At 43.9% G+C, this 60,948-nt stretch overlaps 1 protein-coding gene across 2 annotated transcripts; it reads left to right on the forward strand.

The window, feature by feature from the left end:
* The first annotated feature begins 11,023 nt into the window (after window positions 1-11,023).
* Window positions 11,024-48,660, forward strand: DAZL (deleted in azoospermia like). Of its 2 annotated transcripts, XM_048837138.2 has the most exons (11): window positions 11,024-11,108; window positions 22,560-22,703; window positions 23,060-23,151; window positions 24,104-24,155; window positions 24,883-24,949; window positions 25,387-25,523; window positions 28,371-28,448; window positions 36,186-36,236; window positions 45,253-45,360; window positions 46,333-46,431; window positions 47,402-48,660. In XM_048837138.2, exons 1-11 carry the CDS (start codon window positions 11,106-11,108, stop codon window positions 47,453-47,455), a joined length of 885 nt encoding a protein of 294 aa, XP_048693095.1. In that variant the 5' UTR covers window positions 11,024-11,105; the 3' UTR covers window positions 47,456-48,660. The 2 variants fall into 2 exon arrangements, with proteins under 2 accessions (XP_048693095.1, XP_048693096.1); XM_048837139.2 differs by lacking the exon at window positions 36,186-36,236.
* Window positions 48,661-60,948: the final 12,288 nt, after the last annotated feature.

Raw genomic sequence — 60,948 nt, forward strand, 5'->3', positions numbered from 1 at the left:
CACTGAGAACACTCAGTGAACTGAACTGAACAGACGAGAGAATAGACAATCCAGGGCAAACTTCAAGTTTTGGACGAGGCCACTTAAATTTTCAGCCTATCTTGCTGTGGCACCATACACACAGACACACAGTTGTAAGCAAGGAATAAAGCTCGGACCTTTTAAGCACAAGCCTTTACTATTTAAGATAAAAGAGGGTTTCTTAAGTTATGAGGAAAATAGGCAGCTATAGTCGGAGGCGTCAGAGATTGACATGATGATACGTACTACTTGAGCACAAAAGATATACATCTGAAAAGTTGAGTAGATGATGGAAAACAAAGTCTAAAGAGAAATTTACCAAATGTTTAAAACATTACCTTTGGGCTGTAAGCTTGAGAAAATTTCAGCCCCGAGAGTAAGTATTTTTGGAATGTGATTAGCATCTGAAATAATGGGAAGGCCTTCTCAACCAGAAGTACAATGTCAGTAGCACAGCACTATACCAGAACTGCGGTTGGGTACTCGCCCCAAAGCAGGCAACCAAATGAACTTGCATACACTGGGCACTAAGGATTGGACAGAAATCACATTTTGAAAACTACAGGATTTATTTCAGTGTTAAGAGTGCAAAAAATCATGCAAAATCAGAAAATAATATAATATAATTTTTACTCCCTTGTAACTTGATGATGATGGTGATGAAGATCCATGTAGGGTTTTTACACTTCAGGGTTTCAATTCAAATGGAAGTCAAGTATCGGAGGGGTAGCCATGTTAGTCTGGATCTGTAAAAGTGGCAAAGAGTCCTGGGGCACCTTATAGACTAGCAGACGTATTGGAGCATAAGCTTTCGTGGGTGAATACCCACTTCGTCAGATGTATGTGGAAATTCAAATGGAAATTTTACAGCTGTGAAACTATTGGTTTATAATGAAGAGGCTGACTCATGACAAAAGCAGTGTAAAAGGGGCAGCTACAGCATAATAGGTGATTATTTATTTATTTAGCAAAACCCTGTCTGTAATTGCCTGATCAGCAGCACTATCATCATAGCACTATATCTGCATTATGAGCAAGATTTTCAGCTCATTTTAAGGCTAGGCCACAAGTGTAGCAGACTATCTAAGGACAGTGATGGATGGAATTACTATGAAAATGCTGGCTCTGTAGGCAAATATCTAGGATACTCTTAGAAATGAAAGCAATAAAGAACAAAAAATTCCCTTTAAATCATGTATCAATTTTTATTTTAAATTTTTTTATACATGGAGTGGTCCATATGCCTTTCCCTTTCCTTCTTCCCCACACTGAGAAGAACTAGATCTTTCCTATCTCTGACTTATATGATTCTTATACAGTGATTCTGGTACTTTGGTAGGGAGTGCACAAGATCAAAGTGAAGTAATGTCAGGATCAAGAATGATTAGTACTAGCAGTCCACTCGCTATAGCTTTGCCCTCTGGACTTGAACACTAAACTCAAGTGTGAGTATTTGCCTATTCTAATAAATTAATTTTAGGCATTTCTAGAACACTCACACTATAGTATCTAAGTCTTCTTGTAGTATCTAAGTCTTAATGTAGTATCTAAGTCTTCTTGATTTCTGCATTTGAAACTCTTTTTACAAGACAGATGTGTGTGAACAACAAGCTTCTCCGCCAAACGTTGCTATCTTAAATTAGCTAGCTGTAGAAAATTGAATGCCACTGAGGTTAAGAGAGATGTGTAGATTTTTAGATTCCCTCTGGGTGTGCCTTCCTGAGAGGTAGATAGGCCAGATACATGGGCAGATACATGATGAAATGGTAGGAGGGGAGGTTAATAAAGGCAGTGATTCCAGTATTGCCAGCTTGCACAATTTTATCATGAGTCTAGTGATCTGGGAGAAGGTTTTTTACCTGTCTTAGGAAAACAGGATGAAAGGCTGCCAACTCATATTTTTCCCTTATTCCACCATCTCCTATTATTGTCAATGGGACTGAAGCCAAATAGCTGCCATTTCCCTACAGTTTATCTGCATATGGAAGTGAGGCTGCCCTTAATAAAGTTGGCTGTCATCACTGATTGTTTTCAATGAGATTGAAGCCACATTCACAGGCAAAATGGGAGCAGTGAGAGGTGCATGCAGAGAGTGAGGGCAGCAGGGCACTGAGGGGAGCAGGCAGCAGATTTAGGGGTACAGGAGAGTGGATGAGGGGAGTGAGAGATGGTGGAGATAGAATGGCAGCTCTTCTGGCCTGGGGGTAGTCAGAAAGGGGGAGTTTCCCCTCCTAACAGTCAGGGGCAGGGAGCAGCGTGGTCAACTCTTGCAAGTTGCAGGATTTTCTTGCCTCCAAGAGGAGCTGTCCCGATGATGTGAGAAGCTCCTCTGATCCTGCAATTTTCAGGGCTTGGCATGTGGGCAGCGTTCTGTGTGAGAGCCTTGTGGTGGGCACATGGACCTGCTCTGACACTGAGCCCTGCCTTCATGTCTGGCCTTAGAGCAGAGAGAGGAGCCCAGGGCAGCGAAAGGCAGGCAAGGGGGAATCGTGGCAGCCAGAGAGGGCATCTGGGGAAGTGGTGCTGGTGGGACCTGGGCAGAGGAGAGGCGCCAGAAGAGCAGGAGGCAGGGGAACTGGGAAGTGGTATCATTGGGATTCCCCCAGGAAAGCGGGAGATGAGGGGGGGAATTGTGGAAATGGTGCCACTGGGCTCAAAGAGAGAAGCCCTGGGCAGAGGGAGGCAGAGAAGTGTTGCTGTTGGATCAAGACTGTAATAGGAAATTGATGGCAATTTCCGTATATCGGGGTGAGGAGACAGTAAGTGAAGTCTACATCTGAGCAGCCAGGAAAAGGTGTGCTTTTGTGTGCGCGTTAAAGGTTGACTTTTCAACCTGAACTTATTGGCAGAGGAATAGAAGGCTGTTAAAAAGTCCAGTAAGAAACACGATTTAATTTAAAACAACAAAAACCCCTCATGAATTTTTCAGGCAGTCTCAAGATTTTTGATCTCTGAGCACGTCTGACTCATGATTTTTGATCTCTTCAGATTGGCAATACTGTATTTCCAACTTCCATGATTTTATCATGAGTCTTATAATTGTTTTTCTTGAAGCCTTAGCTTCTGGAATCATATGAATACATGAGAATGTCAGCTTTTATTTTAAAAATAGTAAATTTCCAGCCTATATGGTTGTGGAGAAAAGACTGAAAATGTGAACCAAGTGTACACTAAAGGCTCAAAAACCAGAAGGCAAATAAAAAAACTCCTAAACTGTATTACTTTAAAAAAAACTCAATAGTGTTAAAGCCAATTTTCAGAATGGAGGGAGGTAAATAGAAGTGTCCCCCAGGGGTCTGTACTGTAACCAGTACTATTCAACATATTCATAAATGATTTGGAAAAAGGGGTAAATAGTGAGGTGGCAAAATTTGCAGATGATCAAACCTACTCAAGATAGTTAAATCTAAAGCAGACTGCAAAGAGTTACAAAGGGAGCTTGCAAAACTGGGTAACTGGGCAACAAAATGGCAGATGAAATTCAAAGCTGATAAATGAAAGTAATGTACATTGGAAAACATAATCCCAATTATACATATAAAATGATGGCGTCTAAATTAGCTGTTACTACTCACAAAAGAGATCTTAGAGTCATTGTGGATCAGTGGTGGGTGCAGCCTGTCAGGGTAATCCGCTGGAGGGCCGTGAGACAGTTTGTTTACATTGACCATCCGCAAGCACGGCTTCCCGCAGCTCCCAGTGGCTGCAGTTCACCGTTCCCTGCAGGAAGTGGCGCGGACTGCAGGCACATGCTGGCTGCTGCTTCCCACAGCTTTCATCGGCTGCGAATGGCAAACCGCGGCCACTGGGAGCTGCAGGCGGCCATGCCAGTGGACAGTCAATGTAAACAAACTGTCTCGTGGCCCGCCAGCAGATTACCCTGATGGGCTGCGTGTGGCCCATGGGCCGCAGGTTGCCCACCACTGTTGTGGATAGTTCTCTGAAATATCCACTCAATGTGCAGCAGTAGGCAAAAAAGCTAACAGAGTGTTGGGAATCATTATGAAAGGTATATATAATACAATGGAAAATATCATATTGCCTCTCTATAAATCCATGGTACGCCCACATCTTGAATACTGTGTGCAGATCTGGTCGCCCTATTTCAAAAAAAGATATATTGGAATTGGAAAAGGTACAGAAAAGGGCAACAAAAATTATTACGGGTATTGAACAGCTTCCATATAAGAAGAGATTAATAAGACTGAGACTTTTCAGCTTGGAAAAGAGATGACTAAAGGAGGGTATGATAAAGGTATATATTAATCATGACTGGTGTGGAGAAGGTAAATAAGGAAGTGTTATTTACTCCTTCTGATAACACAAGAACTAGGGTCACCAAATGAAATTAATAGGCAGCAGGTTTAAAACAAACAAATGGAAGTATTTCTTCACACAGAGCACAGTCAACCCGTGGAACTCTTTGCCAGAGGTTGTTGTGAAGGCCAGAGTTCAAAAAAGAACTAGATAAGTTCATGGAGGATAGGTCCATCAATGGCTATTAGCCAGGATGGACAGGGATGCATAACCATGCTCTGAAGTGTCCCTAGCTACTGTTTGCCAGAAACTGGGAATGGGTGACAGGAGGATGGATCACTTGATAATTACCTGTTCTGTTCATTCCCTCTGAAGCACCTGACATTGGCCACTGTCGGAAGATACTGGGCTAGATGGACCCTTAATAGAACCCTGAAAATCTGCTGAGATCCGTGGACCATTTTTGCAGATAGTGGATCAGATGCAGATACAATCATGCAGGGCTCTACTTTCCGGCGGTTCCTGGCCCGCGACTTCTGGCTCGGGCGGCCTGGGGGGCGCAGCACACTCGGGGCTGGCAGCTAGAAGTTGGGGCTGGGTGGCAGGTCGGAGTTGGGGCTGTCCAGTACCTGCTCGCCATGCCACTTCCTGTCCAGCAGCTCAGGCCCCTCAGGAAGCACCAGCATCCCCTTCAGGGCCCATTGGGCATGGGGATTGGAGGCCCCGGCACCCCACCCCTCCATCCCACTGTGATGCAATTCGCACTGTTGCTGCCGTGTGCTGTTGCTCGCAAGCCCCCAGGAGCAGCATGTGATGTAACGTCCCTTCCCCCCAGCCTCGCCCCCTCCATGCCATCCCTTCTCCTCAAAACTCCCCCCTGTTTTGCCCCTTACCCCCAGTTCCCACCCTCGCACTGCCTCTTCCCTGCAAGGCCCTGCCCCCCACTCGCTCCCTTCTCTCCGCCCCCGCCACACACACACATTGCTAGCCCTTTTGGACGGCTTGCTGCTGCAGGTGCAGATGCCGGTAAAGATGGCTAGCAGATCATGGGTCGGATTGCGAGTTGATACTAGTGGATGCGGATCGGATGCAGATCCACATTTTTGTATCCATGCAGGGCTCTAACCGTTAGTCTGACCCAGTATGGCCATTCTTATGTTCAATCTCATTTTTTAAGGCCTGACTCATGATTTTTAAATTTTTGGTGTTGGCAGTCTCGTTTCTAACCCCATGATGGTGGAGGAGAACTTAAAAACATGAACCCTAAATGCTCTAATACCAGAAGACAAAGAAAAAGAATCTAAAATATGTTATTTTTAAAATCTCATTATTTTTAGGCAAATGTTTGGGGCCTTATTTACGATTTTTTAATGCTTGGAGATGGCAATGCTGTAAAAGTATGAGATAGAGGACTACTGGTAAAGTGCTGAAAGTTATTTCCTTGACCCAGTCAGCTGGCATGAGCCAGAGCCCTAAGACAGTAATACCCTTCTCACGTGACAGGGGTCATTATCCATTGACTAGAACTACAGAAGGAATCCTGCACCCCTGGTTGCAGAGTAGCTGTGAACCTTATCCACAGATTCTGCTTATAAGTGCCAAGTTTTGTGCCACTCTGTGTGTGACATTTTACACAAAACATTGAATTAGCTGATTTATATATAACCACAAACTTCAGCTGATGGTCAGTGTGCCCTCCCCCAAGTAGGGTAGGACACAGAGATGAATAAAATTTGGGAGCTGAACCTGGGATTGGCAGGCGCTGGGTAGATGGGTAGGTACTGGAGGGTATTAGGGTATCTGGGTTCAGTGGCTGCTGGCTTTCTGGGGTCAATGATGATACTTCCTGATGAGGATGCTGGGAACAAAGCTAGGGCCAGTACTAGGCCCCTTATTGTTTCTGCTGCTGCCACATGCCCCATTTGTTCTTGCTGAAACTAATGACATTTCCTTTCAGCAGCTTCCTTTCATGCTTGGACCCAGCACAGGGAGCAGTGACACTGCCTGTTCAGTAGGTACCATAGTGGCCCCTGGTCACTGGCATCAAATATCACAGGCTATTTTTGTAGTCCAACTGAATGTGTGTTATTTCAGATGCGCTGCAGGAATGTGCGACAGGCTGTCAAATGTGTGTCACACAGGATGTGTGGCACTTTGCAGCCCTCAGCCCTGTGGATTCTTATGTGACCCTCTGGCCAAGACAGAGAAGGAAGAAGGTCTGAACAGTGTCAGATCCCTATTGCTTGCCCCTTACTGACCCTGTGTGATTCCCCACTTAAGGACCCTGAAAAACTCAGTTTTGTGCAAGGAGTGTACCACCTTTGAGCAGTCCTCCTGGATCCCAAATCTAGCTTCCTCCCCACTTTGTTGAGTGGAACTGGACTCCACCACTGTCTGTTGAGACTCTGCACCTGTAAAGCTAGTGATGTGTTAGAGCTCAGAAACTATGGAACTGGCTTCTGTAGCTATGCCAACAACATTATTAATTTTGTATCAGTGTGTGTGCTTGGATTTACCTTCCAAAGGAGAGTACACCCATGAGAATAACTCTCTCCTTGTGTGAGATCTCTTGGCCAATAAGTCTTAAGTCATCAATTACATGTAAAATCATGTTAAACTTAAAAATAATCATTCCATAAACAAGTAACAAATATATTAATTAATCATTATTGCAGCAGTCATTGACTCAACCTCAAACTGCCCTGTATCCAGATCAGACTAGTGCTGACTATTGAGATATCCTGGAAATGTATTGAACAATAACCTGCACTACATGTGCCTTTCTATGTTATAACTTCTTAAAAGATAAAAAGGGTTACAAAAAGAACTGGATAATTGGGTAGTATTCTTTGCAAGGTGTTCACTAAGTGTATTGGAATCAGATTCAAAAGAAATTAGTGACAAGGTACAAAACAAATGAGAGCCTTTAAGCAGGGGTTGCTGGTCACAAATATAAAAATGGCTAATAAATTTCATTTTGAAGTGAATAGGAAAAAAGTTCTTGAACTTGGAACTCATAATCTGGGATCTCTTGAAGTCTGATCCCACATGAAGCCAGACAGTGAAGAAAGAGGAATAAATTTGCTTTTGAATAGAATAAAAAACATTATCTTAAATGAATCATTGCCATGTCTTTGAATTCTGATTTTCACCTTAATCAGAGGTGAAGAAACACTTATACATGCATAAAAAGTATCAGCAAAAACAATACACATTCCTTCAATGCTTGAAAGGAAAACTTTGCAGCAGACTTAGTGGGTCAAGTAGAAATATGTGCCTGAATACACACACATACTTTAGTCATAGTTTCCTGGCAGTGTGGACATAAAATTTGGAACTTGTAATTTTTATAAATGTCATCAGGGGTTGCCTGGTCTCACAATATGCTTCTGTTGTTAGCCCTTTTTTTTTTTTTTTACATGGCATTTGGAGTCTGAATGTAAACTCAGTAGGCTGCCTGCAGACTTCATTTCCTTCTATGCCAATAAGTAATTCTTAACTTTTTACAATGAAGTAGGTTATACCATACAGGCAGGTCAAACACTTGGTATATGGCAAAAATCCTTGAATCAATCTATTCAGGAATGAGGAAAAATACTCAGATTGGAAAAAGAAATGGAATCTAGTTTCTTATAAAGGAGTCTGATTGGTGTCATTATAGAAATATATTGCAGACAAATGCAGTATATTCCATTTAAAAAAAGACTGAAAGTAAAAAAAATCTAGTTTGCTTTGCAGTATCCCATCCAGTCATATATGTGTACAACAACAAACACAAAGTTATTTGATACATCTGAGGAGGCACCTGATTTTCTATATCACATCAAAGAATCTTATGTGCCTAATATATATATATATATATATATATATATAAACATTACCCCCCCTCATAATTTCAGCTGAACACATCAAAATGATGCTGTATATTGATCTTTTAACTGGGCTCTAACAAGAAAAATTGTTAATATTCAAGGAAAGAGAGCAAGGAAAAAGACATGAATACTCTCAGAAAAGCTAGCTAAACTACAGCTTGCGGATATTTGGAGAGAAATGCATAAGAGAAATTACTCTGAGATGCATCTCTTACTCTAGAATTGATTTAATTTGCACTGATAGAAGTAATCTTCACACGGTACAACAAAGTGAGATAAATTATATCATTATTTCAGATTATGCCTCTGTGTGGGCTTTAATGAGCAGTTCATTGGGACCAAAACAGACAAAGCACTGGGTTTTTATGATAATTTATTGCAAAATGATAACACAGTTAAATAGCACAGGGCAGACATCAAAGAGTCTATGTGTAACTGCACATCTGTGAGTCCACCTTCACAAAATAATTTCCTGTCTGTGGCAATAAAAATAAGTGGCATGAAGGTAAACTGCAGTATATTTTAAATTACTTAGAAATAAATTTGGGAATTTATGGGGATAAACAGTTTAAACAAGTTTTACTCAGTGGGAATGATCAAGAATTTTTACAACTATAAAAGAAAAAAAAAGAAAAGAAAAAAGGAGCAGCACAGAGTAAGAAATAAAGATCAGAAAATATCCAGATCTTGATGAGTTTTCACTTACATAAATTTTTAGGGGAAAAAATCCTCATTATTAAGAAGGGTTTTGTTGAAACTCTGAAAATTGTCCTGAAATTGAGACAAATTTATACCGGTAGGTTTAAAACATAGAGTAAACCTTTTATCCACTACATACATCCTTTTATCCAATGTCAAATATAGATTTAAAAAGACTTGCAAATAAATTAGTAATGAGAACCATTGGAAAGTTGATTAGTTGGGAACAAACAGGATTCAAAGCTACCAAGCAGTCTCTGCACACAGTCTGACGGGAACATTAGGATCTGATCCTTCAAAAAGATCCTCATGCACAGACCTTTGTGCCGTCATGGATCTCTTTGTAGAAGTAGGTCCTTAAACCGTTGGCCTCTGCCTGGTCATAAGTACCAAAGCCTTTTACTTCTTTCCTTTGATAAAAGGTGTTTGACTGAGGCCTGGTCTACACTACAGCATTAGGTCGACGTAAGGCAGCTTAGAAAGCCAGCTCCCAGAGTCCTGGCTCCCTGCTACCAGTGGGCTGCTGCCCAGGCTCTTGGCTCTCTGCTCTGACCCAGGCTGCTGCCCAGGCTCTCAGCTCCCCGCTGGGAGCCCAGCTGCTGTCCCTGGGCTCTCCAGTTCCCACTGGGAACAGGGCAGCCGCACCACTCTTCTTGGCTCCCTGCTGGGAACAAGGCAGCTGCACTGGGCTTCTTGACTCTCCACTGGGAGCACGGCAGCAGCACAGATTCCAGGTACAGATCTCCCTGCCAGGAGCCTGGCTGCCCTTCCCCCGCAACCCCTGCAAGGGTCTCAGCTCCCTGCTCCACACTGAGAGCACAAGTGTGCCCGGCGGGGAGCTCTACACTTGGAGCCTGGTCAGCTGCCATGCTCCAGGGGGTGGGGGGGAGCTGAGAGCCCGGGGAGTGGTGGGGAGGGGGGAAGGGCAGCCCAGCTCCCAGCAGGGAGCCAAGAAGCCCAGTGTGGCTATCCCATTCCCGGTGGCGAGAGGAGCCGAAGGGAGGATGCAGCCCAGCTCCTGGCAGGCAGCTGTGAGCCCTGGCTCTCGCCCCCCCCCCCATGTTACTGGAAGTGCTCCTGGTGAGGATGCGCACCACCGACAGAAGAAGGGCGGTATGGACATGAATGTCTGCACTGGTATTTTTAGCCCTGCAGCCTGAGCCCTGTGCGAGTGAATCAGTTGACCCAGGCTGTGAGATTCGGTGCAGCAGGTTTTTCTTGGCAGTGTGGATGTCTACACTGTACAATTAAAAACTTTTGGCTGGCCTATGCTAGCTGATTTGGGCTCATGGGGCTCAGGTTTAAGGGGCCGTTTATTTGCATTTGGACTTGGTTGGCACATGGCTCTAGGACCCGCTGTGGTGGGAGGGTCCCAGAGTTTGAGTCTGCGCCCAGACATCTACACCTCAATTAAACATCCCCTTAGTCCAAGCCAGTGTAGACATACCCTTAGAGACTAGCACAGATACCAAACATTGGTCCCCATCCAGGTGTCACTGAAGTCAATAAAAGAACTCCCATTGGCTTTGATTGGAACAAGTGCCTCACATTAAACAGATGCTTAGACACAGGGTGTGTAGAGAAGCCTCAAAAGAAAGGATGAAAGTCCCAAGAGGCACAAACATCCTCAGAAGTACATGTAGTAAGGCAATAAGAGTTCTCTTATGAAAATAATCTATATTACAAAAACCTTCAGTTTGAAGGTGATTGTTAAAATGAGGAAATCAAACTGAAACCTCTTCTCCAGGGCCATGTCTTAAGTGAGGACCTATTAAATGAAGTAAGATTCTCAAAGAATGGGTGCCTCATTAAAATTAACACAGCCTGAGCAAAGTCCTCCCATTTGATGAAAAGAGATTATGCTACACTGCAAAATGTTACCCTTTTCACTGGCGGGCAGGGGGAAGCTACAGGACACACAGTAAAATACCTTTCCCAACTCCAGAGGGGTTAGAGCAAAATCCACCCCAATCCTGTACCACATTAAAGACAGGGTGGGAACACCTAGAAGAAGCCAGTCTTCGAGCAAAGACGGCCTCCCTCCCTCCCTCTGTCTAGTGACCAGCAGTACCCCGCTGGGTGTGGCCTCTCCCCGCCCCCTTCCCCTCACTGACTATTTAGAGAGGCGGCTGGCCCAGCGGGAGGAGCGGCTGTTTTTAGGGGGGTAGGCGGGAGGGAGGGAGTTGGTGGGGTTAGTGTTTAGCTTCCCCCTCTGTTTTTAGCAGGGAACGGGCACTGTCCCGCGCGTGGGGAACGATGGTGAGTGGGGCTGGCGGCGGGGCACGTGCTCAGGGGGGGTTAGCGATGTGGTTTGGGGGCAGAAAGGCCGTGCTCTAGGTCTCCGGGGGGACGAAGCCGTGGATCGCGGGGGGCGGATGTGGCTGGAGCGGTGAGGCAGGGGTCCAAAGCCGCTGCCCAGTCGTGGGTTAGGGTCGCTGGGAACGGGGTGCAGGGCTGGCTGGCCTGCCTATGGGGAAGGGCTCACCACGGCCTAGGGCTCAATGTGACGGAGGCTGGGGGGGGGACGGGACTGAGGTCCATGTGGGGTGGAAGAGGCGGGGCTGGAGGGCGAGCGGTCGCCGCGGGGTGCAATGGGCCGGCTCTGCTAAGGGCAGGAGGGAGGAAGCCGCGGCCGCTGAGACTGGTCTTCAGGCGGTCGAGGGCGGCGAGAAGACTGGGCCATGCCCCGCAACCGCCGCCATTTTGTTGCAGCCTGGCTTGCGACGCCTGGCCTGTTCCGCTCGCTCCCCAGGGCGGGCGGAGCTGCTGCTCCCTCCCCGGACCCGCGCCGCGCACGCTTACTGCGCCACATGGCGCCTGCAGCTCGCCGCCGCCGCCGGGGACTCACAAGGGGCGGGTTCTGCCCCGGTCGGTCTCCTGCTGGGGTGGGGCCGGTCCCGGGCATTTCCACCCTCAGGGCAGACTAGAGTGTGACTCCAGTGGAGCCCCGGCCCGTTCCCTCGGGGTACTGCCGGACGGAGCAGCAGCCCCCAAGCTTGGGGGAGTTGGGCTTCTTCCCCTTGTGCCTCGCCTCGCCTTGTGGGGCTGGGTTTAGCCGGTCTGTGGCGACGTTTCCCTGCTCTGATGCCCCTTGGGGTGGAGGCTTCAGCGCGAGGTTACTGATTGCTCAGATCAGCCTGTCTGTAGGAAGCCTTTTCAGGAGAGGCGTCAAATCTCCTCTTCCCTCCTGCCTCTCTCGTGGGCTGTACGGTGTAGTGCCCCATATGAGGTCAGATCTTGCAGACTGTTTGAAACCCATGCTTTCTTTGGCCTCATGGCAGGTTCTCCACTGGCAGTAGTAGATGCAGGCACTGCCTGGAAATGTTAACTTCCACTGGCTTCTATGGAGACTTGCCCAAGTTATACATAACAAAGCAATTCTAATTTATGTACATTAGACGGTTACATATTTCAGCTGAACTAAAGTTGGTTTGAATTTTTTCAAAAGCAATTTCATATCATGAGCTTGCTACTAATTGCTCTTAAAAAAAGAAAAAAACCAACAACACCCAACAACTGCAGTTCTCAGATGTGCATGTTGAAAGTACACCTCTACCCCAACATAACGTGACCCGATATAACACAAATTCAGATATAATGTGGTAAAGCAGCACTCTGGGGGGGTGGGACTGCGCGTTCCGGTGGATCAAAGCAAGTTTGATATAACGCGGTTTCACCTATAACGCAGTAAGATTTTTTTTTTTTTTGGCTCCTGAGGACAGCGTTATATCGGGGTAGAGGTGTACTAGTAACTAAAGCATGCATTTTTTTATCTGTCAAACTTTTAAAAGTCAAAGTGTACCTTCTTCCTTTTGAGAGTAATTAGTTCACTTCATGTGAGTTCTCTTACTTTCAGGGTGTACTCAACATATTTGGCTCCCACATATAGTTAACTATTTACTAGATAAGAATATGGAGAATTTTTTTCAAGAAAATACTTGATGCTCTTTGCACATCTTTCAGTAAATTATACTATTGTCTGTTTGGGGGGTGGGTGTGGGCGTGTTCTGCATTAAGCTTGATGTGATGCAAACAATAAGACTAAACAGGTAAAACAATTTGAAGATACTAGAAATCAAGAATGTCAGTTGAAAGGTAGCAGTTGTATTGTAACTCTCGGCATGTGCTATGCTCTGTACAAATATATAAAAACTGCCTTTCCTGCAGGTGTGCATGGATAGATCTTATAAATTGGCTTTAAAATATTTCAAATGGTGACACTAATTCAGTTGACCTTTTGTATTCTCAAAGCTGGTTGTTTATTAATATTTAAATTTTTTGTGAAATAGCAAATTTTTTTTTAGTGACTTGCTTTTCATATTCACATTCTTCCATTTATAGCAGCGCATGACACTGCTATATTTCATAGCTATTGTAATGAGGTCCTAAACACACACAATCCAAAAGCCACTTCCTGTCATATTAGCGACTTGATTGTATAACAACTTTCAGTCTGTACATGTTCTGTTAAGTATTAGTTTTATAAATCTAAGCCAGTGGTTCCCAAGGGGTGAGGGTGTGTGTGTGGTGGAGCAAGGGCCAGCCTCCAGTGGAGGATGGAGAGGGAGCACCCCCCACTATGCTCCCTGCAGCTCTGGCCCCAGCCATAGCTCAGCTGTAGCCCCAGCTGCAGTTCTGCTCCACTCACAGGCCAGCTTTGTCTTCAGCCCAAGCTCCTGTGCTGAGCCAACTGCAATAATGGAGTGGGGCCATGGGCAGATTCCATTACTGGTAAGGGGTGTGTGTGGTGTGACAGGAAATGTTTGGGCACCACTGATCTAAGGTACACTTTCTCCCCATTCCCCTCATGTAAGATATCTTGTGTTACCAGACTCAGTTTATCAGTTAAATTAAATTGAAAAGCAAAGCAGTTAACCCTGGAACAGCGGCCTTTCACCTTGGGTGTTTGTTCCAAAACTATTTGCTAGAGAATGTTTGCATGCTTCCAGCCTCTTTATAAGAATAGGTAAAAATAGAGGTTGAATTAATTATAAATAATTGTATTGGTCTGCATCAGTGGTGCTCAAACTTTTCCAGTCGTGCTCCACTCCCTTTATCAATGATGGAATCTGTCTGTGCCCTCCCTTCAATTACTGCACAGCCAAGTTTCAGAGTAACAGCTGTGTTAGTCTGTGTTCGCAAAAAGAAAAGGAGTACTTGTGGCACCTTAGAGACTAACCAATTTATTTGAGCATAAGCTTTCGTGAGCTACAGCTCACTTCATCGGATGCATACTGTGGCAAGTTTAGTAGCTCACGAAAGCTTGTGCTCAAATAAATTGGTTAGTCTCTAAGGTGCCACAAGTACTCCTTTTTTGCATAGCCAAGGCTTCCTCAGCAGCAGAGCTTGGGTTGAAGGCAGAGGTGGGAGTGGAACTGGGGATGAGGGGAAGAGCTGAGCCTACAGGCAGAGGAGGAGTTAGGGTGGAACTGCTCTGGGGGCAGAGGAGGAGTGAGGGTGGAGCTGGGTCTGGAGGTGGAGCAGGACTGGGGGATGACAGGGTTGGAGGTGCAGCTGGTCTGGGAGCAGTGTGGGGCTGGAAACATGGTGATCCCTCTGTGCTGTGTACCCCATCAGAATGTTCCTCCATTCCCCCTAGGGGACATGCCCCCACATTTTGAGAACAACTGACGTACATAAAACAGAGATACAGCTAGGAGTAAGACCCAAGTCCTGAAAAAGTTGACTAGGATATCTACTAGTTTGCAAAAAGCATGTACAGTACGTGGCTAATAGCTCCACCTGCTGCTTGATGTGTAAACTATACTATCACTGTTATAGGGAGCCACGTTCCTTTTCCCTTTCAGGTAATATGCTGTCATGATAACTTCAACTCCTGTATGTAGAAGTGCTGCACATGTGGGTGCAATACCAGGAGTGTGAGTAGACATTACATCTCTTTATATTCTGAGCAGGGTGTGGAAGGGGTGGAGAAAGGTAGGACAAACTTCGTGTGTAGGAGAGAAAAAAGGCCCAGGCATATTGCTCTGGGGTGGGCTAATTGAAGCTCTAGTGAGGATCCAACAGAACTGTTGGTCAAGTTTGTTGAGGTTTGTTCTTTCTTCTGCATTGCTTTTCATAAATATCAACTCTGCTTTATTATAAATATTGTAGGGTATAACAGAGGCCCTGCCTATGCAGAGGCAGAATAGGACCTAGTGCTGCAGCAACAATACCTAAATTCTTTGGCAACTCTAATTTATGATTGTCATGAAATGTCCTACATTCCCATCTGCCATCTTTCTGTATACACATCTGAGGCTCATCGATTTTATGTCAGTTAGTACTTTCAACTATTGCTCTTTTTTTGTTTTGAAGATTTCCCCTGCCCCCCCCCCCCCAAACTTTTCTAGGCAACCTAGCTGCACTCCCTAACTTTTGGTCCCTGTGATGTTGGCCAGCCAGCCTGGATCAAAACCTCTTCCTATTCCCCTGTATAATAGAGAAGGGTGGAGCTTGCAGTCATCTGCTGAAGCTGGCTACTCCTAACTGTGATCATGCTCTGTAGGAAGCTCAGCTTGACATCTTACACTCTTGGTTTGCTTGGCTTCCTGGCTGCAAGTTAGATTCCTGTTCTAGTTCCCCAACTTCCTGCTACCTGACTCTTGACAGTACAGAGAGAGCATACACTGTAATCTGTTTAACTTCCCATTGTCATGAAATCTGGAGAATAAGAGACAGTTGCAAGAAGAAAACTTACTGTAGCCATGCATCTGACATAATAGCAAATGGTGTGACATAAATGTTGAATTCCTTGGCATTTTGGAATCTGATTTCAGAGGCCCCAGGTTGAGATGAATGAGGCAGGTTACCCCACTACACTTAGACAGCCTGCAACAATAGCTCTGTTAACTAAAGCAGTAATATGAGTATAGTCAGTTAACTGTCTTGAGGTTTTATTTCTAACTACAAGAGTAAGAAAGACTTGAACTTCAGCTCTCATTTTAGAGTGTAATTCTCCAGCAAGATGTAAATTCAGTGGCTATGGAATACACAGGACTCTTGAGGATCAGCCAGCATATATGGTAAAAGACTGTAGAATCTTTGCCTTGTGGGAGCTTAAAATGGTAACTTCTTGCTTTTTCCTTATCTAGCACTTAAGGCAAAACCCTTTTGCTAATGCCTTGTTATCTAAATCATAGTGGCTGGAATAAGGGCCAACAGTTTACATGCTTGCATTTAAATAGATTCCCGTTTGGGATGGGGACAGCGAACAGTTTAGGCCAATTGTCAGGAGGAAAGATTGCCCATCTTGGACAATTTGAACTGGAATATGGCTGAAATGCACTATGACATTAGACTTTGAAAGGTGACATACCAAGGGGGGGAAAAGGCATGTACCCATTCTTTGCTGCTTTATTTTGTAAGAAGACTTTTCTTAAACTTGTCTCAACACTAAAAAATTGATTTGGTCTATTCAGGAACTCATGGATAATTGGAGAACTAGGACAATTACAGGAGTAACAGCTGAGCAGTTAGGAAGTTAAGATTTTTAATTGGATTGTTTAAGTCTGTGCCATTAACCTCTTTAATCCCAGTGCCTGATAAACATCTGGGAGAGAGGATATGTCTAGATCCAGAACTCTGAACCTTAAGGTGCAAGAAACTCAAAATTCACACTCGAGTCTTCCAGCAAAACCAGGAAAAGTCATAGGAACATGCTCCTGACACAAAGCTTAAACTTCCTGAAATAAACTAAGGTTGCCTTTTTTGCATCAAAAGCAAAAAGGGCACAAAATGTAACTTTATCTTCCCTTGCAGGTCATTTTATAGCTGGATTTAAGAAATTGTTAGCAATGAAACTGGTTTAATTTCTCTCTCCTTCAAGATCCAGTTGACAAATCAAAAACCTGTCAGTGGCTCCAAACTAGTTTGTCTAAACAAGTGGAAAAGTGTCTAAAGTATAGCAATATAAGTCACTGGAAGATGTATGTAATAGGCTGTTAGTAGACAACTGATTCATTAAGAGGCAAGCGGCTAAAAATGCCTCCAGCCACGTAAGAAGTACCCCAATCTCCATTGAATTCATGTATAATGGTTATTGCAGTTTTCTGTATTTTTTCTGAATACAGTAAAACAGACTTCACAGAAGAACAATGAAAGTAAAAAAGCAAGGAAAGATGTAAACATCTGTTCTAAGTCAAATTACACTTTGTAAAGTTACCTTGAACTAAATGGATTACATTTTTTTAGCCTTATGGTTCAAGTTAACCTTCTGAATGTAAAGTGATGTAGTGTAGGCCTTCCTGAGATCAAAGAAAAATGGCTCCAGTGCCTCTGCTGCTGCTCATGGTATTGTCAGGCAGCAGTAACAATGTGGGATTTTGTAGACTCTGGGTACTTTAAGTGTTGCGGTTCAGAATCTTGTAGGAACTAGCAAAAATGGCAGTTGTCATTTTCACTGTGCTTACAAAGCCAGGAGCTGTGGCAGATACTGGACACACTCAAAAGGCTGTGGAAGAATAGTGTAACAGACTCGTTTGCAACAGTGAGGAGGCTCTGAAGCTTGGCAGGAAAGAGGAAGAGAAGGTTCCTCTTGGCAGCTGCAATGATAGCTTCATTCCCTTGATAGTATCCCCCGCTGTCAAGCATGTATTCAGGTATAGATCTTGTATGCCTAGAAAGTCAAACTTACTTTTTCAGACCCAGCATGGAGATTCTCTTTTAGAGTAAAGGCCTCTTCTCTGATCACTCCCTGCCACTTCAAATTAGCAGCTCAGGTATTTTATTTGATTTCAGCTGCTTCCTTATCTTCAAAACACAGCCAAGAGACAACAAGACCACCCCCCCCCCCAATTGTGTACTTGCTAGCAGAAAGTGGGCAAACACCATCTGAGAGGGGACCAATAACTGGAAATAATTATACTGTTTTTCTTCTCAGCCACTGGCATCTTCTGGTTTGAGTCCTGATTTGGTTAGAGGCTGGCTTAAACAGATTTTGAGTCACCCAGATCCAGTAAAAAACCAAGTCCACTGACAGCTAGGTGTTACCTTCTGTATCCCGATGGCAATACAGTCTAAATCTCGGTATTGCCCCCAGATGTATTGTCTACACAGGCATCAGGAAGATTGACAGAACAGAACCTTGTGATACCTTTTATATAGGAGAGAGTTGTCATGGCAGGCTGGTGTTTACCTTCACACTCTGGATCCTGTTGAAGATCTCTGATATAACTTCGGTGCTACATTAATTGAGTATTACTTTGATCCTGTTCCTTCAAATGTTTGGAGCTCATCTTCCAGAGAAATGGAACAAAATAAAGGAAGTAACGTAACATATTTACTACATCACTGAGGCTTCACTTACCTTTTTGCTGCTTTTCCCATAGATGCTTGGCATACTTTTCTTTCCCTACTGTCTCTTTTTCCCCCTCAGTTGAAGATAACTCCTTTTGACAATCCAGAAAAGTATTTTTTTATAGTCTCATTTCAGTCCTGTTTCTGTAGCTGTGTAGTTTGAGGTGGGACATAAATCACAGCAGGAGAACCATAAGGGATGTCTATCCCCTCTCTCCAATTATAGCAGAAGGCTGTTATGGAGGGACAAATGGCTTGAAAGAAAAACACAGAAGAATAAAAGGGTGGGGGAGGGGGGGGAGAAGGAAGATCTACCTACACCAGCACCCTTGTCTGTAAATCAGATAGATGTGTACCTTGAAGAATCAAGGAAGTTTCTCTTATGAAAAGAGATGAAAGAGGAGTGCCCAGTCCTTTGTGTGTAATACCACTGAGGAGAAATACTTCATCATATACAGTAGCACTTCATTCCTGTGCATATCAAATTAATGGCAGGGATATCTGCAGGAAACAAGCTGGGGTTGCTGGTTTCTACTTTTGCATTTGATAGCTACCCTGGGTTAAACTATACTAGAAATATATCTAAACTGATGATGAGTTTCCATACAACTACCTCATGTTTGCTAGGTATCCCAAATATGAAAAGTTATCCTTTTAAAGAATGCAAAAGTAATTGCATTTAGTAGTTGTATCTGGATGTTTAAAGGATTGCTGTAGCCTAAAAGGGTTTGGGGGACCTTTGCAAGTAGAGTAGAAAAACTAACAAAACTCGATTGCTGATTTCCACTAAATTTGACTACCATTCCGTGAGTTTGCTTAGAGAAACTTGAGCTAGTTAATAGCCAGGCACAAAAAGATGAGGATCCTTTGGGATCCTATAGGTATATCCAGTGAAATAGCTAGTCTTGCTGTAGCAGTCTTATGTATATAACATTCTATAAAAGTTGTCTTAGTTAATGCACAATGATTGCATTCTATTCAGTTTTCTTGATATAGCAATATTTGTTCCTTGGGATGCAAAAATCTGAGTAAAAATGCCATGGGACAAATGTCCTCTCAATCTACAAATGCTTACTTTTATTGAAAATGTTTAAGAGACCGCATTCATGGGACCATTAGACAGATACACTGACTTTTTTCCAGATGACACTCTACAACTTGGTTCTGGCACTAATTCTTGCTGTGTTTCTACCTATTTCTAACAAATATTCTGTTTTGTACAAAAGGCTCAACCAGTCAAGACGTATTCCTTTTTGAGGGCCTGGAAGTTGTGTTGCTGCTCTCTCAGATCTTAAATTTACCCCTTTGGGGGGCGGGGGGTGAGGCTTACAGGAATAATTAAAGATATTTGCCCAGCAAGTGACTGGTCATTGCATCATTAAGGATTCAGTGTTGAGGATACTGCTTTCTTCCTTGACTCTTGTTGACTGAGGTGAGGAGCCAGAGATGGATGAAGATTTGGAACTCAAATGGCAGAGTCTGAGGGGTGGAGCCTGGATCTAACTAGGCAGGGAGGTTGGGGTGAAGAAGCAGAGGGGTCTCTGTGGAACAGATAGCACTGGGTTGGGGGTAAAGGGGGAAGCAGGATCTAAAGCAGCAAGAGACTGCTTCCCTCCAGAACCTGGCGTGGAACCTAAGACTCACGTCTGTGGTCTGTTTTTGACAAATGTCTGAAACCCACTGGCAAAGTGTGTGTCAAGTCCCCCTCTAGCGTTGGTCCACATGGAGAATGACATCCTCTACAGTTACCAGTTTCTCCAGTATCTCAAGTGGCAGAGATCTGTCTGGATCTAAAGGTTCCAGTCCTGTAGATGACTCCTGTGGGAGTAAGAGCCACCTGATGGAATTTCTGCTTTTCAGTTAGCTTTATGTTCTCTTTTAATAAAGAACAACCCAGGAAATCACTTGCACACAACTGCACTAAAAGAATATTAAGTTTGAAAAGTGAAACACTCAAAAGTTAGGAAATGCCAGAATTAAGATTGGCTGTACAAACTTAATTTGTGTGCCTTGTGCGTCTGTATTGTGACTGTCCTTGATTACATGATCATTTACTGCTCCTCCCCTCACCCCACCCCTACACTCCTCCCTCATTCAGTGCACAGGCTGGACCTGTTCTGAGAATGAATCAGGATTGTGAATGGAAGAAGGCAGTAGGACCCCCTCCCTCATTTGTTGTAGATATTGAGGGTGCATGTACCTACTGCAGATACTGGGATGACTTGCCCAAAACTAAAGGCCCATCTCCTCCTCTGAGGGGACAAAAAGGGGTGGGGGGGAAGGAGTGAAGGTCACAGAGCTGAAATAGTGTGTGTGCACTGCTTGTGGATAGTGAGACAGTCTGGTCTAGGCCTGCCCAAAGCTAAAGACCTGCCCTCTCAGCTGAGGGAGATGAGCCATTGGACCTAGGCTGCATGTGAGTAATGGGGATAACAAGTGAAAAAACAGGGAAGGGCGTGAAGGTCAAAGGGCCAAAACTGTGTTCCTGTGGTTCTGGGAGATGGTAGACCTAACCATGCCCAGAACTAAAGACCCTCCCCATCGATTGAAGGAAGAGGCAGGCCAGTGAACCCAGACCACAAGCTGCAGGGAACAAGAAATGATGGGAGTGAAGGTCAGTGGGCCAAAACTATGTAGTAAATGAAGCAGGGGATTGGATGAAGGAAAAAGATGGTCTCATAGTTAAGGCAATTGAAAGCTACCTTGGGCAACGATTCTAACCCTGCCTTTGCCACATGGGTGTTCTTTGTCATGCTAGGCAAGTTACTTAAACCACATGTTAAAAATTTGGTCACTAACTACACGCACATTTTTTTGTGTGCTCAGCTTGCACCTGTGGGGTCTAATTTGCAAAAGTGCTGGTCACTAAACTGTAGCTGAAGTCCGTGGTGGCTGTGCTTTGAACATATGGTGCTATGTATTAAATTTTATTTGAAAAATCAGGCCCTAGGCACCCAAACTTAGTGGATGCTTTTGACCTTCATTTTGATTCCATTTTCTCTGTGGCTAAAATGAGGATAATTAGATCTGACTAAATAATTTAGTGTAGCGGGAGAACGTAAATAATCCATTTGTTTTGGTTTAAAACTAACAAATATTGAGTTGAATCAACACTTCTTTAGGAGAAAATCAGGGTTTTTTTTAGTTGAAACTATTCAAAAATTGGAATTAAATTGGCAAATAGTTTTAGTATTCTAAAATGCATTTTTGATGAATTTGCTATTTGTTGAAAATCTTTGTGCAGCTCTTATAATACCATCTCGCCTCATGTGGGTGTTGTGAATATAAATTAGATTCACATTTGTGAAGCTCTCTGTTACGACAGTGTTGCGTGCCCTAGAAAAGCCCATGAGGAAACTAATAATTCATTCTTCAGAGCGTGTGGTTTGAATGGTGTGCAGTAAAAACAAGGGGCCACTCATGGCTATATGCTCTTTGAACAAAATACTGGATAGCTGCTCATTCATTGAGTACCATCCATTCTGTGTGCTAAGTGAAACTGGGGTCCTGTGGAAAAAATAGTATATGATCATGTAATTAAAGACTGTATCATAATGTATAAACATAAATGCATGCAATTAAGGCTGCCTAGGCAGCCTTAATTCTACTATATAACTTCTGAGTGCTTGACTTAAGATTGTTCTTTTGAATGTTTCTTTCTGTTTAATCGGGAGTGGGGGGGGGGCATGGTGGCCTGTGTGTATACCCTATTACAAATGTAAATGATTTGTAAAAGTCACTTAATCTCAAACTATTCAGACTGTTTAAGACAAAGTTGCAGATCTTGATAGACCTCTGATTTGATACAACTTTAAATTGCGACAGAGTACAAAATCTCTCCTTCAAAGGGATCACAATAATTTGATCATATTAAGAGCTAGTTGTAGTGGCTATAACGGTTTTTTTAAAGATAAATTTCTTCCATGGGTTTTGTTCTGGGATTGCTCATATATGAGTGCCGCATTTAATTACTTGTTTAAGGATTTTTTGGGGGGGGGGGGGGGAGATTGGATAATGTGGAATTCTGGAACTCTGCAAGCAGATCTGGCAGTCTTCTATGTCTACTAACTCTGTCTTAAATCCCAATTGATAGATATAGAAGTGCATTTTTCAAAAGTTTCATTGTAGAATTAGTCGTATAGGTTTAAAGTGACCATGGAGCTTTGAGGAAAAGCAGCTTTAACTATACATATTTAATTATTCTAAATGCAGCTTAGTGCTAGGTAAAAAGAGTAAATACTGAAAAACCAGTCCATGAAGTGGAATTAATTCAGAACATATGTTTTTGGAAAATTATTTGTGGTATTTCTGTTGTAAATAGAGTAAACTGGAAATGGAAAGTATTTTATCCATGGGAACATTTTGAAGTTTTAGTATCCTAAAATGTAGTATATAAATTTATCGAATTTGCAGTCTGCAGCAAATCCAGAGTCCCAATGTGCAAGCATCTCCAGGGAGGAGAACACCCAGTTGTCGTCAACAACCAGTCAAGGATATGTTTTACCAGAAGGAAAAATCATGCCGAACACAGTCTTCGTTGGTGGAATTGATATAAGGGTATTTAAATGTCTTGTCTTTCACATATATTCTGTAGTGATTGGACTGTTCTTTTTGGGAGTGCAGAGCAGAAAACAGACTTTTACTTTTTGCAGGAATTACCTGATCCCATGGCATCTACCAGTTTTATGGTATTGCACTGCTATGTGAGATCTGAGTTCAGTTCCAGTTTTATCCCTTAACTAGGTGAGCAGCACTGAATTGTGCAGTAACAGTGGGTGGGTTTGAAAGTGGCTCCTGCTTCTGTAAATCCACTTCAAACAGTTAACTCCTTTTTGCAAACTTGTGCTCAAGGCTTTCTTGTGGTGGCCAGTGATTTTTTTTTTTTTTAAGCTAAACAAATTCTGTTCCTTTAGATGGATGAAACAGAAATTAGAAGCTTCTTTGCACGATATGGTACAGTGAAAGAAGTGAAGATAATCACTGATAGAACTGGTGTTTCCAAAGGGTAAGTAGAACATGAATGATTTGTCTTGGATCATTAAAGCCTTTTCTAACCTAGTGAAGTTGGTAACTATAAATCACCAGAGGAAGCAGCAACACATGGAGAGTTGGACTAACCCACCCTACAACACGCTGTTAAAATGCTTGAGCCCTGTATGCATCACTACTTCCAGAAGTGGTGAATTACAACTAACCAGTTGGCTCATATAGACTCAGTTTAAGTATAGCTGATTTTGTAAAGAATAATATGGTATGCTTTAGCTGACTTAATAAATCTTGCTTTTCAGGGGGCATATAATTGGTGGAAGCAAAACTTAAAACTTGCCTTGGCTGCCAAATGCAGCCAGCTTTTGATGGGATTGAATGGGATGAAATTCTTTTGGGTGAACAGTAATGTAAGCAGCTGGGCTAAAAAGATAAGAATCATGGATACACTTTCTAGGTGTGAGCTTTTGGAGCTGGAAAGAACTCTCCTGTCACTCCTCTATACCTGGTGCCCCAGCCTTCCCCCTGCAAGTTGTGATCCACTCTGGGTAGCTGGAAGTCTTGGTTATTGGTAATGTGCTAGACAGAAGACTAATTTTGATTTTAAAATTACTGTTTTGTCCATGCTTAATGTAATAAAATCTTGTTGCTCTAAGTCTCGCATCAACTCTGTGATGGGACCAAATACTATCCCAGTTTCCCAAATTGTGGAAACCAAGACAGAGGTGAAGTGAATTGCACCAGTCGCACCCAGTCTGAAATGAGAATCAAATCACTACCTGGATGCTAGTTGGCACCTTGTAATATATACACCTTTGCATCAGTTTTTGGTTCACAGAATCCAGTGGAATGATACTGACTTGGACTTGACTATCTTTTGGCATACAGTAACCCAATTTATGCTATTGAGTCTTGTTCAAAACAGACTTGTAGGTTGTGCAGTAGTCACACTGAACTTTTTTCCTTTGCAGATATGGATTTGTATCCTTTTTGGACAATGTGGATGTTCAGAAAATAGTGGAAGTAAGTTACTTGGCTATTTGAGGATGCTCATATTCATATCTGTATTCTGTAATGAAGAATGCAGTGTGGTGGTTGGTTTATGGAGGTAATAACAAGGAAATTGAGTTGTCTAAAGGTTATATGACCATCTGGAATAGATTAAGTGATTAGGAAGAGGCAAAGATTAAGACTGTTCAAAACAATCTTTCTAAAATGCCCCGTGCTGTTGAAGTAGGCTTTTTTTACGCAACGTATTTAGCCAGAAATAAGACTAAAACATTTAGTTTTATTGCTTGGAGGTGTCCATTCAAAGTCCATTCCTTCCACTCCTAGCTGCCATTCAAAGCACACTTGGGTAGTTAAGGGCAAGATACACTGACCAAGTTATGTAAAAATTACACTATTAACTGATAGAAAAGACCAAGAGTACAACAGAATTGTAGTATGACAGCTGTGAAAAAAGGCTCTAGCAGTATGCTTGAGCATATAGAGAGCAAAGCAGGTTAAACACCCTGGGCTTTCGGGTGTGTAGGGCACTCTACTCGTCTAGGTGGTGCCTCACTGTCCACACTACCATTTATATCCATGCTAGCTGTGCATGCAGTCTCTGTACTCTAAAGGTACATCTACATTTACAGCAGCACGTAGATTGACTTAAATAGTTATTGACCTGTCGTTGAATCTGAAAGTATAGTAAGTGGTGAGTGATTTTTGTTGGGTTTTTTTGTGTTTGTTTTTCCTCCCCCAGTCACAAATAAACTTCCATGGTAAAAAACTGAAACTGGGCCCAGCAATCAGAAAACAACAGAATTTATGTAAGTAGATCTAGACTGGAACCTTAACTTGTAAAGCAGCATCCTTTCATAAGGAGAAATATGTAAGATATTAAAGTCATTTGTTTATCTGTGATATTTACAATCTTGTATTATTAGTATGAAAAGTGTTACAACTAAAGTAAAATCTAAGTAATTATCTCAGTATTGACTGTTAATTTTTTTTACTCGGTTTTGACAAAGAAAGCCAACTGTGATAAATTTTGTACTATCATAATGCCCCAGCATGTAAACTGCAAACACTGCTGAACTGATCTATTATCCTGCACTACTTTTTAATTTAAAATAATAATAATTATTAATTAATGGAAACATACATATCTGAACTCCTACAAACCTTGATTTTTTTTTTAGGCCTAAACTACTGATAAAATTACAAAAAAATGTTTTGGATCATCTTTCCTTTGTCTCTAAACTAGGTACTTACCATGTGCAACCCAGACATCTGGGTTTTAATCCTCCTGTGCCACAGTTTCATAGCGTGTGGAGTAATCAAAACGCAGAAACATACATGCCTCCTCCAGCTATGATGAGTCCAGTAACTCAGTATGTTCAGGTAAGTTTATTTCTTTATGGTCTGATCTTGGATCATAACTGCTTTCTTCAAAGCACTAGAATGTAACACTTCTGAGAGCCACACTTGCATGGCCTCTGAAATATATACTAGAGGAACTTTAATTTTTGACATTCATACCCCTAAAAATGAAAATCTAGTTGTAACAATAGCAAATAAACCAAGTGTGGACAGAATTGTCTTCTAAAGCAGGCAGAACTGTCAACTTAGAAGTACCACCTCAATATGTCTTTCAAATTAGTCTTCTACTGTATAGAATCTTGATACGTGCAGCCAGTTACTAACCCACTATACCACAAAGTACCTCTGCAATGTGTAAGCTCACTTTGTATTTAGGGAGATTGTTGATTTCTAAATGAAGCTAAACCATAAGAATGGTCATACTGGGTCAGACGAAAGGTCCATCTAGCCCAGTATTCTGTCTTCTGTTCATTTCCTCTGAAGCACCTGGCACTGGGCAGTCAGAACAGGTAATCATGAAGTGGTCCATCCCCGGTTACCCATTTTCCCATCTTCTGGCAAAGCAGAAATCTTCAGCCTGGTAATGCTACAGAATGGAGCAAGAAAAGGGAATGGGGGGAAGTAACCTAGCTTATAAGAGATGTTGAGTAGTCTGGAGGTTGCTCCCAAAGCACACAATTCTTTACATAACACTTGAGCAGAGAAACTTATTTAAATGATCTTTTTGATTTTGCTTGAGAGTAAGTTAAAGGACTAGTGTACAGCATCCCTTTTATTAATGGGGTATGGAACAGCAAAGCTGGCTCTGTCAACGCTTTCTCCAGGGAAAACTGTTTGCTTGCTTCAGATTGGTACAGTACCCTTGTATAAAACACAAATATTGCACTCACTTCTGTAAGACCTACCATTATTGTGGGCATGATCAATATCCCCATTTAAGTGATATCTTTATACATCTAATGAGGGGAAATGGAATACATGCTCATACATATCTATGCAGTAGTCTCCTAAGCTGTCGTCATGCTTTGTTCCCTTCCAGCACCACATTGGGAGGATCCCCTAATAGCTTTTCTTCTGAACTCGCCCAAACCCCATTGCCTACTAACTATGACCAAATCCTGATATTTATTGTAAACTTGCTTGGATTTGGCTACTTCTTTTTTCTTAAGAAGGCATGCATCCCATGGTGAGTTAAGAAAATAACTTACTAAAAGTAAAATACTTGGTAAATGTGCTCTGGCCCTAAAATTTGAAGGATGAAAAATTTGGGGGGTGGGAATGATTCTAATTCCTCATGTGCTGAAATAGTGTAAGTAGACACCGGAAGGGCTTTACCATTTAGCATCAAATGAGCTGTAACAAACCAAAAATAAACTGTCTGTAAAATCTTACCTCAATTTTCCAGTTGCAAGTCCTCTTTAAACAACTCCAGACCAGGGGTTCTCAAACTTCATTGCACCATGACCCCCTTCTGACAACAAAAATTACTTCATGATCCCAGGAGTGGGGACTGAAGCCTGAGCCCCAGGTGGGGGGTCAAAGATGAAGACCAAGCCCCACTGCCTTGGGCAGTGGGCCTGTAATCTGAGCTCTGCCACCCAGGGCTGAAGCCCTTGGGCTTTGGTCCCAGAAAGCGGGGCTCAGGCTCTGGCTTTGGCTTCGGCTTCAGCCCCAGCAAGTCTAACACCAGCCCTGGTGACCCTATTAAAACAGGGTTGCGATCCGCTTTGGGCTCCTGACCCACAGTATGAGAACTGCTGTTCGAGATGAACCTTTAGTTTAAGGAAAGTAGGGGGAGGATTTTAAGAAATCAAGTAGTGTAACACTTTTTGGGGACAGTAGATATTTGATTCCAACTCAACTGCTTGAAACCTTGCATGTCCTGAGAGAACAATCTACTTCAGACTTCTGTTGATGTTCAACTATTGGAAGTGAATTGTTTACTTTGCCTAAACTCAGAATCTGGTTAAAATAAAAAAATCATTGTTAGAAGCAACTACTTCCACTCCTATACAAATGTTTACTGCACAGAAGGCTAAAGTGAGCTAAATTTACACGCCAGCTTGCTGCAAATTCAGTATTTTATAGATAAGCCCTAAAGAATGTTCTGTTAGTCAGTGTATGTTAAAAGCCCCATTTGAGGCTCAGTGAGACTGACTGACTTACTCTGTTGCAAGCCAAGGTGTGGGTCTACAGTGGGGAAGTCCTGCATTGGAGTAGTTTCCATACAGTGAAAGCAGCGGAGTGCAGCTTGGTGGGATATGATAAAACAGTGGTTACACAGGATGTTACTGTACAGCAGATTGGTGTGCTATAAATTCACACCATGGCTTGCCACTCTGTAAGTAGCTGTGTAGACAAGTCTTTAAGCTCCCTTTTGAAAATTGGACACACCCTAAGTGTCTAAGACCTCACTGTGGTCAGAGGTATAACTACTGGCTTTCATACACATACCCGTGTTAGCTGTCGTCAAGCTTCTGTGCTAAAAAAGCATGTAGCTATGACTACGTGGGCTAGCCACCCTGAGCATACCTGACTCCCTGCAATTGTAGTTGGGCAGCTAGCCTATGCCGCTGCCCATGTATCTGTGGCTACATTGCTGTTTTTAAAAAGAAAAGGAGTACTTGTGGCACCTTAGAGACTAACAAATTTTTAGTCTCTAAGGTGCCACAAGTACTCCTTTTCTTTTTGCAAATACAGACTAACACGGCTGCTATTCTGATAGTTACACTAAAAATAGCAATCTCAATCAGCTGGTGCTGGTAGGTTTACCAGAGCTGGAAATTCTACACTGGCTGCAGTGTAGATGTACTTTACCTAATCGCTTTAACCTATGAAATGCAAAACTTTTCCCCCCCTCTCCCGCAGGCATACCCTTATGGGTCGCAAGCTGTACTGATACAACAGCAAGTTCCTGTAGGCTACCAGCCTGCCTACAACTATCAGGTACGTATTTTTTAAAATGGCTTAATTGATTTAAAAAAAAATCGTGAATCAGAATATCTAAACATTCTGATGTCTAAATATTGGACCTCAATTTGTTGGTCCCACCCCCCACCAAAAAAATCTTTCTCCAGTTGACTTGATAAATTCTTTGTTTTAGGGTTGTTGATTAATCACAGTTAACTCACATGATTAACTAAAATCACAATTAACTTTTTAAAAACGTGATTAATTGCCGTTATAATAGCACTGTTAATAGACTACCAATTGAATGTATTTTTGTATGGTTTTCCTACATTTTTCAAATATATTGATTTCAGTTATAACGCAGAATACAAAGTGTACAGTGCTCACTCTATATTTTTCATTACAAACATTTGCACCGTAAAGAATTGAAAAATACTTTTTTCTTTTGCTTATCGCCTCATACAAGTACTGCAGTGTAATCTCTGTCTTGAAAGTGCAATTTACAAATGTAGATTTTATTTATTTTATTTGTTACATAACTGCACTCAAACAAAACAATCTAAAACTGTAGAGCCTACAAGTCCACTCATTCCTTATCTTGTGTGTCTTTTTGGAATTGGCTGAACAAGTTTGTTTACATGTACAGGAGATAATGCTGCCTGCTTCTTGTTTACAATGTCACCTGAAAGTGAGAGCAGGTGTTTGCAAGGCACTTTTGCAGCTGGTGTTGCAATTATTTACGTGCCAGATATGCTAAACATTCATATGCCCCTTCATCCTTTGGAAACCATTCCAGAGGACGTGCTGATGCTCATTTAAAAAATAATGCATTAATTACATTTGTGACTGAACTCCATGGGGGAGAATTGTATGTCTCCTGCTCTGTTTTACCCACATTCTGCCATCTATTTAATGTTATAGCAGTCTCAGATGATGACCCAGCACATCTTCATTTTAAGAACACTTTCACTGCAGAATTGAAAAAATGCAAAGAAGCTACCAATTTGAGATTTCTAAAGATAGCTGCAGCACACAACCCAAGGTTTAAGAATCTGAAGTGCCATCCAAAATCTGAGGGGCAAGGTGTGGAGCATGCTTTCAGAAGTCTTAACAGAGCAACACTCTGATGTGGAAACTTCAGGACCCAAACCACCACCAAACATAAAATCCACCTTCTACTGATGGCATCTGACTCAGATGATGAAAATGAACATGCGTCAGTCCACGCTGCTTTGGATCATTATCAAGCAGAATCCGTCATCAGCATGGATGCATGTCCTTTAGAATGGTGGTTGAAGCATGAAGGGACATACAAATCTTTAGTGCATCTGGCATGTAAATATCTTGTAAATATCGATGCCATGCAAACAGCCATTCTCACTTTCAGATGTTGTAAACAAGAAGTGGGCAGCATTGTCTCCTGCAGATGTAAACAAACTTGTTTGAGCAATTGGCTCAACAAGAAGTAGGACTGACTGGACGTGTAGACTCTACGTTTTACATTGTTTTATTTTTGAGTGCAGTTATTTTTTAACGTAATTCTACATTTATAAGTTCAACTTCCATTATGAGGAGATTGCACTACAGTACTTGGGTGAATTGAAAAATACTATATTTTTTACAGTGCAAATATTTGTAATATAAAGTGAGCACTGTACACTTTGTATTCTGTTGTAATTGAAATCAATAGATTTGAAAATGTAGAATACATCCAAAAATATTTAAATGGTATTCTGTTAACAGCACAATTAATCGTGATTTTTGTAAATGCTTGACAGCCCTACTTTGTTTAAAAATAGATGAATACTGGCAACAATTTAGACGTTCTGGACACTTTCTCCTGGGTTGCATGGCTGTTTAGAAATTGTTTGCCAGCAAACAATAGACAACTGATCATGTTGCTAAATGTTCTGATGGGAGAGGGCAGGAATTCTCCAAACCATTATCTGGCTTAACCAGGAGCTCTTCAGTGATCTGAAACTCAAGAGTCCTACAAAAAGTGGAAACTAGGTCAAATATCAAAGGATGAACATAAACAACACAAATATGTAGAGACAAAAAAGAACACGGAAGATGGTGGAGCTGGAGGTAGGAGCTGCTGAAGTGAACGCTCGTTCCCCAGCTCCCCACCCGGCTCCCTGCGCTCCACTGCCTGCTGAAGGGGCCTGCACAGACTCCAGCCAAGGTCTGCTGTTTCAGTTGTAAGGTTGTTGGGGGCAGGTACTCTTTCATACTCTGGTCACTCGATCTGACCTAAAAGTCACAATATTACAACAAAAAGACTTCAAAAACAGACCCCAACAAGAGACTGCTGAATTGGAAGTAATTTGCAAACTGGACACAATTAACTTAGGCTTGAATAGAGACTGGGAGTGGATGAGTCCATTACACAAAGTAAAACTATTTCTCCATGTTTATTCCCCCCCTTTCCCCCCCACACTGTTCCTCAGATGTTCTGCTGGAAATGGCCCACCTTGATTATCACTACAAAAGGTTCCCCCCCTCAGGCTTCTTCTCAGCAGCTTTCCTGCTGGTAATAGCTCATCTTAAGTGATCACTCTCCTTACAGTGTGTATGATAACACCCATTTTTCATGTTCTGTGTGTGTATAAATCTCACTGTATTTTCCACTGAATGCATCCAATGAAGTGAGCTGTAGCTCACGAAAGCTTATGCTCAAATAAATTGGTTAGTGTCTAAGGTGCCACAAGTACTCCTGTTCCCAGAAAGAAAAGTCAGTGGTTCACGATCAAGCTGGAAGGGCATATCGAGTGGGATCCTGTAGGCATCCGTTCTGGGTCCAGTCCTGGTCAATATCTTAATGACTTAGATAATTACGGAGAGTACAGTTAAAGTTTGTGGATAATATCAAGCTTGGAGGGGTTGCAAGTGCTCTGGAGCATAGGATTAAATTCACAATCAGTTGCATACTTACAAAATGGGAAATGACTGCCTAGGAAGAAGTACTGGGGATCATAGTGGATCACAACCTAAATGAGTCATCAGTTTAAAAAAAAAAAACATTATTCTGGGATATATTAGCAGGAGTGTTGTAAGATGTGAGAAGTAATTCTTCTGCTCTATTCTGCGCGGATTAGACCTCAACTGGACTACTGTGTCCAGTTCTGAGCAGTACATTTCAGGAAAGAGGTGGACAAATGAGAGGAAGTCCAGACAAGAGCAACAAAAATGATTTAAAAGTCTAGAAAACATGACCTATGAGGGAAGATTGGAGGCGGGGGAGTGGGTTTGTTTAGTCTAGAAAATGATTGTCCCCCCCACCCCCAGGCTTCTTCTCAAGTACATAAGTTTGTTACAAGAAGGTTTTTATTAAAAAAAAAAAAAATTACTTTTTGGATAGGACAAGAAACAATGGGCTTAAATTGTAGCAAAGGTGGTTTAGGTTGGACAGTAGGAAAAACTTCCTAACTGTCAGGGTCCATAAGCACTGGAATAAACTGCCTAGGGGGGCTGTGGAATATCTATCATTGAAAATTTTTAAGAGCAGGTTAGATACGCATACTTGTCAGGGATGGTTTAGTTAATACTTGTTCTGCCATGAGTGCAGGGAACTGGATTAGGAGACCTCTTGGTCCCTTCCCATCCTGTGAGTCTATGATGCAAGCAGTTTGGTGAGGAAGCTTCAGTAACTGCTTGGGAATAAGTAAACATTCTGCACAGCAATGTGGATAAAAATGTCTTCTTTTTTTTTTTTTTAAAAACTGATTTAAATGCATATTTTTTAATTTAAAAAAAGGCCTAAACTTATTGTAATCCTATTTAAATAAAAATGTCCAAGCATACATACATGCTGCTGAAATGTCAGACTACTGAACAGCTAAGTCACTGGCTAAACAACTGGAACCGGTTGTTTGGTTTAGCACTTAAATAATTCAGATATCTGCCGCTAATTCTTTCTTTAGTTTTAAATGTTCAGACAAGATTTGATAAGCTTTTATTATGTATCAGCACATCTAATGTAACTTTTGTAGCTATTTTTTTATATTTATTGAACTCCAGTTGCCACACAAATGCAGTTTTACACACTGCATGAGTAAAAATTAATCCTGTAGTACTTAAAATATTGTTTTCTAACACTGAAAGGAAAAATTGAGAATAAGAATCAGACTTTATTGAGGAAAACTTAAAGTACAAATTCAAAACCAGATTAAAACTGATTGTTTAAATCATGTTCCCTATTTCCTGATTGAAATTGCTTTTGATTTAAATAAAATCATCCTGACCTACAGTAAAGAAGTAGGAAGTGCGACATCGTGGTAAAACTGCTACATACTTAACCAAAATACTAAGGGCTGAATACCTGTTCTCCATAAATACACTGACACATGTTGTTCTTGACGTGCTTAGGTAACACACACTGGGCTACAGTATCTGTAGGCTTGTTTTTGCACATATAACTGACCTCAAGCACCTCATGCTCCTGCCAAACTGGGGGTGGTATTCTATCTTGCCTATTGCATTATTTTAAAAAGTTTGTAGAGTACTTCAGTTGAACTTGGTACAACTTAAACTGATAAAGTGACTCTCTTAACAACATGAAATCTTCTGCTTGGTGAAGGGACGATATTCTAGTTGTGGGCCTTGGATGCTCTATTCAAGCTAGGCTGTACATATCTTCACCAAATGCTTTTAAAGGTGACATGCAAAAGAAAAATGGGTTTGAGCCCTCTTTGTATTTTTCAAATATAAAGAATGCCCAAAAGACAATTGAGAAGCCAGGTGATCAAAGTGTGTGTATAATCTTTAAAAATATTTGGAATGTCAAGTCTGGTTTTCCCTGGGTTTGCTAAAAGATTGGAGATTTCAAATATGTATTCTGAGTTTTTTCACCTCTTAACTGAGGGTCAGGGGTATTCTCTTTTTAAGAGATCTCTTCTAAGAATTTCTCAGCCATTTGAGTTATAGGAAAGTTTTAAAGTCTGATTTTTAAAAAACACCCTCTCTTACTCAGCTTTCAGTCTTAAAATAAATGCTTCCTGTCAAAGAATGCATCTGATACCAGGAAGTGAGCATCCCAGTCCTGAGAGATCTTGAAGTTCAGCTGTGTCTGAGCCACTAATCTGTGGGTGCAATCAAAGATATCTACAGGATGGCCAGAGTTCTGTGTAAAGGCTCTTAATAATCTTGATTAGATTAGTCAAAATGCTGAATTTAATGGTGCAGGCCACTCTAGCTATCCTGAGCTCCATGAATTACTTTGGTCAAGTTGTCAAAACTGATCAGTGATTGGTGGGGCATCCAGTATCACTAGTCACTCAGGCAAAAATTTAGGATGTAGTCTTGTTTTGTAAAGCATTCTTGGTAATTTGGCTACCTTGCAGAGCCTTTCTACCATTTCTGAAAGAAACCACAATGCAGATTCTGATGCAAATACTTGCTTAACAATATATTATGTCAGGGTTGGCCAAACTTACTGAGCCTCTGAGCTGCATACAACAATCTTCAGAAGTTTGAGATCCAGCAGGTACCTGCTGGGGCTTGGGGATTCAGCCGTGCTCCTGCTGGAGCCCCGGCAGGTATGCCCTGCAGGGCTGAAGCCCCAAGACACACACCCCTTCTCTGCAGAAGCTGCTACCTGCAAGGCAAAGGTCCCAAGCTCTTCCCCCCCCCCCCCCCGCCCAGTCTGGGAGGTGGAGAATTGGGAAGGGCAGCAAGGGGAGCACCATGACCCACACTTTAACTGTAAAAGATACACCTGGGAGTGTTCTTTGCCAAAAAAAAAAATTCTGTGCACAATATTTTAAAATTCTGCAAATTTTATTTGTCAAAGTAACACTATGGTATCACGCCACTTTCAATTATTTTGCTAATTTGTTTAAAAATACTTGTAAGCCACGTATGTCTGTAACCAGATGTGCTCTCTCTCTCCCTCAGGAGTAGAGAGTTAAAGAAACCCCTCTGACACCCCAGTTCCTGTTTCTCTGTCCAGTCCCCCCTTCCCAAGCCCAGCTGGGAGGCTAGACACCCACAATCTCTTCTCCTCCCTAGAAGGCAGCTGCTGCGTGTCCCCCCTCCCCTCCAGCTCCAATATCTGCACCCCTCCCCCCAGAGGCCAGCAGCGGGCCCCCAGCCCAGATTCCTGAACCCCCTCCCCTGCCAGAGGCCAGCTATGGTCCCCCTAGCCCAGACATTCCCCACCTCCAGAGCCCAGGGATCCAGAGGGAGAAACAGCTTGATGCTCTATCCCAGGCTTGCATGGAATTTCCTATGTGCCACCCTCTCCTTCCCTCAGGGCATGCTGGGGACTGCAGCTGCCAGGAACGCTGTAACATCCTCTCCCTCTCCCCAGCAGTGTCTTCTATATGTGAGCGTGGCTCTGCTGGGCCCAGTGGCCTCTAGTGGGGGCTAGCAGCACTTCAGCCCATTTCTGTGGGGGAAAGGAAATTGTGTGCATACATTAATTTCTGCAAAATTCTGCATTGAACAGTGGCACAGAATACCCTTATGACTAAAAAGAGCCACAGTTTAGCCACTCCTGTAGTATGTCAACAGGCAAGGGAGTACCTACAACTCCTTTGTCGAGAAACTGTTAAGCATAACATAGTTCTCATGGACCTTGTAGATCTCTCATTTGATCCCTTATCCAAGGCACTCTACCACTTCACCATTAAAGCAGTCTTCCTGATCGCTATCCCCTCAGCCAGAAGCTTAGGTGAAAGCCAAACACTAATGGTATATCCTTCTTAGATAGTATTCCAAAGTGTGGTGCTGAGATCATAGCCTAAATTCCTTACAAGGTGCTGTCTAACTTTAATTTAAACCAAGCCCTCAATCTCCCAGTTTTCTTCTCCAAACCCTATTCAGACATAGAGAAGCCAAATTGCACACCCTGTGTTCAAAGCCTTTCTTTATTGCCTAGCTAGCACAAACCCCTTCAGCTTGCCTAAGGGAGACTCCTGTACAGGAAATCTGCAGAATAGCTACAAGGAGTGCCGTTTCTATATTTACAAAATATGCCCTACATTTGGCATCTAGGTCAGATGCCAAATTTTGGAGAACAGTTTTGCAATCTGTAGTTAGATATAAATAAAACTCCTTGAACCTTCCCTCCCCCCACTTCCTTTGGAACCTGCTAGAACTCATATCCACATGGACAAAGACTGAGAGCACATTTCCTTATCGTTAAGGCTAAGATTTTTGTTATGCATATTTTTAGTAAAAGTCACGCAGGTCACGGGCAATAAAGAAAAATTCACGGAAGGCAATGCTTATCCTGATTTTTACTAAAAATATGTGTGACAAAATGGGGAGCTGTGGGGTCTGGCTGGGAGGTACTGGGGGTACCCCGCAGTTTCCAGCCACCACAGGTGGTGGGAAGACCCTGCAGCTCCCAGATGCTGTGGGCTGAACTCATGCAGATCTCTGGAAGTTAAGGACTCTGACTTCCGTGACCTTCATGACAAACTCGCAACTTTACTTTATAGTTACAGTGGTTCAAGATGTCTAGTCTGTGTAGCGCCCATGACCTATCCTCTATCCCTGTGCTTTTGGAGTCCATATCTGCTGGGATTCTGAATTAGTGAGGGAAGTGAGAAGCAGTAAGGGCTGCACTGCCGTACAGTTCTTCAGCTGGGGCATGCATGAGGAGACAATGCTGAGAGTCAATTTAAGGATTTAGAGTGAATGAATTAGAGTGTATGAGCACCACAATTGTAACTCTCACACTTACAATAACTGCAGTTCTTGGAGGTAAGTAATTGTTCTTTGCACAAGACAAGATAAAGGATAATTCTTATTTATTAAATCTTTAAGGTCCCACCACAGTGGCCTCCTGGGGAGCAAAGGAATTATGTTGTACCTCCGGTAAGGTGATTAAAACTTAGTGCATGAAATTTCAACCTTCTTGTTTGAGTCATGCTCTGCTATCATAACACTCGTAATCAAAATCAAACTTTTATTGGTGTAAAATTGCTCTGCAAAGAGTAGTTTCAGAGTAGCAGCCATGTTAGTCTGTATCCACAAAAAGAAAAGGAGTACTTGTGGCACCTTAGAGACCATCAAATTTATTTGAGCATAAGCTTTCGTGAGCATCCGATGTAGTGAGCTGTAGCTCACAGAAGCTTATGCTCAAATAAATTTGTTAGTCTCTAAGGTGCCACAAGTACTCCTTTTCTTTCTGCAAAGAGTAGACATCTCTGGATTAAATGCTGACAGTGGTACTCATGACTGATATTGCTGATTAAGTCTTGGTTTAGGGTTTCGTACTTGCATGGAAGCTCCCTTAAGGAAGGGTTTCTCGGGAGAACAAAAACAAGTTTCATTTCTTCTTTCTTCATATTCTCCCAATTGAGCCCCTGGGAGAGTTCTAAGGTTCTAAAATAACATAATTTGAACTACTTCTTTTTCATGGAAACTTAGAGGGGATAAAATCATAGCCTTCACTTTTTTCTCCAAGAGCTGTACAACGAGGGCTTTACTGCTGCTTATTGATTGTTCCAATTTTTTTGAAAGGCTCTCTGATAGTGTATAATAAAGCAGACGCTTGTAGTATTTCTGAAAGTGTCTACAAGTTGCTGAATCTGGTTCCTTCCAAACCCTACTGAAGCAAGATAGACTATAGTATGTCTGCCAAATTGAATGAACTGGCAACAGTGATTGGAAACCATCAGCTCCAACTCCCAAAGAAAGGTAACTTTCCGTGGTTTTGCAGAAGTGACAAAACATGTAATTCTTACTCTTATTTTCCCTTTAGAGACTTGTAAGAATTTTATTCTACTTGTATAAAACCTAAAACTCGAATCACTGTCCACATTTAATCCAGATGTACTTTTTTTTCCATTGGAGGGTCTGACATCACTTTAGGGATAATTTATTTTAGTGCAATGAATTATTTGGCCATGATCTGAAATTGTGCTGTTTGAGTATATGGATAGGATATGTGTACAGTGGAATTGGACACCGGCGGCTGGCCTGTACTAGCTGACTTGAGCTTGTGAGGCTTGGGCTAAAGGGCTGTTTAATTGCAGTTGTAGGTACTGGGGCTTGGGCTGGAGCCTGGAGATCGCAGGGCTTGCGTCTGAGCTTGAACGTCTACACCACAATTAAACACATAAGCTCCCTGAGCCAAAGTCAGCTGGCATGGGCCGGTTGCAGGTGTCTTAGACTAGATCTACACTGGAATTATCTCAAAGTTGCTACACTTCTTTTTTTCTTACTGTGAATGGTATCTCTTCAATGCCATTTCTCACAGTCCCCCTATAGGATGGGTGGGGGATTGGAAATAATGTTCATTGCTTTCCCACTCTGATGTTTTGAGTCTCAGGGATGGACTTCTCTTTCACAAACTATTGCAGGTGTCGCCACCCATCCCCATGTTGAACAATTACTCAGTTCAAGTCATAGTTAAGAAATGGACTTATATTGTCCTATTTTTGAGTGGGTAGGGGTAGATCATGTGTACCAAGCTTTCTTGGTAGCATACTCTTACATCTAACATAGAGGGAGAAATCCCTGTGCTCAACACATTCTTTGCAGGGAAAGTCTGTAGATCCATTCCAGTGTGTCTTCCATTTACTGGAGCTCACCAGAAACAGACTTATCACTGACCACTCACAGCAGTCTGGAAGTGGCCATATCCCTGAATCTCCAGCCAGTTTAAGCTACATAACCGTTAATGTTTAAAGGAATTCATTCTAACAGGCTGCTAAACATTCTCCTAAAAGCAACTTCTAGTTCTATTCCAATTACTAGCTGGCAGACAAATAGTGTGCATTAAAGACAGGTGCTGTAGAGTGAGCTGTCTTTCAGAATTATAGTGCTTATACTGGGTTGTATGGATCAGCAGAATTTTTTCTCTAGAAGAAACACAGCTGCTGCTTCGAGTGATTGCTCATGTGTATTCCACAATAGATGTGTGTGCTTGCCACATGCATTGATGTGGGAAGCTTTTCCCCTAACAGTACCTGTAGGGGAGTGCCCCAGCGACCCCTGGAGTGGTGCCTCCATGGCACGGTATAAGGGGCGCTGTGCACTCCCCCCACCCTCAAGTTCCTTCTTGCTGCCAGTGAAGGTGCTTCGGAACTGCTCTGCTCCAGCTTTGCTTTAGCTCGTCCCCAGAACTCTTGTTCCTTCAGTGTATGGTACCTGTAGTTAGTAGTTTAGTTAGTGCACCTGGGCCAAGGCATGCCCTGTGCCCTGGGTTTTAAGTCATGCGACACTTGTAGGCAACCAATGCCAGTGAGTGATCTGCCCACAGACTGCTTACATTGTTTGGGTGAAACCCATCTCTGTGATCGCTGCAAGATTTGCAAGTCGTTTAAGCCTTGGACCGAGAGAGAGAGAGAGAGACATTAGGCTCTGGGCCATCCTGATGGAGTCGGCGTTGACCCCAACTCCGGCATGCCTCTCCGAGTCGGTACAGAGTACCATGGTGTTGGTACTCGGCGACCCACCAGCGCCATCTACCAGTCGGCACTTGTCCCCATCCGCAGTGCACGCCAAGATGGCGAAGAGGCCTTCTCTGCCGCGGCACAGGAGCAAGACTTTGGGAGAGGCTAGACCCATGTTGGGCAGTCCTCTGTCCCCATCAGCCTGTAGGCCTCCAACTCAGGTCCAGCCTGGCCCATTTGGAGCAGGCTTCCCCGGATGTTGGGATGCTCTCCATGCCAGAGGCCCTGCAAGCGGCTCGGGACATTATGTCCATGCCAGTACCAGGAGCACCGCCAATGTTGGCCCCATGGTCCAGAGGCAAGCTGCCACTGGGATCTCTGCAGTCACCCCCAACTTGGTACGATCTTGGTTGAGGGAATGTTCCTGACGCCGTTTGCCACTCAGCGACCGTCCATGCGTAGTCTATGCAGGTTGTCATCGGGGGGGGGGGGGGGGAGGGAGGGGTGGGTGGTCGGTTATCTGGCTGGGTTCCATCTGACAGAGACTCCAGGCACCGCTCCACCTCGAGGAGCGGATACCGACAGGACTGAGGCAGATAACACTAAACGTCTTCGTTTTAGAAGGGCTATCATAGCCAGTTGCGACACAAACATTGACACCATTCTTGTTCGTCTCGCTCCAGGACCCCACTGCTCCCGTAGTCTTGGTTGTCAATTGTCATCACCTCACCATCGCGGATCAGCCCGCCGGAGCCGATTGCAGAGGAGCTGCTACCCGCGGTATCGTTCCTCTACATCAGGGTCATGGTCTCATGGTCAGCACCACTCCCGGCCCGCTGCGCCTCCTGGTCCAGGGACAGCGGCAGGTTGTACGTCAGCCTGACCTCCCTTCGTAGTCGCCCGTCAGTGGGTCAGGCCGAACAGCCTGCTCCGCTGGTGCTACAGCAGGTGCAATGTCACCGGGCCCCGTGGCCAGCACAGTGGTACCAGTGGGCACCGTGGCCCCTGACGCAACCCCCGGTGGGGGCTTGCTCGGTAGCCCGAGCCTTGGATCGGCCTCCCTCTCCCAGCATCCTAGGAAGGAGTCGGTGGGACATGCATCTTCAGCACTGGGCCCAGAGAGCGACCAGGGGGTGGATCTCCGGTGCCAGTGGACATGCAAAGTACCGCCCCTGCCTCCTCGCCCTCCCCAGTGAGGCAATTATAGCCCTTCCTCCCTCTGTCCCGCAGGAGGACTCTAAAGCCCACCAGGAGCTATTGAAAAGGGTGGCATCAAACCTCCAGGCAGAGGAGGTGGAGGAGTCCTGAGACTCCCTTTTTAACATCCTGTCTGCCTCGGTACCAGACAGGGTGGCCTTGCCACTCCATGAAGGGGTGGTGAAAATTTCAAATGTCTTATGGCAAACCCCTGCCTCATTGGCCCCCCTCTCTAAGAGAGCGGAACGCAAGTAATTTGTGCCCACCAAAGGACATGGATACCTTTACACCCATCCTGCTCCTGACTCCCTGGTGGTTGAGTTGGTCAACCACATGGAACGGCAGGGCCAGCCAGTCCCTACTCAGAAAAATAAAGATTCAAGGAGGCTGGATTGATCTGGGAGAAAAATTTATTTGTCCTCGAGCTTCCAGTTACGGGTGGCAAACCATCAGGCTCTCCTGGCTCGTATGAGTTCAATCTATGGGGCTCTCTGCCCAAGTTCAAGGACTCCCTCCAGGAGCATGACAGGAAGGAGTTCAGAGCTCTAGTGTAGGAGGGTACAGCAGCTGCCAGGTTAACCCTCCAGGCAGCGTTGGATGTGGCAGACACGGCCGCGCAATCCATGGCCTCTGTGGTGTCCATGAGAAGGGCGTCGTGGCTCCTGCTGTCCAGAGACGTGCAGAGCAATTTGTGCAATTTGACAGCAAGGTGCAATTTGACAGCAAGGCTCTGTTTGTGAAACAGATGGACATAAAACTGCATGGCCTGAAGGAATCCCACACTACACTTAAGTCTCTATGTTCTGGCTCCGGCTAGAGCTAAGTTTAAGCCGCAGTAGGCTCTCACCCAGGCTACCCACTCTAAATATGAGACCCCTTATAAAAAGTTGCAGGACTATAAGAAACGGCCGCAGAGACAGTCTGTCTGCCCCCCAGCCTGGGTCATCCAAAGGCAAACAGGCAGGGAAACAGCAGTTTTGATGGGATGCCTGGGGGAGACCTACCAGTTCTCATCAGGGATCCACACTCAATAAAGACAGGTTTCAGAGTAACAGCCGTGTTAGTCTGTATTCGCAAAAAGAAAAGGAGTACTTGTGGCACCTTAGAGACGAACCAATTTATTTGAGCATAAACTTTCGTGAGCTACAAGTGAGCTGTTGCTCACGAAAGTTTATGCTCAGATAAATTGGTTAGTCTCTAAGGTGCCACAAGTACTCCTTTTCTTTTCACACTCAATAAAGCTTCCCTTCTCCAGTCGGTTGTGTGCTTTTCTCCCGGACTGGTTGCGGCTAACCTCGGACCAATGGGTCCTCAGCACCATCTCTCGGGGCTACACCCTCCAGTTTACCTTGACCCCTCTCACGAGGCTCTGCTCGAGCAGGAGGTGGGATGACTCCTTAGCCTAGGAGCAGTGGAAGTGGTGCCAGCAGAGTTCAGATGCAAAGGGGACTACTCCCACTATTTCCTTATCCCAAAGGCCAAAGGGGGGCTCAGGCCCATCCTGGACCTGCGAGGCCTAACCAATACATGGTGAAGCTTAAGTTCCGCATGGTCTCCCTGGCCTCCATCATTCCCTCCCTGGATCCTGGGGACTGGTACGCTGCCCTTAATCTGCAGGATGTGTACTTCCATGTCCATATATTTGAGGGGCACAGACGTTTGTTCCGTTTCACGGTGGGGCAGGAATACTACCAATTTACGGTCCTCCCGTTTTGGCCTGTCCACTGCCCCCAGGGTATTTACAAAGTGTATGTCTGTGGTGGTGGCCTACCTCAGGCACTGCGGGGTCCAGATCTTCCCCTATCTGGATGACTGGTTGGTCAAGGGCAGCTCCCGGTCTCAGGTGCAGGACCACATGGTGCTCATTCTGTCCATGTGCACCACTCTGGGTGTGTTGGTAAATGACACCAAGTCCACATTAGTCCCGGTACAACGCATAGAGTTTATCGGGGCGGTCCTGGACGCCATGTCGTCCAGAGCCTCCCTCCTACCGGACAGGTTCAGGACCCTGAAGGGGCTCTTCAATACAGTCACAACAGTGACAACAACCAGAGCGTGTTTCCAGCTTTTGGGTCTCATGTTGGCGTGCACACGTGATTCATCATGGTCAGACTGAGGATGAGGCCCCTCCAGCTCTCGTTGGCCTCTGTGTTCTCCCCGGCCAGAGACAGGATTGACAAGGTCCTCACTGACAACACGGCCTTGATGTTTTACATCAATAGACAGGGCTCGATCCTCTGCCTTCTGCCTGGAAGCCCTCAGGCTGTGGGATTTCTGTATAGCCACAACATTTTCATACAGGCCTACCACCTACCAGGCGCCTGGAACTCACGGGTGGATTGCTTGAGCAGGGACTTCTCCTCTCAGAACGAGTGGTCTCTTCACCCTGAGGTGGTGCCCAGACTTTTCCAAGAGTGGGGAACTCCCCAGGTGGACTTGTTTGCAATTTGGCAGAACCGTCACTGTCCCCGGTTCTGCTCCGGGGAGGGGGCTGGGATGGTGCGCTATCTCCGATGCCTTCCTCCTGTCCTTGTCAGGCCAGTTTCTCTATGCCTTTCCCGCTGATCAGCAAGGTCCTGGAAAAGATAAAGACAGGGCCTGGGTCCTCCTGATTTCCCCGGTGTGGCCCAGCATTGGTACAGGACCCTCACGACCCTGGCAGTCGCCCCACCATGGCCATTACCGTCCCACCCGGACATCCTTTCCCAGGACCAGGGCCGCCTCCTTCACCCCAACCTAGCAGCACTCCACCTCATGGCGTGGCTGCCTCAGGGGATAGGCCAGGAGGAAAGGACATGCTTGGAAGGGGTTCAGCATGTCCTCTTGGAAAGCAGGCGACCCTCCACGCGCCGAGCCTACTTGGCAAAGTGGTCTCGGTTTTCCCAGTGGGTGACTGACTGGGGCGTTTTCCCCCATGACTGCCCTGATACAGCTCATCTTGGACTAACTCCTTCACCTTAGAGCCCAGGGCTTGGCGCCCTCATCTGTCAAGGTGCATTTGGCAGCCATATCTGCCTTCCACTTGCCGGTGCAGGGACACATGGTATTCTCCCATGCTATGACTGGCCGATTCCTTAAGAGATTGGTCGTCTCTTCCCGTACGTTAGGCCCCCATCCTGCAGTGGGACCTGAACTTGGTGCTGGCCCAGCTCATGGGCCCCCTCTTTGAGCCGTGCTTCTGGTTGCACCTCTCATGGAAGGTGGCCTTCCTGGTGGCGATCACGGGTCTTGGAACTCAGGGCCCTGACCTTGGAGCCCCCGTACATGGTGTTCCATAAGGATAAGGTCCAGTTCTGCCCACATTTTTCGTTCTTCCCAAAGGTGGTCTCCGCTTACCACATGAGTCAGGACATTTTCCTGCTGGTCCTCTGCCCCAGGAGTCCAGCGAGGAACGCCATCTCCAAACACTGGATGTGAGATGGGCTCTGGCTTTTTTATCTGGAGCAGAATAAGCCATTCAGGAAGTCTTCGCAGCTGTTCATTGCCTCGGCTGAACGCATGAGTGGTCCACCGATCTCCACTCAGTAGCTCTCCAAGTGGATCACCTTGTGCATCCATACCTGTTATGACCTGGCGGGAATCCCTCCGCTGTCAATTGTGAGGGCACACTACACTAGGGCACAGGCCTTGTCGGGTGCCTTTTTAGCCCATGTCCCCTTTCAGGACATTTGCAGGACTGCTACATGGTCTTCAGTTCACACGTTCATCTCGTATTATGCGATTGTCTCCCAGACCAGGGAAGATGCTGGGTTCGCAGGGCTGTGCTCCGTCCCGAGAATTTGTGAACTCCTACCCACCTCCAACAGATATAGCTTGGAATCGCCTATTGTGGAATACACATGAGCAATCACTCAAAGAAGAAACGACAGTTACCTTTTCTGCATCTGGTGTTCTTCGAGATGTGTTGCTCATGTTTATTCCACATCCTGCCCTCCTTCCTCTCTGTTGGAGTTGTCTGGCAAGAAGGAACTGAGGGTGGGAGGGGGGCGCGTAGCGCCCCTTATACCGTGCTATGGAGGCGCCGCTCCAGGGGTTGCTAGGGGCGCTCCGCTATGGGTACAGCTAGGGGAAAAACTTCCAACACCGGTGCATGTGGCAAGCACGCACACCTATTGTGGAATAGACATATGAGCAACACATCTCGAAGAACGCCATTTATGGAAAGGGTAAAGTGTCTTTTTTTTGAATGAGACATTTTGCTGGTATGTGTGCATGTAGTAAGCACCATACAGCTTCATGGTATAGTGCTTCATTGTGGCAATGTAGTAAGCATTTTATAGTGTGGAACAGGAAAAGTGAAGCCTTTAATTGTAGTAGTCTGAACACAGAGTGAACAAGTAGGGAGAACAGACCTTTTTAGGAAGAAAATTTATCACAGATTTGTGTGTAGGGGGCGTTTCTCAGAAGGGCAGTGGCCACAAGGGTGTTGTGGCCATATGAGTAGTCAGCCAAGCTCCCTTCCTTGATTACAGCAGTTTTTCTTGGCTGAAGCTTCAGATACCAGCAAGTTTCTTGTAATGCGTAGTTATAACTTTCTCACAGAATAGCTTTAGACTGAGTTCTTATCTCCCATTTGGGTGGTCATATAGGGTAGAAGATACTGTCGTGTCATTTTTGCCTTGATATGCCAGTTGAACCATGAAATGATTACTACTTTTGTGCAATACCTCTAATGGAATGGCCTTGTACTCCTAAATCTTTCACTAGGAGACTACTGGAACCTCAGTGGTTCTCAAGGATTTTTGGGCCTCTGTTTGTTAGTGTCTTGAGCACTACCCACCTGTCAGTACCTTGGATCCCCCAGAACTTCCCATGCCAGATTCTTTCTGGTGGCAATCAGAAACGATTTACATGTGCTCCCTTCCAGCTCTTGGCCCGGTCTCTGCAGTCTATTGGCTTCAGCTGTGAACACCTTTTTTTCCCTTCTTCTCCACCCAAATTAGATAAAATTCCCTATTAAAATAACCCTTTTTGAGAGGGAGAGCTGGGTCTAACTTCCAGCATAATACCATGAAATGTGTCCTGGTGGACCAGTCATTCAGCTTATCTGGAAGGAGCAATAGATACTCCTGTGACATTTTTCGATTTATTTTTTTTAAAGTGTCAACACTTTTACTTTTTCTTTAATATTTTTTTTCATTATTACTGTGCTTTAGCGGTAGTTGAGGACCAAGGACCCAGCTGCTGTTCTTCCAAACTGCTCCAACTCAAATTGTAGTAGACCTACAACCATCCACCTTGGGATGGGGAGCATCTATACTTTCATTCCTTAACTGCAACACTTAATTATACAGGCTTATACTTCAGTAAACTACCACTGCAGTGAAGTAGAGCCAGAAGTTATCCAAGCAGAATGTTCTGTTCCAGAGCCTACACAATCATCTGGAAACAGTCCACAAAAGGCAAGTGTTCACTCTGAAGATGTATACTCTTAATGTAACCCTATAACCTATTTCTAGGAACTTGTGTAGAAGGAAGATGTAATAGATAGGGCACAGTCCTGGGATCCTGGAAAACTGGGTTCAGTTTCTGCATAGTCTTGGACTTTGAGAGACTTGTCCAAAGTCACAGTCTACCCAGTGCCTCAGTTTCCCCTCAGTAAGAGGCGGGTAAATACTTCCTCAAACAGACAGTGTGAGGTGGTTGGGTACTATGATAGACAAATGTATAAATCAGCATTAATTCAGCAAGCAACTTTGTTTAATCATTTGGCTTGACTTACAGTGGGAATCACATGAAACAAGGTACAACTTGTTTTTTTAATTGTTAAAGTGAATTTTATTTTGCTTCTAACATTTGTAGAGACAAACATTGGGGAGTATCACACTTGTCTTTCATGTTGAAGACTCATAGTTTAGGAAAGGGCATCATGTCCCCTTCTTGTTGTAGATTCTTAACTTTTGGGACTTAAATTTAACTTGGTATTCAATAGACATCACTTACTCATATTGCCAATTAATAATAAATTCTGGCTTGAGATATGGAGATGGAACGCTTTTTTGGTCAGTGGCATTTCAGGTATGGACGAGGTTACTAGAGGAAACAAGTTAACTGAAATCTGTCCTTCAGATAATGCTGTAAAACCGCAGCCTAGTAACTTTCTTTCACAAAGAACAGAAAAGCTTCATATAACTCCGAGGGAAAGAACAAAATTGTTGTGTAATATATTGATATAGTGTGAATATAAACTAGTTTTTTAGCATTCAGATACTATAAAAAATAAGTGTTTGATAAATATTGACACTTGCCAGTAATCCTGAATGTTTACACTTCAAAGTTTTTAGCATCTGATTTATAGACATGATGGTAGCAATGAACTAGATAATAAAATCAGTATTGTTGTAGATGCATGTTACTGAAAACATGTATTTCAGAAGTCTGTGGACCGAAGCATACAGACAGTGGTATCCTGTCTGTTTAATCCCGAGAACCGTCTGAGAAACACTCTTGTATCCCAAGAGGACTATTTCAAGGTACGGAGTAAAAGCAAACTTTAAAGATTTGACATATAGTTTTTCTTCCACCACTAAATACTATGGTGACAAGTAACTCAAATGCTGATAGACTTGTTCCATTTTTGCAACTGTAGGCTGCTCTGGACCATAGCTGTGTCTGGCTCTGACACTTACTGTGATTGTTTGCTTGCTTTTCTGTAGAGATCTTCGATATAAATATTGCAGTATCATTTGGAAGGTCTTGAATCTTAATACTACTGCCCAAGACAACCTTTGTGGAATCACTGATGTCCTTGATTTGTGGGTTTTAGATTTAACAGTGCAGTATCACAAACCTGCACAAAAACTGCTTGCAATTCAAACTGGCAATATTGGCATTAGCCTTTTCTTCCACATTTTCCTTCAGTGAGAAATAGATGAACCTTGGTCTGTTGGTACTGAACAAGCAGCAGTTTACTCCCTCATCCAGAGGATGACTTGGGTTCTATAAAGTATGCTCTTCAGATCTGTCATAACTGTATTCTGACATGCAAAATCAGTAAGAGTTGCCACTGCAGCCCTTCCAACTGTGAAATGGAGAATGGTGGCTTGTTCTTAGACCTCTCGGGTCTAAGGCCTAAAGTTTCCAATCACTCTCAGGGTTGCTTTTGTTTTGCTTTGCTTTGCTTTAGGTCACAAATGTGTGTTTGGGCTAAATACAATTTGTGATCACACTGGTATCTTCTGATTAAACTCTCCATTAGGATTTTTTAAGGCTGTCTTTCTGAATCTTTGAATAGTTTTTCAGTTTCTACTGTTTTTGCGGAATAGACACTCCTACTCTATTATCTGAAGTAAAAAGCTTTACGTAGAACGTGGGATTTTGAAGGAGCAAAATTTTAAAATCTGTTTCTGCTTTATGTAACTTACTTTATTCTATCGTAATATCTAGCAATATTGTTACCTTTCCGTGAATTTAAACTATTTTTTTCTTTTCCTCCCTCCACAGGAGAAAAGGGTACATCACTTCAGAAGAAGTAGGGCAGTGCTTAAAAGTGTTTAACCAATGACACTTGAAGACTTAAAGTGCCTGTATTCCATTGATTTGGGGTGTTACTGTTCAGTATAGCAATATGTGCTGTACAATTATGTAATCTTATAGAAAAAGTTACTTCAAGTTGAAGTTGTTCATATTTGCATGTTATCTGTTCCTAGATTGTTTTGTTTCTAGTATTTTAAGGATATGATAGACTAGAAAGTTTCAGTATTACATTACTTGGGTTTTGTGCATGTCCTTTCACTTGATGCTAGAATATGTTAAAGTTTTTTAAGGAATTTGTATGGAAAGATTACTCTTGGTTTAATTTGTAAATGTGTGAATTTTCTTCTGGGGTTTAAGGTACAGTTTGCATGTTGCACTTGTTTTCTCTTAAAACACAGCTTAAATGTCTGACAAGTTTAGCTCATTCAAAAGTTGAACTAGAAATTTGCCCAAGAGGTAGTTTTTAAATTGCGTTCTTAATCAGTGGAACAGAAGACCTCAAGTTGTAACTCAGTTGAAGCCCTTCAAGTCTGTACCCGGTGTTATATTGCTGGTTCTCTACAAATAATCCAATCAATGGGGATTACATTTATTAGTTACAGTTTATGCACCTGGAGTCTGAGCATCACTATCAGTTTGATTGGAAAAAGTAATTAAGCGAATTCTAAAATTCCTAGATCTAATTTAAGAAAAACCCAAGAACATAACAAGCTACATTAACTACTCAGTGGGTTACACTTTTTTACTGAGCAAATTTTAACAATGCCTGTATCTTAAAATTGTGGGAAAATATTGACATTAAAATATCCTTATGTTATGTCACACAAACTGTTAATCAAAGAATTTTGTAAGGAAATATGTTTTATAATAATTATGTAGATTTTAGAAAAACAAATTTGTTAGTCTCTAAGGTACCACAAGTACTCCTTTTCTTTTGCGAATACGGACTAACACGACTGCTACTCTGAAACCTGTAGATTTTAGAGTTTCGTATTTGAAAAACTTAAACAATAAATTTTCTTTTTGTTTGAGTTGGCTTCCTGCTGGAGATGCTAATTACAGTATTGCAGCTGTTGACACAGGTGTTAAATTTTGTCATTCTAGATTTCGCTGTATTCTCCCAGCAGCCATTTGTTGCAGTACTTGTGCTACATTCAACATTACACTGTTACATAGATTTGTAGTAACTGGATAAAATGTAACTAAAACCAGCAACTAAAGATCAAGGTAAAGAGTTTGTCTAATGAATTAGTTTGAGACTGTAGTACAGTCCTTGCTTTTAGACCAAAGTTAAGTCTCTTCAAAGATGGTGCACTGATCCCTTAAAAATGGACTAACTAAGGTGACCTGGCAAATTCCAAAGTAATATTGGCTCCGAAAAATAAACCGTATCCAATGTTGCCCAGGGTTGTCTGAACACAAAACTATGGTAACTTCTATTTTTCCCCCTCTCCAGGTGGTTTCAGGAATAAATCAATGGGGACATAACTCCTCCATTTGATAAATGATTGATACAAACGTCAGTGCTTTCACACACCTTCCCCCCCCCCCCTCCCAATCCATTTTGAGTCTACAGCACACATCTAAAATAGCAATAGTCTAGAGCAACCCAGATATAGTTACCCAAAGTCTGAGATAGTGTCGAGCAGTCAGCAGCAGGTTTTTGGTGGCCAGCCTTCCTCTTATCCGTTGGGGAGTGGGATGTCACCCTCTGAGCTCATAAAAAAACTTCTCCAGCTTACACACTCTGACTTACGTTTTAATATGTGCTTTGTTTTGAGCAACCTATCTCATAGTAACCCCTTGCAAACTAACAATTTTCCTACTATCAGCAAAACCACTCTGGTCATAACATCAGCAAAAACTCAGTCAGGAACACCTAGATCCATGGTTAACTATCCACACTTCCTCCTGTTCTCATGGTTCTTCCAATTCTATTTCTGTATCAGCAAAACTGAAGCTGCAGCTATTTCATATGTTTATGCAGAGCTGTTATTCACATTGGTGATCTCACTTCTAGTTAATGATGGCTGAGTACACCAAAATGGCTGTGGTTTTGTCAAGTCACTTTCTCTCATAACACCAGCTGTTAGTTGCCACAGCTGAGTATGAAGTGGGGAGGGAAGTGATGTTCTGGGGCCTTAGGCGCTCCAAGATGTGACTGTGTACAAAAGTGTATAGGCACTGCTTTGAAGTGTGACTCAAGTATATGTTAGTAAACATCCAGAAGAAAGCATCTCTGGGTATCAAATACAGGCTTTTCAGGGAGAGGTTTTGAATTATCTTCAGGTACCAAGTTGTGCCAGTATTTAAAAAGGGTAAATGGGATGCCCAGGTAACTATAAACCAGTTAGCTTGACATCATTCCCGAGCAAGATAATGGGAAGATTGACATGGGACACATCCACTAAAGAATTGAAAGGATGGTAACATAATGGCAATCAACATAGTTGTGTGGAAAATAGGTTTTGTCAAACTCGATATTGTTTTTAATTGAGATTACAAGATAGAACTAGCTACATTGAGATTATATTCTTAAATTCTTTATGATTTAGTCTTAGTATTACACAACATTCTAATTTTTTTGTATAGTTCTAACTTTTCAATGTAGCCCATATTACATGGATTAAAAACTGATGGATCTCAAAGTAATTGTAATGGGTTATTAGACTATATGGGCGTGTTTCTAGTGTGGTCTCTTAGAGATCTGTTTTTGGCCCAGTGCTATTTAATATCTCATCCAAGATCTGGAAGAAAACAATCATTGCTGTTAAAATTGAAGATGAACATTTTCAGTGATAAACAACAGAGGACAGGTCAGCTATAGAGGCCACTCTGGATCATTTGGTCAGGAGGGCTTAATTGAATGTGTGCAGTACTACACCTGGATGCAAGGTCACATACAATATGGGAGATGGTATCCTTGAGTACAGTAGCAGTGAAAATAATTTGGGGATAATGGTAGATAAACAGCTGAACACAAGCTCCCATTGTGTGCTATGGCCAAGAGGGCTTATACCTCTATGGATCATGTAAGCTGGGAAGAACAAGTAGGAGAATGGAGGTGGTATTACACTGCATTTGGCATTAGTGAGACTATATAATTGAAATGCTGTGTTCAGTCTTGATGTTAGCATGTCCAAAACTATTTTGAAAATTGGAAAGGTTTTGTGATGCAAGAATGACTTGAGGTCTGGAAAACAAAGCCAATAAGTCAGAGACTTAAGAAGTTCAGTCTATTTTATTCAAAAGAAGGTTGAGGTTACTTGATCTATCTACAAGTACCTGCATGAGGAAGAGATTTCTGGGAGTAGATAGTTCTTTAATCCAATGGAAAAAGGTGAAATGAGATCCAATGGCTGGAAGCTGAAACTAGACAAACTTGGGTTAGTAGTGTATGCATTTTTAACAGGATAATGAATTGTTGGAACAACTTACCTAGGTATATGGTGGATTCTCCATCATTTGAGCTCTTTAAGATGGGATATCTTTTTAAAAGGTCCCAGGCCACAACCAAAATGTAAAATTATATGTTTTGTTGCATGGTGACCTATAAATGACACTATGGCTGACAACTAATAAAACCTGTTTAGGGTGTTTCCTCATTATGAATAAAAAACTTGGAACAGATTAGTAGGTTGGCTTCATTGGCAGAATTGCTGAGGGGCTACTCTCTCTCCTGCTTCAGAACTTGTGTGGAGATATTTTATAGGCTTATGAATAGCATGAGACAGAGCTGACACCATTCCATGCCTTCTGGTGTGTCGCAAAAGATTTGCCTTTCTTACTCTTGAAAAGATAAAATCTGATCACTAATTTGTAATTTACTCTAGTTCTCATCAGTAGTAAGTTACAAACCATATGCTTCTGAGCAATTTTACAGTAATTGAACGTGATTCCCCTGTACTTAACTGGGAGTTCTCTACTTTCTGTATTTTGGGATTCTTTGTTCCCTGCTGCTGTCTTAAGCAACTAAACACTGTGCCCTTACCTTTGTGACTCAAAATCATAGATTTTTGTTAAACTTTTCCTTTTTTCCCCCCAAAGGTAATTGTTTTTTCATTAATGCAAATTTCATTTAGCTTAACATTTCTGGTTGCAACTATAAGAAACTACTTACAAAATGAGATTAAAAACCAAAGTAGCAAAACCTCCAAAAGTATAAAAAGAAGGTATCTACATAGAGTACATAGTGTTTATTTGATAGTCTTACCAGTTATACCATCTGGTGAGTGTTGATTGTTCTGGATATGAATTGTCCTTACAATCATGCTGTGAAGATTTTTTGTGGTGAAATGCATAGTCCAGGCCTTATGAGTGTCATTTATTTTCTCTTCTATGCGATAGCATTGTGCTGCTTCCCTGAGCTATTTCTTATCCATAGAAAATTTTGGGGGGATTGTTTTGTTTTTTTTTATTCCCATCTGGGAATTGTACATTTTGTAGCGTACACCAATAAAAGTAACAAGTAATAACATATACTTTTTAATGTTCTTTGGAAGACACAATAACCATAACACGGGAACAGTAGGTAAATCTCTATTGTACATTGCATTCAGGAAGTTTAAAACATCTGTTTAGTATGGCTGTAGTTGAGGGCATTACCGGAATATACACACAGTAGAGCGTCTTGCAGATTTACACCAAATATATAATCTGAGTGGATTGTTAATGTGCAACACTCAGTCTTGTGTGTTTAATCTCATTGATGTTTACAGGGTCAAACATTTTTAGCAATGAAGGAAATAGTATAATTTCCCAATACAACCTTGAATGGAAAATTAAGCTATTTTTTTTTGGTAGCATCCAAAATGTGCTAGGGACTTCAGAAATGGATGAGAAGACAGACCCTTCCCCAAAGAGTACTTAGACAAGAGAGGTAATATACCATCATAATGTTAGAGCTTGTGTTAAGTACACCATATCAAGTTTTTATTGTTACTTTTTCTCTTGGTTCCATGGCCGGGTGCCCCCAACCAACCTGCTACACTGCTGTGGCCCCCATGCCTTCCTTTCACAGGCCCCACCATGTGAGACAGATTTACTCTGTATCAGACAGAAGGGCACTATCTGTCTACATTAGAATCCTACTCTGTGTCTGATATATACATGACGTCGACACTAAAAGGAAAAAAGTATTTCCATTTCAGGTATTTGTATGTTTAAAAACAAAGATTTTGCTAAATTCCTTGTGACGTTTTACGTGAGAGGGATCTAATGCTTGAAGATGTAACTTGTAAAGATATGTTTCTTTAATTGTGTTTCACATCACAGGGCTTGCTTTCTTATGTATGACTTAAAGCAACAGATGGTCTGTCTTCCAAATCTGCTAATTAAAAGGTATACAAGCTGCATCTATTCACAGGTATATCTTGGTGGACCTAATATTTCAAGGCAAGCACAGCATATTGTATGTTGCTAAATATGGGGTGTTTTTTCCCCATGTCTTCAATTGGAGATGAATGCTCCTCAGTCTTAACCTTGATGGCTTGATGTATCAAGTGTTGCTCCTTTGGAGGGAGGTCTCTGAGCAGATATTTGGGTTTCAGAGGCACTTAAAAAGGCAAGCTTAATTCATCTTGCTGTGTTGGGGTCATTTTTATTTAATGATTCTGAACTCCAGTGGGAATATTTGAAAATATAATCTGAATCCAGTGAGACTACTGAAAATTGGAGAAGGCTCACAAGGCAGGTGTAGGCTGCAATTTAAGACCAGACTCAGAGTTGATCCCAACTCCCTTTTGTCTACACACAACTCTCTCTGATTCTGTCTTGGACCTAAATTGCTAGGACCCTAGGGGGCTGGAGTGTTCAAGCCTTAGTCAAACTGGGACCTGGGGTTTAAATTCAGTTGCTTTGCAGTGCAGACACACTTTCCCCTGCAGCTGAGGTTCTGGGACTCTGCCAAAAGTATCCCAGAATCCCATGAGCCAACTTCCTTTGTCCTCTTGATTCCAAGAATCTCTAATTGACCCCAAGGAAATGGAAGCATCTCCCTGTGGTGTAGAGCAACAGGTCTGAGAGTCAGTGTTCAATCCTTCCGTTGTCTTCTGAACACTGAGCTGCAAACACTCATCAAAGAGCCTTCTGTTCAGTCTCCATTGCAAACACAAGAAGTCTTTTGCAAAGGGTGCTGTTCCAGGGTCAGGGGAGCATAGCCAGACTTTGGTAAATTTCTGGTGCAGGGCCAGCAAAACAGTGGACTTAAGTAAAAGTACCAGGAATGACTATACATACTAGCAAATAGGGAAGAAGCTGGCAGTGTTGCAAATTTACTAGACCAGTGACCACTGCAGGCAGTGGAATAAGTGGCTCAAGACTGAGTACTGGAAAACCAGGGATGAGAACTGCAAAGTGGCTATATCATGACCATTCTATGACCTCTTGTTGGGTACTGGGCCAAGCATGGAGCCAATGGTGCATGATGACTTGGTCAGCCTGTATGGTGCTCAGCTGGGCCCAGAATCCAACATGGGACCTGATGGGAGCCAGCAGTAGGTGCCAGGTGAGGATAATGCAGTCACTCTTGCTGAAACCAGTCCCAGAGGAGGCTTTGCAGTACAAGGAGCAGCAGCAGCACATCTTTGGGATGTACGCATAGGAGCTGTTTGAGCCCCCACCCCAAAGAACAGCCCAAGGTAGAACCTGCAGTAGACACAGAAGGGCCAGAAGTGACCCCTGAGTCCAATAAGTTTCTAGCTCTATTTTAATGTTAATATAATAATGGGAGTGTAGGAAGCCATGGTGGTTTCCCTCCGAACCAGAGGGTAAAGAGCCACCCTCTCAGCCTGAGTGGGCGGGGCAGGACCAAGCTTACGCCAATCCCCGGAAGGGGAGGGATGGGACAGGAAGTACAGAGGGCGGGGCCCTTTGCCCAGTGAAGGGAGCACCAGGGAGGGAGACGGACACAGGCTGCTGGCTGCTCCCTTCAGACCCTGCTGCCGACCCAGGGGAGGCCCTGGGCCAGGAGAAACCTGACCTGGAGGAAGGACTGAGGCAACCAGGACTGCCCGCCGCCGAGTACCCGGGGGGCCTGGAGGGGCCAGGCTGTAACCCTGGCCAGCGTGAGCCCGACACGGAGGGGGAGCTGGAGCTGCCAGCAGCGGAATACCCGGACGAGCTGGAGGGACCGGAGAGGCCCGTTTGAGAGATCGGGTAGGAAGTAGCCCAGGGGCAGAACTGCACCATGGGGTGGGTGTATTTGGTCAGCGGGGCGCGGATGGTTCCCCTCTCCTCCCGTCGCTGTCAGGGCCCTGGGCTGGAACGCAGTGGAGTTGGGTGGGCCTGCGTTTCCCTACCCCGGCCAACCCGCCTTGGGTAGCAGAATCCCGAACGCCGCAGCCTCGGGCCGGTGCTCCCCTGCCCGAGGGGCGTGCCGTGGCCTCAGGCCGACACACCTTCTCTGCTAATTCCCCAGTGACTGAAAGGTGTGACTAAGGCCTGTCAGTGGGACAGTAGCTCTCCATCACCGCCTAGAGGCTCGGTGGACCGATTGAAACCTGTCACGGAGAGATTTCTGTACTGTGAACCAATGCAAAAGTCGTTAGAAGCCCTGGCTAACAGCATGTACTACATCTGCTCATGATGGATTGTATGCCACCGGCGGCTTGCTCCCCCTCCCCAACTTTGTGGAATTCAAAATGGCAACCAGGAAATGCAAACAGTAAAAATGCCTTGAAAGCCATTTTTTTTCTTCTAGTAGATGCAGCTGTGTATACCTCTTAAGTGTGGGCACACCCAGTGCACTGGAACCAGTGAACTTTGCCTAGCATTATTTGTAGAGGGACAATGTTTGTGCCTCCTGGCCATAGCTCCTCTCCTGGCTATATGAGGCAGCACTGCCCCCCAAACCGCCCTCAGTTCCTTCTTACCTCCCGTGGCTGAAATCAGAGCTCTGTCTGGTTTCTAACCTCACAACCTCTCTATTTCTTAGTGACTTTTCTCTACTTGCATATAGTTAGGTTTAGTATAAGTATTTCCTGATGATGCCCTCATAGGGGTTTAAACATTCTGTCATTGTTGGGGGATCTCTCCCCCACGTGATCCCCACACATGGTGCTTGCTGTGTATAGGCAAAGCCCATGACAAGGAGTAGTGTTTGATTTGCAAATTGTTCATGAAACGGACTCAGGTGACAAGGGATCTTTGTCTAAACCAGCACTTGCTCAAATAGGCCATGCGCCCTGCTTTGGATCAGAGGTCACTCTGGGTCCTGGGAGTGCTGCTGCTATAAATCCTGGAACTGCATGCTCTGAAGAGACGAAGTCGTCGCTCCCTGTTGAGTGTATCAAGGAAGAAGTAATGTAAGACAGATTGTGGCCATTCCAGGTTGTGTGCAGACTCATCTGTCTTGTCCAGAAGGACTACAGATTGGCATGGTATGAATACTGGGATGTGAGATGAAGCAGATTCCATCAGCTGCTCTCAGATACCATGCAGGGAAGTCAGAGACCCCATACTATCAACTCCAATTCTGGCCCCGGGGAGACCGAGGGCAACAAGGGTAATGTGGGTACCAGCTGTTTCTGAGCCAGCGGCATATCAGGATGCAATGGACATCTGCTTTTCTGTCCCAACCTCTCTTGGTTCAGGACTTTGTCAGGGCTGCATCATTTACAGCCCTGTTGGTGGGGGGAGGGGCACTGAACCTGTGGGTCAGTTGGCCCCAAACCCCACTGTTTCCCTTCTACAGTCAGTGGAAGTGGGGCTGGTGCTAGACTCAGCGCAAATCACCTCTTCGACACCCCTGATGTTGGTGCTGCCAATGTTACTGTGGCGGCACTCACCACCATCGCTTCAGCACTGTTAGTGACCTCTGTACCACTGCTGGGGTTGACACCACTTCCGGCACTGGAAACAATGGGAGTGTACTGGCTGCCACCGTTGGTGCTAGTTTCCTCTCCATTTTGGGCTACCAGTTTAGCAGACCAGTAGCTCACATCCCCAGGGTTGGCTCCACCATTATCCTCTGAAGCCTGTCCTCCTCCTGTTCTCCATCACCTGATGCACATCTAGGGTTGTTCCTGGAGCACTGTTCCTGGAGCACTGTGGGTATCTGGGTTGGTGCTTGCCCCAGTCAGGATGGGGGCCCCAGCCTGGTACCTACTGGGCACCAATGCCCTATCCATACTAGTGGCCTCCATGGAATCCATGGGATGCTCCTTGGTCACAGAGGTCCTACTCCTCATCTCACTGTAAGCAGTGATCCCTGATCAGGCATGTACTGATGACCATCGATCCACCATAGGCCCAGGTACCAGTGAACCTTCCCCTTGTGGAGCCTTCAGCGTCATGGAGCAGGATCCAGCTCTGGCACAGTTAACTGCTTTGTCTTTGTCCCTGGCTAATTCTGCAGTACCTAGTTCTTTCTCCTTTTGGTAGCAGAGGATTTCAAGGTGTACCAGGACCTCTTGTGGTGCATGACCACTTCCTTGAGTATTCAAGCAGAGGTTCTGCAGGAGAAAACCCATAAGTTGTTGGATATCCTGCAGCCATCTGCCTCTGGGAGAGTTGCTCTCCTTATTAACAGTGGAGGATATTCTCCAAGAGCCTCTCAGTCATAGCAGCACATTCATGAACATTAGGTATTGTCATTTACCCATACCTGGACGACTACTTTCTCCAGTCTCGTTCCTTTAAAGCCACCCTGAGATATGCACATATTTGCTCACTGGGTCTACCCCTCAATACCCAGAAATAGACCTTGTCTCCAGTACAATGTCTAGAGTTTATGGGGGCTGAACTTGACAAAGTGCAAGCAAGAGCATTCCTCCAGCTCCATGGATTCCACACCCTGATGAGTCTCATAGACAGACAGTCCAGGCTAACCCACAAACAACGGCCAGGAATTCAGCTTCTTGGACACATGACGGCATGAACACTTGTGACCCCACACCCCAAACATCATATATGAGATGTTTTGGATATGGCTCAGATCTGTCTACTGTCCCACAAGGACAGGCTAAACAAGCCACTGTTAATGCCCTCTAGGGACACTCTCTCACTTGACTGGTGGAAAGAGTCATCCAATGTCCATGCAGGCATCCCATTCACACATCCCAGCAACACTGATTCTAATAACAGATGCCTCTCTGGAGAGCCCACCTAAACCACTGTAAAGTCCAGGGCAGGTGAGTAACTTCCTCTTCTTTGAGTACTATCCCTATGGGTGCTCCATTGTAGGTTACTTCACAGTAGTATCCCCCATGGAAGGCTGCGACTTTGAAGTGGAGTCTGTTATTGATGATAGTACTGTGGATCTGAAGATGGTATCAGAGGTTGAGTCTCGAGTAATCAGGTAGTGTTCCACAAGGGTATGGGTAGAGGCCCAGGTTGCTGCCTTGCAGATTTCTGAGATGGGAACATCTTTAACAAGCACGACTGAAGTGGAAACGGATCTTGTGGAATTCATGAGGATTCCTGATAGGGGCAACAGGTTATGTGCATGGTAACAGTGGTTAATGCAACTGGAGGCCCATTTTAGAGTGTCTTTGAGCTGATATTATGGAGCCTCTGGATCTATGATGCTTCCCTTTGGCCTCTTTTCTGCCCCTCAAGGTTTTACCAAACTTATGGTCGTGGTGATTGATGTACCTCCAGAAAGGAATCCACATCTTCTCATACCTGGATGATTGGTTACTGTGGGGAAGTTTTTTTCCCACATTCACATTGTACTGTGTTTGCTTGGCCATCTGGGTCTCATCCTAAACACTGGAAAGTCAAATTTGGTTCCCACTCAGAAAATTGAGTTCTTTGGGACTGTAGTAGATTCTGTTTGAGAACATTTTTGTTGACCAACCGTTTTCAGGCAATTTGGCACCATTGGCTCAGTTTGCAGCTTGGGCTCAGACTCTTGGGCCACATGTCTGCTTGCATGCCGGTGCTCCAGTTCGCAAGGTATCAAAACTGATCTGTAGATATCTCCAACGGGACTTCAGTTTTGCCATACAATAGAGTAGTACCCTTTTCTGTTTATGTACTCCTTGAGGAGGGCAAATTAAAGGCACATGAGTCCCATCAGTTGCCCCAGCACAGTTTGGAAACCTCATTCTCTGACATCCATTCACAGATCATGCTCTTTAGTAGTTGAAAACATCCTGGCTTCCAGCAGAAAGGGCTCCACCAGACTGCTAAATGGAAGAGGTTATCTGAGCATTCAAGAATCATTTTGCTTCTTCAGAAGCACTACTGGCTGCCTTCCTGGACTTCTTAAATGTCTTAAAGGCATTCAGACCTTTTTCCTCAGCTGATTCAGAGTACACCTGGCAGCCATCTCCACCCATCATCCTTTGGCCACACTGTTTTCTCTCATCTGACAGTGCTTCAGTTTCTCAAGGGTCTCTTCCATGTCATTCGACCAGTCAGGGAGACTCTGCCCTTCTGGGACCTTCTCTGAGCCCTTGGTACCAGGTATTTCTGGACACAGAACTTGCTTATATATGCCAGATGTGTTCATCATAAGATCATTTAATGCTCTGCCAGATGTGGCTGGGTTTACCTTAAATAAGGTATTTTATGTAAGTGCCACCTAGTGGCACACAGTAGAATACAGGTTTCAGAGTAGCAACTGTGTTTGCCCTGGTCTACACTAGGACTTTAGGTTGAATTTAGCAGCGTTAAATCGATGTAAACCTGCACCCGTCCACACAATGAAGCCCTTTATTTCGACTTAAAGGGCTCTTAAAATCGATTTCCTTACTCCACCCCTGACAAGTGGATTAGCGCTTAAATCGACGTTGCCGGCTCAAATTTGGGGTACTGTGGACACAATTCGATGGTATTGGCCTCCGGGAGCTATCCCAGAGTGCTCCATTGTGACCGCTCTGGACAGCACTCTCAACTCAGATGCACTGGTCAGGTAGACAGGAAAAGAACCGCGAACTTTTAAATCTCATTTCCTGTTTGGCCAGCGTGGCAAGCTGCAGGTGACCATGCAGAGCTCATCAGCACAGGTGACCATGATGGAGTCCCAGAATCGCAAAAGAGCTCCAGCATGGACCGAACGGGAGGTACGGGATCTGATCGCTGTTTGGGGAGAGGAATCCGTGCTATCAGAACTCTGTTCCAGTTTTCGAAATGCCAAAACCTTTGTCAAAATCTCCCAGGGCATGAAGGACAGAGGCCATAACAGGGACCCGAAGCAGTGCCGCGTGAAACTGAAGTTGCTGAGGCAAGCCTACCAGAAAACCAGAGAGGCGAACGGCCGCTCCGGGTCAGAGCCCCAAACATGCCGCTTCTATGATGAGCTGCATGCCATTTTAGGGGGTTCAGCCACCACTACCCCAGCCGTGTTGTTTGACTCCTTCAATGGAGATGGAGGCAATACGGAAGCAGGTTTTGGGGACGAAGAAGATGATGATGATGATGATGAGGTTGTAGATAGCTCACAGCAAGCAAGCAGAGAAACCGGTTTTCCCGACAGCCAGGAACTGTTTTTCACCCTGGACCTGGAGCCAGTACCCCCTGAACCCACCCAAGGCTGCCTCCTGGACCCAGCAGGCGGAGAAGGGACCTCTGGTGAGTGTACCTTTTAAAATACTATACATGGTTTAAAAGCAAGCATGTGAAAGGATTACTTTGCCCTGGCATTCGCGGTTCTCCTAGATGTAGTCCTAAAGCCTTTGCAAAAGGTTTCTGGGGAGGGCAGCCTTATTGTGTCCTTAATGGTAGGACACTTTACCACTCCAGGCCAGTAACACGTACTCGGGAATCATTGTAGAACAAAGCATTGCAGTGTATGTTTGCTGGCATTCAAACAACATCTGTTCTTTATCTCTCTGTGTTATCCTCAGGAGAGTGAGATATAATTCATGGTCACCTGGTTGAAATAGAGTGCTTTTCTTCAGGGGACAGTCAGAGGAGCCCATTCCTGCTGGGCTGTTTGCCTGTGGCTAAACAGAAATGTTCCCCGCTGTTAGCCACAGGGAGGGGGGAGGGTTGAGGGGGTAGCCACGCGGTGGGGGGAGGCAAAATGCGACCTTGTAACAAAAGCACATGTGCTATGTATGTAATGTTAACAGCAAGGTTTACCCTGAAAGAGTGTAGCCACTGATTTATAAAATGTGTCTTTTTAAATACCGCTGTCCCTTTTTTTTTCTCCACCAGCTGCAAGTGTTTCAATGATCACAGGATCTTCTCCTTCCCAAAGGCTAGTGAAGCTTAGAAAGAAAAAAAAAAACGCACTTGCGATGAAATGTTCTCCGAGCTCATGCTGTCCTCCCACACTGACAGAGCACAGACGAATGCGTGGAGGCAAATAATGTCAGAGTGCAGGAAAGCACAAAATGACCGGGAGGAGAGGTGGCGGGCTGAAGAGAGTAAGTGGCGGGCTGAAGCTCAAATGTGGCGGCAGCGTGATGAGAGGAGGCAGGATTCAATGCTGAGGCTGCTGGCGGACCAAACCAGTATGCTCCAGTGTATGGTTGAGCTGCAGCAAAGGCAGCTGGAGCACAAACTGCCACTGCAGCCCCTGAGTAACCAACCGCCCTCCTCCCCAAGTTCCATTCCCTCCACAC

The sequence above is a fragment of the Caretta caretta genome, chromosome 2, assembly GCF_965140235.1.
Source record: "Caretta caretta isolate rCarCar2 chromosome 2, rCarCar1.hap1, whole genome shotgun sequence".
NCBI lineage: Eukaryota > Metazoa > Chordata > Testudines > Cheloniidae > Caretta > Caretta caretta.

What these genes read in the sequence shown, in the direction of transcription:
- DAZL (XM_048837138.2), top strand. An exon ending in ATGTTCAGAAAATAGTGGAA is followed by an intron (nt 24,156 to 24,882) that starts GTAAGTTACTTG and finishes TTCCTCCCCCAG; the next exon opens with TCACAAATAAACTTCCATGG. An exon ending in CAGTAACTCAGTATGTTCAG is followed by an intron (nt 25,524 to 28,370) that starts GTAAGTTTATTT and finishes CCTCTCCCGCAG; the next exon opens with GCATACCCTTATGGGTCGCA.